Raw genomic sequence first — 70045 nt, 5'->3', positions numbered from 1 at the left:
CCCCGTCTCTACTAAAAATACAAAAAAATTAGCTGGGCGTGGTGGCGGGCGCCTGTAGTCCCAGCTACTCGGGAGGCTGAGGCAGGAGAATGGCCTGAACCCGGGAGGTGGAGCTTGCAGTGAGCCGAGATCGCGCCACTGCACTCCAGCCTGGGCGACAGAGTGAGACTCCATCTCAAAATAAAATAAAACAAAACAAAATAAAATAAATAAATAAATAAATACAAAAATTAGCCAGGCATGGTGGTACATACCTATAATCCCAGCTACTTGGGAGGCTGAGGCAGGAGAATCCCTTGAACCTGGGAGGCAGAAGTTGCAGTGAGCCGAGATCATCCCATTGCACTCCAGCCTGGGCCACAGAGCGAGACTCCATCTCAAAAACCAAAAAAAAAAAAAAAAAAAAAAAAAAAAAGAGAGAGAGAGAGAGAAATCTATTGCCATATTGGGGATTACACGAAAACCTTCACTGGATCTAACACTGTGACATTGTCCCCTTATCCCAAGCCTCCTCCTTCTGTCATGGTGGAGGCCTTGTCCTGGGCTTTCCCTTCCCTCTCATGTGGCTCGCTAGCCTGCAGTCCTTTCATCTTCCCCACGTTTACCCCAGCTAAAGCTCAGCACCCTAGAACACCAGCAGAGGTTTCTTTCCCAGACGGCGGGTGGATGTGCCCTTCCCCTCTCCTAGGAAGTTCCATTGCCCCCGATGTTCTCAGCATAAACCCCCAACAGAGCCCAAAAGGACTGGTACAGTCTGACCTCAGCTTTCCACAAACCCTTCAGCCCAATTAAGCCTTAATTCAAGAATTTGGTTTTTACTTTTTTATTTTTTATTTTTGGAGACAGAATCTCACTCTGTTGCCGAGACTGGAGTGCAGTGGTGCGATCTTGGCTCACTGCAACCTCTGCCTCCCGGGTTTAAGCGATTCTCCCACCTCAGCGTTCCAAGTAGCTGGAATTACAGGTGCCTGCTACCATGCCTGGCTAATTTTTGTATTTTTAGTAGAGACGGTTTTCACTATGTTAGCCAAGGCTGATCCTGAACCCCTGATCTCAAGTGATCTGCCCACCTCAGCCTCCCAAAGTGCTGGGATTACAGGCATGAGCCACCTCGCCCAGCCAGCTTTCACTTATTTCTGTAGATTCTTGGTCCAACCACCAAGTTTCCCACAATTTATTACATTATTTTTAAAAATATATTTTTCATCATAAAAAAAGTCTGGTATTATTTTTCTATAATATTCTAAGCATTATTATGTAATATTCTAGGCGGTATTATTATTCTAGGCATACTAGTAAACACAGAAAGAAAGACACGGAGGTCAGTGGCCTTCAAAGATGGCTGCCAACAGTTCCTCCCTTCCCTCTACACACGCATCACTCCTCCCACCACCGGGGCGTCTACTTCCCCTCCCCTTCATTCTGGGCAGGCCTCGTGACTTGTTTTGACCAATAGAATGTAGCAGAGTGATGTGTCAATTTCAAGCCTAGGCCTTAAGAGGCCAGGTGGCTCCCACTTTCGCTCACTTGGATGCCAGCCGTCATCTTGCAAGGAAGCTGAAGTTGGGTTATGAAATAGTGAAAGCCCAGGTGAATGCAGAGAGACCACGTCGGGGAGAACCAGCCCATTAGCAGCCGACAGTAGCCACACAAGTGACCGAGGGAGAGACTAGCAGCAGAACCATGCAGTCAGCCCTCTGAATCCTAGTAAGTCATTGTTGGAAGCCACTAAACTCAAGAGGGTTGTGAACAGCAATATTTGGCTGAAGCAGACACCCCTCCCTTAAGCCCCCAGCCCAGAGAGGAACCCTGCTAACCTTTTGGTGCAGGTCCTACCAGGTTTGTTTTTTCCTGTGCTTATACATATAATAATAATTTTTAAAATCCACAAAATAGACATCTTGGCTTATTTTTACATTTCAGGAAAGCTGTTTAGGATGATTTTATTAATAGTTCAGCTGCAGCAGGAAGAGGAAATATAGCAAAATTTGCCTCTTAACCACCAAGAGTCATGCTGAGCTCTTCACAGCTATGAAAATCAAAGACCCAAATTTACAGACTTTGCACATTTGTGCTGAGTTACTTTAGTACTTTGTCTACAAGTCTCCACAGGCCCAGTGGGGAGGAACAGTTATTTCTTAAGCACCTTCCAAAAATTTTTGAGCTAGAAAAAAAGTATCGGTTTCAAAATACAGAAGAAACTGGCAAAATCACAGTTAACTAATGCATCATTAAATATTTCATAGTAAATCAAGTCAAGTAATTGTTAAATATTTCTATCATGTCTTTTTTTTTTTTTTTTTTTTTTTTTTTTGAGACAGGGTCTCACTCAAACACCCAGGCTGTAGTGGTGTGATCACAGCTCACTGCAGCCTCAAGCTCCGGGGCCCACGTGATCCTCCCACCTCAATATCCCAAGTAGCTGTGACCAAAGGCATGCACTACCACACCTGGCTAATTTTTTTATTTTTATAGAGATGGGTCTCCGTATGTTGCCCAGGCTGGTTTCAAACTCTTGGCCTCAGGCAATCCTCCCACCTTAGCCTGGGGATTACAGGCATGAGCCACCATGCCCAGCCTCCATGTTTTTACATTTGAGAACAGTTTGTAGATTAGCTTCGTCTTTGTTTTTTTTTAGAGGTGGGGTCTTGCTGTGTAGCCCAGGCTGGACTCCAGGGCTCAAGGCAGTCTTCATCTCAGCCTCTTGAGTAGCTTTGGCTGCAATCATGTGCCACTGTGCTTAGCTACCTTTGTCCTGGTTCCTAGGAATTCTCCAGAAGGCAGAATGAGTACAAAGAAAACACAGGCAAGTTTCTGTTAAAGAGTTACCTGTGGCCACACTTCCTCTGGAAGTTTAACGTAGAGCTACCATATACTATGCTATCGCCATCTCCAAATTCGTATGTTGAAGTTTTAACCCCCAGTGCCTCTGAATGTGACTGTATTTGGAGATGGGGGTCTTTAAAGAGATAATTAAGGTAAAATGAGGCTGGGTGTGGTGGTGACTCACACCTGTAATCCCAGCACTTTGGGAGGCGGAGACGGGCAGATCATCTGAGGTCAGGAGTTCGAGACCAGCCTGCCCAAGATGGTGAAACCCCATCTCTACTAAAAATACAAAATTTGCCTGGCTTGGCGGTGCATGCCAGTGATCCCAGCTACTTGGGAGGCTGAGGCAGGAGAATTGCTTGAACTTGGGAGGCAGAGGTTGCAGTGAGCCGAGATCATGCCATAGTACTCCAGCCTGGGCAATAAGAGCGAAACTTTGGCTAAAAAAAAAAAAAAAAAAAAAAAAAAAGGTAAAATGAGGTCCCATGGGTGGGCACTTAATCCAGTCTGACTGGTGTCCTTATAAGAAAAGGAGGCCGGGTGCAGTGACTTAAGCTTGTAATCCCAGCACTTTGGGAGGCCGAGACGGGCGGATCACGAGGTCAGGAGATCAAGACCATCCTGGCTAACACGGTGAAACCCTGTCTCTACTAAAAAATACAAAAAAACTAGTCAGGTGAGGTGGGGGGTGCCTGTAGTCCCAGCTACTCGGGAGGCTGAGGCAGGAGAATGGCGTAAATCCGGGAGGCGGAGCTTGCAGTGAGCCGAGATCTGGCCACTGCAGTCCAGCCTGGGCGACAGAGTGAGACTCCGTCTCAAAAAAAAAAAAAGAGACCAGGACACAGCCCCAAGCAGAGGGAAGACCATGTGAGGATACAGGGAGAAGACGACTGTCTGCACAGCCAAGAAGAGAGGCCTCAGGAGACACCAACCTAGCCAACATCTTGATTTTGGACTTCTGGCCTCCAGAATTGTGAAAAAGTTAATTTCTGTCATTGAAGCCTCCCATTCTGTGATAGTTTGTTACAGTAGTCCTCAGCGCATAGAATACGATGCCATTCGTATGGCAGACGGTCTCATTGTACACATGCGCGTTCATGTGTGACTATCCCTGTGGGGTGCAGAGATGGCTGGGGGAGTTCCCCACTGTCCTGCTCAAAAGGTGGAGCCTGCCCCGCCCTCCCCAACCCTTTCCGTGACCTTGGCTTAATCACTGTGGTCTTGATAAACTTTTCCTGCCAGTTCCCTCTGAGACTTCATTTCCTCCCAGGACTGGGTCCTGCGTTCCCGTCTCACTTTAAACTAAGTAAGAATATTTATAGAAAATGCAAGGCCCAGCTGGGCGCGGTGGCTCACACCTGTAATCTCAGCACTTTGGGAGGCCCAGGTGGGCGGATCATGAGGTCAGGAATTTGAGACCAGCCTGGCTAACATGGTGAAACCCCGTCTCTACTAAAGACACACACACAAATTAGCTGGGCGTGGTGGCGTACTCCTGTAATCCCAGCTACTTGGGAGGCTGAGGCAGGAGAATTGCTTGAATCTGGGCGGCAGAGGTTGCAGTGAGCTGAGATTGTGCCTTTACACTCCAGCCTGGGCGACAGGGCGAGACCCCATCTCAAAAAAAAAAAAAAAAAAAAAAAAAAAATGCAAGGCGCCAGGATAGAGGACTTCAAACTTTGTTTTGATGCCACCAGAAGTGTTTTTGAAAACTTGTCTCCTCATCATATCAAATATTTTCATCATATAAATTGAAAAAAGTTAATTATTATTATTTTCGAGATGAAGTCTTGCTCTGTCACCCAGGCTGGAGTGCAGTGGTGCATTCTTGGCTCACTGCAACCTCCGGCTCCCAGTTCAAACAATTCTCCTGCCTCAGCCTCCTGAGTAGCTGGGATTACAGGGCCCACCACCACACCTGGGTTTCACTATGTTGTCCAGGCTGGTCTCGAACTACTGACCTAAAGTGATCCGTCTGCCTTGCCTCCCAAAGAGCTGGGATTACAGGCCAAGCCGCTGCACCCAGCCATGGCTACTAAGTTCTTAGGACATAAATACTTAGGTTGTTTAGACCTCACCCGATGAGGAATTGAACAGTTAGGTATTTATTTGGGGTGCTATGGAAAAATGATGGCTGGTGCGTTGAGCAAGTTTGGGCGATCTGCACCAGGGCACAGGGGTTGAGAGCCTGGGCTCTGGGCTCAGAAGACCTTGATTTGCCATCTCACTTCACCATTCTTGGGCTCCGTGCAACCTCTGCGCCTGTAAAATGGGAATCGTTCAGAGTTATGGGATTAGTGACAAAAGCCCTTGTAAAATATTCAGACAATCCCTGGCCTGTCTTAGGAGGCAATAAATGTTAGCTTTATGAATTTATTTATGTAACCAAAATGGACTCATTCTATGTACGTTTTTCTCCAATGATTTTTTTCTTCTTCACTTACTATTACCTGGACATTTTTTCCAGCCTCCCCAAAGGGACCTAGATTGTTTTTTCTAATAGGTGCACAGTTAGACTGTTCCTTCCCTTTTCCTCAGTCTGCACCCTTCAGTTTTGTTTTGTTGTGTTTTTGTTTTTTTGAGACAGAGTCTTGCTCTGTCACCCAGACTGGGGTGCAATGGCGTGATCTCAGCTCACCGTAACCGCCGCCTCCCAGGTTCAGGAGATTCTCCTGCCTCAGCTTCCCCAGTAGTTGGGACTACAGGTGTGCGCCACCATGCCCAGCTAATTTTTGTAGTTTTAGTAGGGATGGGGTTTTGCGGTGTTGGCCAGGCTGGTCTCAAACTCCTGATCTTAGGCAATCCACCTGCCTTGGCCTCCCAGAGTGCTGGGATTACAGGCGTGAGCCAGTGGCACCTGACCCTCAGAGTCTTTTTAAAATAAGAATTTCCAAGACCTTGAGGTTCCCTGGGCGCCCCTGAACCTGGGATACAGACCTACAAAAGCCTGCCGTTTCCTCATCAGAAAATGGATCTTGTTCGCCCCTCCCAGATCCTCACCCTGTAGTTCCTTTCCCTTCTGGGGAAGGAGTTCCGTTTCCTCCTGGCATTTGAAGTCTCTGTGCCCTGCCCTGGCTAAGGCAGGGTAAATCTCACTTCTGCTACCCCCATGCCTCGTGACCCAGGACAGCTCCCTCACTTTCCCTGAGCTTCAGTTTCCTAAATGTATCACAGGGATAAATTAATAGAACCCGCATCCCTGGGCTGCTGTGACACTTTGAGAGGTTAGCCCCTAGAGCTATGAAGAATCTGCCCTAAAGCGGGCTATGAAGAATCTGCCCTAAAGCAGTCAGGCTCCCCGGGCAGTGGCAGTGGGGAGGGCTGCCTGGCTAGAGGCCCCCTTTGCACGAGCTGCCCCCCTCCATCCTCATCAAGGAGTCTAACACCCAGTCACCACTCTCTGTTTTGAGAAACTTCGCCAAAAACAGGACAAAGAGCTGTGAAGCCACAGAGGCTTGAGCTGGAAGTTTACCTGCAGCTTGGATGCTGTGCGACTTGAGAAAATTAAACACCCTCCCTGATCCTTGCTTTCCTCCTCCTCTACCTTGGCTAGGTCTCATCTAGCGGTTGATTTAGAGATCAGGTGTGTGGAGCACTTAGCAGGGGCCTGACATGCAGTAGGGCTGACGTTAGCAGTTATTCATGTTGCTGTTATTCCTTTCTCCTTAGGTGGGGGTGGAGGGGGGATGGTTTAGGACATGTGGCAGATGCATTGAATTCTAGATTTTTTCTGCCCTCTAGTGGGCATGAGGAGCCACCGCTCCGGGAAAAGGAAAATGCATTCACCCTTTGTTAAACAGAGTTACGTGAATTCATTCTTTTTTTTTTTTTTTTTTTTTTTTTTGTGAGACCGAGTCTCGCTCTGTCACCACCCAGGCTGGAGTGCCATGGCTTGATCTTGCCTCACTGCAACCTCCACCTCCTGGGTTCAAGCGATTCTTCTGCCTCAGCTTCCCGAGTAGTTGGGACGACAGGTGTGCACCACCACACTCGGCTCATTTCTGTATTTTTAGTAGAGACAGAGTTTCACCGTGTTGGCCAGGCTGGTCTCAAACTCCTGACCTCAGGTAATCCACCAGCCTATGCCTCACAGAGTGCTGGGATTATAGGCGTGAGCGACAGCGCACGGCCCATTCTTTTGTTTAATAAACCTTCTCGAGATCCTTCTCCATGCTGGAGACCCAGCAGTGACCATGACAATACTGGACCTGCCCTCTTGGGACTCAAAGTCCAGTGAGGGGGAGAGAACTGACAACCCCAGGGGGGCACCCGGCCCAGTCCAGGTGCTTGAGGCTGGATGAAACCAGGGAGAAGGGTTGGCCAGAGCTTTCTTTCCAGATCTGGAGCACGTGGTGAAGGGCTGGGCGTTGTCTTGAGGGGACTGGGGAGCCATGGCAGGTTCCGGGCAGGGGGAGGAGCAGGGGCAAATTTGTGCTGCCATGGGTGAAATGCATGGGATGGGGGAAGACTGGGGATGGGAGACCTGAGGCTGAGAGGGGGATAAGGAGGCGCCTGGATAAGGGGTGGGGCCATGGGTGTAGGGGGAATACCAAAGTGAAGCCCCTGGCTCGGAGGAGAGGGAAGGCCTTACCCGCTCATGGTCTAAGGGAGGAAAGGATGGTCTCCAGCCAGATGCCCCACCTCATTCAGGCCTTCTTCACTGGGGGCCCCATCTGGAGTGCCCATGTGCACACCACAGCCCAGAGATTCCAGTAAGTCCTGCCGCCTGGGACAGGCCGCCAGGTTGGCCAAGGATGACCAAGAAAACACCATTTGGCCCCATCCTGGGGAGAAAGAATGGGCATTTGTGTGGCCAGGATTAGGGGTGGACTAGGGAAGGGTGTGTGTGTGTGTGTGTGTGTGTGAGTGTCAGCATCAGGGGTGACGGTGTGTGGACATGTGAGAGGGTTTCAATGGGTGTGGCGTGTGTGAGTGTGCAAAGGTGTGTGAATCTGGGTATGCTGGATGTGCAAGTGTGTCTGTGTGTGAACGTGTGGGTGTATCTGGATGTGTGTGTTAGAGTGTGACTAGGAGTGTGAGCATGACCAATAGGAGAAATATGGCTCTGTTCTGTCCGGCTCACCGGCAGCCAGAAGTCTTATCTCTGGTGTTTCCTGAACATCGCTGTTACCCTGTTTTTTTTTTCAAGATGCCCAGATTTCATATTGTTCAAACACACATGCTCTATGAACAATTTGTGCAGTTGACATAATCATCACAGGGTCCTGAGGCGACATTTATCCTCTTCAGTTTATGAAGAAGATGATGGTATTAAGAGATTAAAGTAAAGACAGGCATAGGAAATCACAAGGGTATTGATTGGAGAAGTGATAAGTGTCCATGAAATCTTCACAATTTATGTTCAGAGATTGCAGTAAAGACAGGCATAAGAAATTATAAAAGTATTAATTTGGGGAACTAATAAATGTCCATGAAATCTTCACAATTTATGTTCTTCCGCCGTGGTTTCAGCTGGTCCCTCTGTTCGGGATCCCTGACTTCCCGCAACAATGATCGAGTGTGTGTTTTGTGAGTGTGTTGGCTCTTGTGTAAGTCTGTGTGTGTAGGTGTGTGCATATTAGTGTGACTATGACACTAACTGACAGGAGCCCACGGCCACACCTTGAACCTGACAACCCCTGCTCTCAGTCTCTGTAAGGACCCATCCTCAGCATGCTCCCAAATTTTGGATGTCACCTTCAGTATAATCGTCACATACTGGAGACTTCCAAATACAGGTTTGCCATCTTCTCATATAGCCAAAACCAAATAAATGCAAAATAAGTAAAAACAAACACAGAAATGAAACCAATGTAAAGAAAGGAAAACATAAAACCAAAGAAAGAGTGGGAGAGGATTGCAAACTAAAACGAGGATTTTAAATGGAAAACATGGCCAGGCATGGTGGCTCACGTCTGTAATCCCAGCACTTTGGGAGGCCAAGGCAGGCAGATCACTTGAGGTCAAGAGTTTGAGACCAGCCTGCCCAACATGGTGAAACCCCGTCTCTACTAAAAATACAAAAATCAGCTGAGCCTGTTGGCGCCCGCCTGTAGTTCCAGTGGGGCAGGAGGCTGAGGTGGGAGGATGACTTGAGCCTGGGAGGCTGAGCTTGCAGTGAGCTGAGATCAGGCCACTGCACTCCAGCCTGGGCGACAGAGCCAGACTCCGTCTCTAGATACATATATAAATAAATAGAAAACATTTACATTTTTATAAATCACACTTCCTCACTTAACTGTCCCCACTCTTGTTCAGGTTCTGGCCCCCTGGTGGAAGTCGGGCGGGCGCCTTCTGGGGGCTGACATTGAGGACCAACATGAAGTCAAATTTTCATCCCATTTCTCAAAGGAGGAAACTGAGGCTCAGAGGTGAGGAAGAGCTCGAACCCTGTCTGTCGAGCCCTCTGATCGCCACCCTCTTGTCCCTCCGGCGGGTTAGACCCGATGTCGCGCTGGTCCCTACAACATCATCCCCAGGGGCTCAAGCACCTCCGGTAGTTCAAGCAGGGAGAGGAACGCCTGAGACACCCAGCTAGGAGGGAGGAAGGAGAGTTCCGCAGATGACAGGCGACCTCCTCCCCGCCACCCCCAGCCGGGCAAGACCCGCAAGAGCCGCGGCGGGGGTGTTCTCCACCAGGGGGCGCTGCAGGGCCGCTGTCTATAGCGCCAGCTCTGTGCTTTCCGGGTGAGAATCAAATCATCCCAGAACCGTCTGGCCCTGTGCCTCGGCCTAGTTGTCCTCAGCCTGGCATGTATGTTAGAATCACCTGGGAGTGCTGAAAGACCCCAGTCTTCAGGCCACACCCCAAAACAACGGAATCAGAGTCCCTGGGAGTGGAGCTAGGGCATCAGTGTTTTGCAAAGCTTCCCCTAAGTGATTCCAGAAGTGCAGCCAGATTGGGAACCACTGACTATGGGTTTTCATGACAAAGTAAGAAAAGATGCAGAAGAATATGTACAGTGTGACTGGACGCGGTGGTTCACATCTGTAATCCCAGCACGTTGGGAGGCCAAAGGCCAGCAGATCACTCATCAGGAGTTGGAGAACAGCCTGGCCAATATGGTGAAACCCGGGTTCCACTAAAGGATTAGGTACTAAAGATAGAGGAGATATCTTTTCTATCTACTAAAGATACAAAATATATTAAAATTGTCTACTAAAGATACAAAAGATACAAAGATACTTGGCTTGGCACAGTGGCTCACACCTGTAATCCCAGCACTTTGGGAGGCCGAGGCAGGCAGATCACGAGGTCAGGAGATCGAGACCATCCTGGCTAACACAGTGAAACCCCGTCTCTACTAAAAATACAGGGGAAAAAAAAAAAAGCCGGGCGTGGTGGCGAGCGCCTGTAGTCCAGCTACTCGGGAGACTGAGGCAGGAGAATGGCGTGAACCCAGGAGGCGGAGCTTGAAGTGAGCCAAGATGGCACCACTGCACTCCAGCCTGGGCCACAGAGCGAGACTGTCTCAAAAAAAAAAAAAAAAAAGTTCGCCTGTATTCATTACAACAATAACTATTATTTTTGTAGCTCTTACTATATTACAGGCACTGTTTGAAGTGCTGAGATGGCTTTAACACAAATTTAGGCACTCTTACTGTGCACATTTTACAGGTGGGGGAAACTGAGGCCCAGAGATGGTACATGCCTTGCTTAGGGTCATATAGCGCTGGAATCTGAACACAGGCAGTCTGACTTGACTCAAACCCCATTCATGTGACTCTAGAGTCTGTGCCTGGGCGACTGCCAATTGTTGCCCCCTCTCCCCCACCCTACAAGCCCCAGGCAGGGGGAAAGCGGGGTGTGGCGGAGCAAGGGCCAAGAGAACAACGGGAGTGAGTGGAAGGGATCGCTAGGGGTCTGAGGTGCTGGCCTGGGAGAGTTCACCGTCCTGAGGCTTGCAGTGGTCTCTACACCTCCCCTCTCCCACGAGGGGGTCACAGTCAGGTGTGAGGTGGGCTGGCGGTGACTAGCGCTGATTAATAAAAGTTTATTGGACTTGCTGAGTTCCATGCAGGCCTCGCTGGGAGGCCTGCTCTAGGAGGCAACAAGCCTTCCATCTTCTTGACGATGCTAAGAGAATGAGATCCCTATTTTCAGGTACATAAATGAAGGCACCAACTGGTAATTAACCGGCCGAAGGTTGTAAGTGACAGCGGGGGCTGGGGGTGGGGTGAGACCAGGCAACAGCACTGCAAATACCCGTCCCCCACCCAACCCCGTCCCCAGCTCTTGTATGCCCCTGCCCCACCCCACAGCTCTCCACTCAGAACCAAGAATGTCCTCCCTCGTCCTCTCCCTGGGATAGGTAAAGGCTAATTTGGAGTCAAAACTCCAGTTTTCTGGGATGATTCCCTCGAAAATCCTGCCGTCTGGGCTGGGTGCGGTGGTTCATGCTTGTAATCCCAGTGCTTTGGGAGGCCGAGGTGGGTGGATCACTTGAGGTCAGAAGTTTGAGACCAGCCTGACCAACACGGCGAAACTCTACTAAAAATACAAAAATTAGTCGGGCATGGTGGCACGCACCTGTAATCCCAGCTCCTTGGGAGGCTGAGTCAAGAGAATTGCTTGAAACCGAGAGGCGGAGATTGCAGTGAGTGGAGATCACATCACTGTGCCCTCCAGGCTGGGTGACAGAGTGAAACTCTGCCAAAAAAACACCAAAAACAACAACAAAAACAACAACAAAAAGAAAAGAAAATCCTGCTGTCTGGGAGGCTGAGGCGGGCGGATCACAAGGTCAGGAGATTGAGACCATCCTGGCTAATACGGTGAAACCCCGTCTCTACTAAAAATATAAAAAATTAGCCGGGCGCGGTGGCGGACGCCTGTAGTCCCAGCTACTCGGGAGGCTGAGGCAGGAGAATGGCGTGAACCCGGGAGGCGGTGCTTGCAGTGAGCCGAGATTGCACCACTGCACTCCAGCCTGGGCAACAGAGCGAGACTCCATCTCAAAAAAAAAAAAAAAAAATTCTTGCTCTCTGAAACCATAACCATGAATTTGGGAACTGAATTTAATCCTCCTTGAGTTAAAAATAGTAAACATTGTTGCTGCCATCTCTGGGTTACAAAAGTGCCCATCTCGTAGCTGAGTCCTTGGCTGATACTCTCGTGGTGTCTGGGGGCAGAGATGGTTCTGTCCATTCCAGAGAAACACAGATTTAGACTCTTCAGGTCTTTTCTCTGCCAGCTGTTGCCACAGGGCACACTGTGGGGCATGGTATCCAAGATGATTGCCATCAGTTCTCCTCCCCTTTGAGCCCACTACCTTTCCCATCAAAATGGGATCTGTTTCTCCTCAGCTTGAACCTGGGCTAGCCTTAGGACTTGGTTGAACCAATAGAATTCAGCACAAATGATGCGATACAAGTTCCAGGAGTTTGAGGCTGTATTGAGCTATGACTGTGCCAGTGCACTCTAGCCTGGGCGACAGAGCAAAACACTGTCTAGATTCTACCATTGACATTTTATCATGCCTGCTATATCACAGGTGTGTCTGTATCCCATATCCATGAAGCCATGTTTTTTTATGCATTTCAAAATAAATTGCAGATTATCTGTCCACTGCCCTTTTAATGCTTCATATCATTAAGGTTTAATTGTTTGTTCTTTTGACAGAAGAATGTAAAATACACACAAAATGCACAGATCTCAGGTATAAATTCAGAGTTTTGACAAATACATACTTCTGAAAAATCAAATGCCTATCAAAATACAGAACTCAGGCTGGATGTGGTGGCTCACACCTGTAATCCCAGCACTTTGGGAGGCCGAGGTGGGAGGACTGCTTGAGTCCACGAGTTTGAGACTAGCTTGGGCAACATGGTAAAAGCTGTTTCTACAAAAAAATACCAAAATTAGCTGGGTGTGGTGGTGTGTCTGTCATCCCAGCTACTCGGGAGGCTGAGGTGGGAGAATTGCTTGATCCCGGGAGGCTGAGGTTGCAATGTGAGCCAAGATCACGCCACTGCACTCCAGCCTGGGTGACAGAGTGCGATCCTGTCCCAGAAAAGGAAAAAATAGAGAACACCCCATCATCCGAGAAAGTTCCTGCATGTTCTTTCCAGCCAGTCCCTGAACCCCAGAGGCAAGCACTGCTCTGATTTTTTTCCGCCATAGGTTATAGTTTTGCCTGTTCTAGAACTTCATACGAATGGAATCATAAAAAGATGTACACTTTTTAGTCGGGCATGGTGGCTCACGCCTGTAATCCCAGCACTTTGGGAGGCTGAGGCAGGCGGATCACCTGAGGTCGGGAGTTCGATACCAGCCTGACCAATGTGAAGAAACCCCGTCTCTACTAAAAATACAAAATTAGCCGGGCATAGAGGCGCCTGCCTGTAATCCCAGCTACTTGCGAGGCTGAGGCAGGAGAATTGCTTGAACCTGGGAGGCAGAGGTTGCGGTGAGCTGAGATTGCGCCATTGCGCTCCAGCCCAGGCAACAAAAGCAAAAAAAAAAAGAAAGAAAAAAAAAAGATGTACACTTTTATGTCTTGCTGCTTTACTCGTGAGGCTGATCTTGAACTTAAACCAACGTCTTTTTCCAAGGAAAAGGTTTTTCTGGCATCAGCCATCTCTTGATTAATTCCTTATCAGGCTAGTGTCCCGAGGGTCCAGTTATGCAAAATATTTAACAAAATATTTTAACAATTTTTTATGTGGTCCCCTGGGATACACTGGTCTTTGGAGGTCTTTGGATACCTCTTCATTCCTTGTCTTAAAGCAGATCCTGGTCAACTTGGGTCACTACCTGTTTCCTCCCAAGAGTGGGTTTTTGTGTTGTTGTTGTTGTTTTCTTTTCTTTTTCTTTTTTTTTTTTTTTTTGAGACAGAGTCTTGCTCTGTCACCCAGGCTGGAGTGCAGTGGCCGGATGTCAGCTCACTGCAAGCTCCGCCTCCCGGGTTTATGCCATTCTCCTGCCTCAGCCTCCCGAGTAGCTGGGACTACAGGCGCCCACCACCTCGCCCGGCTAGTGTTTTTGTATTTTTAGTAGAGATGGGGTTTCACCATGTTCACCAGGATGGTCTCGATCTCCTGACCTCCGGATCCACCCGCCTTGGCCTCCCAAAGTGCTGGGATTACAGGCGTGAGCCTCCGCGCCTGGCCAGAAGTGGGATCAATCTTAAGACACCTTACTGCTGAGTGCAAAAATAAAAATAAATAAATAAACCATGAGAAACAAAAAGAGATAGATCATGGAAAACAAGTTATGCAAATTTAGCCTAGGTGCCCCCAAACAGCAATGCACATTTTGCAAGACACATGAAAATAAAAGGACAGCCATCACAAAATGAAAAGTGGAAAGGAATGGGAGAGGGGATGAAGATAAAACAGCATTTTTAAGACGTGGAGGCAGGCGGAGTCGACAGCTCCTTGAATGTAAACGTGTTGAAAGGCACAACTGCCATCACCCTCCAGACACACGGGAGATAAATTGATTTTGTGTTGAGGATGTGCTGATCTGGTTTCCCTGGCAACACTGCTGGTGAGGCTGAAAAAAGAGGAGCAGAAAGACAACGGAGGGGAGATGAGTCTGCAGTGCACTTAACTCCCATGATTCAATTGTAAGTTGCTGGAGAAACACACACACACAGACACACAGACATACACACACACATGCCCGGCTGAAAAACGTTTTTTCTATTTGGGGCCCTAGGGAACATTGTGTTATATTCTGTAGTATGTATATTCTCCAACTATTTGGTCTCAGGACCTCTCAAATTATTAAGAATTATCAAGGACCCTAAAGAGTGTTTGTTTATGTGGGTTGTATCTGTCGATATTTACTAGGAATCTCCCCTCATAAATTAAAAGAATATGGTATTTATTAACCCTTTCAAAAATAGTGAGCCATGATGATTGAGCCACTGCACTCCAGCCTGGGTGACAGAGTAAGACTTTGTCTCAAAAAAAAAAAAAAAAAAAAAAAAGAGAGAAAAGAATAGACCTTGAGCCCCAGGCCCAAGTAGGGGCATGTGGAGCCCGAAAATGTCCTGCCTAGTAGCAAACATGTTACACACTCATGTGGATAACATATATATATATATATATATATATATATATATTTAACTAGGATTTTTATTTTTTATTTATTTATTTATTTATTTATTTTTTTGAGACAGAGTCTTACTCTGTCTCCCAGGCTGGAGTGCAGTGGCATGATCATGGTTCACTGCAACCTCGAACCTCCCAGGTTCAAGCAATCCTCCTACCTCAGCCTCCCCAGTAGCTAGTATTACAGGCATGGGGCACCACAACTGACTAATTTTTTGTATTTTTTGTAGAGATGGAGTCTCCTTATGTTGTCCAGGCTGGTCTCGAACTCCTGGGCTCAGGCAATCCTCCTGCCTTAGCCTGCCAAAGTACTGGGATTACAGGTATGAACCACCTTGCCTGCCCCTAAAAATAGATATATTTTCCAAAACAAAACAAAGTTAGTGAGAAGAGTGGCACTGTAGTATTTTGGTGTTTTTTCAACTCACTTTCATGTCTGGCTCAACAATCCTTGACCTGCTTCCTGGTTCAGCCAGCTGCAATATGGTACGGCATGTAGCCTCTGGAAAATTCCACTGAACACTGGTAAGAGTAAGAGTGAAAAGACAAATAATGATTTAGTATTTTGAAAGTGGTTTTTATCTCATGGATACGCTGGAATGTCCTCACAACCCTTGGAGGTCCCCAGACCACACTTTGAGAACCCTTCTCCAATAGTGCCAGTTCCAGTTAGGCAGATTCACTTGTATTTTTCTCAAACACAAAATGAGGGGGAGAAGAATTTCGAACAACTTTTTTTTTTTTTTTTTTTTTTTTTTTTGAGACAGAGTCTCTCACTCTGTCACCCAGGCTGGAGTGCAGTGGCGCGATCTCGGCCTATTGCAACCTCCGCCTCCTGGGTTCAAGCGATCCTCCCACCTCAGTCTCCCGAGTTGCTGGGACTCCAAATGCATGCCATCAGGCCCAGCTAATTTTTGTATTTTTAGTAGAGACAGGGTTTCACCATGTTGTCCAGGCTGGTCTTGAACTCCTGGCCTCATGTGATCCACCCGCCTTGGTCTCCCAAAGTGCTGTGATTACAGGTGTGAGCCACTGCGCCCGGCCTTGAACATTTTACGCCCTTTCTTCCAGCTGTTTCCGTTGGAACCTTAGAGGCAGTGGCTTGGTGAGTCATAGGCTCATCTCTGCCTAAGAAGATATCATGATTCCAGGGGAAAAGCCTAGGGTGGGACTGGGCAGGACATGTTGGGGCTCCTGATGTCCCTGCCTGGCTGGTCCCTGTAAGATCTTCTGTGCACAGGGCTTGGGGTTCATGGTCTATCCTTTTTTTTTTTTGATGCAGGGTGTTAATCTGTCATCCAGGCTGGAGTGCAAGGGCTCAGTCATGGCTCACTGCAGCCTCGACCTGGCAGGCTCAAGCAATCCTCCCACCTCGGCCTCCTGAGTAGCTGGGATTACAGAAACCTGCCAACATAATCAGCTAATTTTTTTTGATGGAGTCTCGCTCGCTCTGTTGCCCAGGCTGGAGTGCAGTGGCGCAATCTCGGCTCACTGCAAGCTCCGCCTCCCAGGTTCACACCATTCTCCTGCCTCAGCCTCCCAAGTAGCTGGGACTACAGGTGCCCGCCACCACACCTGACTAATTTTTTGTATTTTTAGTAGAGGTGGGGTTTCACCATGTTAGCCAGGATGGTCTCGATCTCCTGACCTCGTGATCCACCCGCCTCAGCCTCCCCAAGTGCTGGGATTACAGGCATGAGTCACCGCACCCGGCCATGACCAGCTAATTTGGGTATTTTTGGTAGAGATGGGGTTTCACCATGTTGGCCAGGCTGGTCTTGAACTCCTGGCCTCAAGTGATCTGCCTGCCTCAGCCTCCCAAAGTGCTGGGATTACAGGTGTGAGCCACCACTCAACAGCCCAACATATGAATTTTATTTTAGTTTAGTTTAGTTTAGTTTAGTTTAGTTTAGTTTGGTTTGGTTTGAGACAGAGTCTTGCTCTGTCACCCAGGCTGGAGTTCAGTGGTACAATCTCAGCTCACTGCAACCTCTACCTTTCAGGTTCAAGCAATTCTCCTACCTCAGCCTCCTGAATAGCTGGGATTGCAGCCACGCACCATCACACCTGGCTAATTTTTGTATTGTTAGTACAGACGGGGTTTCACCACTTTGGCCAGGCTGGTCTCGAACTACTGACCTCAAGCAATCCACCTGCCTCAGCCTCGCGGAGTGATGGGATTACACGTGTGAGCCACCACATCCAGGCTCCAACATATGAATTTTAAAGAGACATAATTCAGCTCCTGTACCTTTGGGTCCTTCTATAAACCAGACGCTCTCCTCGGGAGTCCCCTTTGCATTCCAGCGTGCCACCCCATCCTGTCCCACGGTGAGAATGCAATCTTCATCCCAGTAACACTCAGGGCCAGGCACTGTTCCAACACACACACATACATACACACACACACACACCCCTCTTAAATCCTCACAACCTCACGATAAACTGGGGCCACAGAGCCATGAAGAGACAAAGGGACCTGCCTGGTTATTGGGCAAGTGTAAAAACTAACCCAGGTGGCACTTTGATCTTGGACTTCCAGATTCTGGAACTGGGAGAAAATAGATTTCTGTTATCTAAGCCACCCAGCCTGTGACACTGTTGAAAAATCAGTCTACAATGATCTGGGTCCAGAACCTAACTCCATTTTAGCCCTCATAGCGCCTCTGTGGCAAGTCAGAAAGACTCGTGCTCTGCACTGACCATTGCTAAAACATCCTTTCAGCCCCTCAAATGACTCAACATAGAATTACCATATGCCGGCTGGGCGCGGTGGCTCACGCCTGTAATCCCAGCACTTTGGGAGGCCGAGACGGGGGATCACAAGGTCAGGAGATCAAGACCATCCTGGCTAACACGGTGAAACCCTATCTCTACTAAAATATACAAAAAACTAGCCGGGCGAGGTGGCGGGCGCCTGTAGTCCCAGCTACTCGGGAGGCTGAGGCAGGAGAATGGCGTAAACCCGGGAGGCGGAGCTTGCAGTGAGCTGAGATCCGGCCACTGCACTCCAGCCTGGGCGACAGAGCGAGACTCCGTCTAAAAAAAAAAAAAAAAAAAAAAAAAAAAAAAAAAAAAATTACCATATGCCCCGGGGTTCCTCTCCTAAACATGTCTACCCAAAAGAAATGAAAACATATGTCTACATAGAAATTTGCACACAGCATATTCATCATGTTTTTATGTTCATAGCATATTCATGATAGCCAAAAAGTGCAAACAACCCAAATGTCCATCAACTGATGAATGGATAAAGAAAATGTATCCATTCTATGAAACATTGCTCAGCCATAAAAAAGAATACAGGCGGGAGGCTGAGGCAGGATAATGGCGTGAACCTGGGAGGCAGAGCTTGCAGTGAACCGAGATCCGGCCACTGCACTCCAGCCTGGGCGACAGAGCGAGACTCCATCTCAAAAAAAAAAAAAAAAAAAAAAAGAGGCTGGGCGCAGTGGCTCACGCCTGAAATCCCAACACTTTAGGAGACCAAGATGGGCAGATCACCTGAGGTCAGAAGTTTGAGACCAGCCTGGCCAACATGGTGAAACCCTGTCTCTACTAAAAATACAAAATTAGCTGGGTGTGTCGGTGGGTGCCTGTATTCCTAGCTACTCGGGAGGCTGAGGCAGGAGAACTCGGAGAACTCCTTGAACTCAGGAGGTGGAGGTTGTAGTGAGCTGAGATTGTGCCACTGCACTCCAGCCTGGGTGACAGAGTGAGACTCTGTCTCTAAATAAATGGAACAGAGCATTGGATGACACATGCCACACAACACTGAACACAGGATGCTGAGTGAAACAAGCCGGACACAAAGGACCACATATTGTATGACTCCATTGACATGAAATGTCCAGAATGGGGAAGTCCATAGAGACAGAAAGCAGATTAGTGGTTGCCAGGGGCTAGGGGGAAATTAGAGGGTTGGAGGGTGACGGCTAAGCAGTGTGGGATTTCTTTTTGAGGTGATGAAAATGTTTTAAAATCAGTCGTGGTGTTGGTCACACAACTCTGTGAATGAACTAACAGCCATTGAGTTGTACACTTTAAATGGGTGGGTATATGAATCTTCATTTTTACAAGAATTTCACCCGTGGTTATCCACAACGACTTAGAAAAGTGTCAGCTTCGTCGTGCATGATGGCTTATGCCTGCAGTCCCTGCACTTTGGGAGGCCAAGGAAGGAGGATCACTTGAGCCCAGGAGTTTGAGGCCAGCCTGGGCAACATAGCAAGACCCCATCTCTACAAAAAATAAAATTAGCCAGGCGTGGTGGTGTGCTGTAGTTCCAGCTACTCTGGAGGCTGAGGTGGGAGGAGTGCTTGAAGCCAGGAGTTCAAGACTGCAGTGAGCCATGGTCATGCCACTGAACTCTAGCCGGGGTGACAGAGCAAGGCTCTGACTCTAAAATACACACAGAGACACACACACACACACACACACGAAAAGTGCAAGCTTCCTGTTTCTCTTTTTGTTGTGTTTTCCAATCTTGCAGTTATAGATACGGTTGTGCTGAGTGTATTCACACACACGCACACACACACACGCGCACACACTCTCCCTAATTAATTCTTGCAAACAAATTCCTGATGGCCCTGTGTGACTGCCGAGCCCTTGAAATACGGCTACTCCAAAGGGACTCATTATGAAAAGAGAGTGTCTGATAGCTCATTAATAATTGTTTTATATTGACGACTGTGCAAATAACAACACTTTGTATATTTTGGGATAAATAATATATACTCTTCTTTTTCTTTTCCTTTTTCCCTTTTCCTTTTCCTTTTTTTTCTTTTTCTTTTCTTTTTTTTTTTTTTTTTTTGAGACAGGGTCACCCTCTTGCCCAAGCTACAGTGCAGTGTTGCATGATCATCACTCACTTCAGCCTTGATCTCCTGGGCTGAAGTGATCCACTTACCTCAGCTTCCTGAGTATCGGGCACTACAGATGTGTGTCACTAAGCCTGGCTAAGTTTTGTATTTTTGTAGAGATGAGGTTTTGCCATGTTGGCCAGGCTGGTCTCAAACTCCTGGGCTCAAGAGATCCACCTGCCTCGGCTTCCCAAAGTGCTGGGATTACAGGAGTGAGCCACTGCGCCCAGCCAAAATCCATTCTTAAAATTCACTTTTCTTGCTTCTTTTTTATTTATTGAAGATAGCCCCCTAGGAAACTGTTTTTCTCCCTTTCTTTCTTTCTTTCTTTCTTTCTTTCTTTCTTTCTTTCTTTCTTTCTTATCAATAGATGTAGAAAAAGCAACTCGAATTTTTTTTTTTTTTTTTTTTTTTTTTTTTTTTTTTTTAGACAGCGTCTCCCTCTGTCTCCCAGGGCTGGAGTGCAGTGGCACAATCTCAGCTCGCTGCAACCTCTGCCTCCCAGGTTCATGCGATTCTCCTGCCTCAGCCTCCCAAGTAGCCGGGATTACAGGCGTGCGCTACCATGCCCAGCCTAGATTGGAGATTCACATGTCAAAAATGACACTTTGGGCTGGGCATGATGGCCCACGCCTGTAATCCCAGCACTTTGGGAAGCTGAGGTGGGTGGATCACCTGAGGTCAGTGCTGGCTGGCCGCAATGAGAAATTTTAACATTACACATGCAGTTCGAATTTGGGGCTGGCTTTCCATTCCTGCTGAACAATGCTGCTCCGGAGACAACAGTCACATCACATCCATCTGTGGATCAGGAAGATCAGAGGAGGAACAAGTGGTGGAAAATGGGAGTGAGTAAGCAGTTTGCCCAGTTGCCATGGTAACCTTGCAATTAAACTGTCTTTAAACGTAAAAAAATCCAAACACAACAGTAGGGGGGTGGGTCTGGTGGCAAAAAAAAAAAAAAAAGGTGTTTTGGTTTTCTATTTATTTATTTATTAACAGATGCTTTGGGCTGAGCACGGTGGCTCATGCCTGTAATCCCAGCACTTTGGGAGGCCGATGCTGGCGGATCACCTGAGGTCAGGAGTTCGAGACCAGCCTGGCCAACATGGTGAAAACCCGTCTACTAAAAATACAAAACTAGGCTGGGCGCAGTGGCTCACACTGTAATCCCAGCACTGTGGGAGGCTGAGGTGGGTGGATTACGAGGTCAGGAGTTTGAGACCAGCTTGCCCAACATAGTGAAACCCTGTCTCTACTAAAAATACAAAAAATTAGCTGGGCGTGGTGGTGGTCACCTGTAATACCAGCTGAGGCTGGAGAATGGCTTGAAGTCAGGAGGCGGAGGTTGCAGTGAGCCAAGATCACGCCACTGCACTCCAGCCTGGGTGACAGTGTGAGACTCTGTCTCAAAACAAACAAACAAAAAACAAAACTAGCCGGGCATGATGGTACATGCCTGTAGTCCCAGCTACTCGGGAGGCTGAGGCAGGAGAATGACTTGAACCCGGGTGGTGGAGGTTGCAGTGAGCCGAGATTGCTCCATTGCACTCCAGCCTGGGTGACAGAGCAAGACTCCATCTCAAAAACAAACCAACAGAACAGATGCTTTTATAATGGTAAGTTCTCAATAAATACTTCTCTTAGCCATCTTTCATGGAGCACTAGCTGTGGGCCAGCCTCTCTTCCAAATGCTTTCCTGGATTATTCCCTTTAATCCTCATGAGAACCCTTTGAGGCCAGGCATGGTGGCTCACCATGTAATCCTGTAATCCCAGCACTTTCAGAGGCTGAGGTGGGCGGATTACTTGAGGTTAGGAGTTTGAGACCAGCCTGGACAACATGTGAAAACTTATCTCTACAAAAAAATACAAACATTTGCCAGATGTGATGGTGTATGCTTGTAATCCCAGCTACTTGGGTGGCCTGTCATCCTTGCTACTTAGGAGGCTGAGGCAGGAGAAGCGCTTGAACCTGGGAGGTGGAAGTTGAAGTGAACCATGATTGTGCCATTGCACTCCAGCCTGGATGATAGAGCAAGACTCCATCTCAAAAACAAAACAAAACAAAACAAAACACCACAAAAACAAAACAAACAAACCCTTTGAGGTAGGGATGATGGTTGAGATATAAACCTACCAGCTGGGCTACAGAGCCAGATTCATATAGAGTAGGGGACAGCCTTATGGCCAACAAGGGACAGAGAAGCAAATGCATGTTTACAGTAGCTATGACTGACGTTCACAGGCCCCAGTCTGCTGTCCCTGTCAAGGGAAATGCTTTCTTGCAAAATTCATGGCAGGTCTAACAATTATACATATGTTCAAAGCGTGTGCAAAACCACAGGATTTATTGTGCATGCATAGTTCAGAATACAGGAACGTGTGTGGGAGTGAGGGCAGGTGCCATTGAGTGGGGCCTGTACCCTGCAAGTGAGGCCCATATACCCTGAATGGTGTCTTGCTCACAGATGGCGCCTGGGCCCCCCTATTTGATACTGAGACCCGTATACTGTGAATGAGGCCAGTATCCCGAGTAAGTCGTGGTCCCACGCTACAAGGCCAGTGCCCCTTGATTTAGGCCTATATAATCCTGAATTCCACCTCGCCACTGGAAGAGGGAATTGTAACCCCCAGTGAAGCCTGTACCCCCTGGAAGGAGGCTTCATATCCCCTGAATGAGGTCGGGTCTCCTCGAATGATTTCTGGCCCTCTGTGGTTTCGGCGTTTTTTGCTGGTTAATGAAAGTGGTGCTTCCAGGCCCCAAGTCCTTCTCATCGGGACCTTTAAGAGAAGCGTCTCAGGCCACAGCGACGCAGACCCCAGCTCAAGGCTGCACCGTTGCCATGGAGACGGTTGGGCGGGGGACAGGGGAGGGCGTGCGGCTCCGTCTGCGCAGGCGCAGGCCGGAGCAGCCGCGTCGCAGCGGAACTGCTGAGATTCAGGCTCAGGGTGCGCGCTCAGACGCCGCGCGAGCGCCAAGCAAGCGGCGGCTTCCACCTCCCACGCCCCTCCAGGTGCACTCGGCGCCGCCCCCCTGCACCTGGTCGCGGTGCCGAGTCACTCAGGCCTCTGTCAGAGAGGGAGGGAGCTGCCCTGGAAAGCAGACACGTAAGCCCCCTGCGGATCCTCAGACAGCTCTGGAGAGGGGTCCCGGGGGAGGGTCACTGCGTCCAGCCGGCCAGCAGGTAGCTAGAACCCCCGAGGCCCGAGCCCCACTCCAGCCTTGCCACATTCACCGGAACCGGGACTCTAAGCCCTGCGGGTGGCTTGCCAGGGTTGCATTGACACCGTGCGCTGCAGCCCACCCCTATCTCGGGCTCCCTGCTGCTCCAAGATCAGCGCCGAGGGGGCGGCACCATGGCCATGAGCATTTTGCAGGACTGGTGCCGGAGCCTGGACGTGGACGCGCATAGGGCCCTGCTGGTCACTGGCATCCCGGAGGGCCTGGAGCAGGCAGACGTTGAAGCCGTCCTGCAGCCGACCCTCCTGCCCCTGGGCACGTTCAGGTTGCGACACATGAAGGGCTTGATGAACGAGAAGGCCCAGGCCGCCCTGGTGGAGTTTGTGGAGGACGTCAATCACGCTGCCATTCCCAGGGAGATCCCAGGCAAGGACGGGGTCTGGAGGGTTCTGTGGAAGGACCGTGCGCAGGACACGAGGGTCCTGAGGCAGATGAGACGCCTGCTGCTGGATGACGGACCCACGCAGGCCGCGGAGGCTGGGGCCCCCGGGGAGGCGCCCACCCCTCCAGCTTCGGAGACCCAGGCCCAGGATTCTGGGGAGGTGACAGGGCAGGCTGGCTCGCCTCTTGGGGCAGCCAGGAACGCAAGGAGGGGCCGTCGGGGTCGTAGAAACAGAACCAGACGCAACAGGTTGACCCAGAAGGGCAAGAAGAGAAGCCGAGGAGGGCGGCCGTCTGCTTCCGCGAGGAGTGAGGATGAGGACTCTTCCGATGAGAGCCTGGGCATCGTGATCGAGGAGATCGACCAGGGGGACCTGAGCGGAGACGAGGACCAGAGTGCGCTGTACGCCACGCTCCAGGCGGCTGCCAGGGAGCTGGTTAGGCAGTGGGCGCCCTGCAGCTCGGAGGGGGAAGATGGTCCCCGCGAGTTCTTGGCTCTGGTCACTGTCACCGACAAAGCGAAGAAAGAAGAGGCAGAGAAGGAGCCAGCTGCGGCCGAATCCATCCGCTTGAACACCAAAGAAGACAAAAATGGCGTCCCCGACTTAGTGGCCCTGCTGGCTGTGAGAGACACCCCGGACGAGGAGCCGGTGGACAGCGACGCTTCGGAGAGCGACTCGCAGGAAAGTGAGGACCAAGAAACAGAGGGATTGGATAATCCTGAGTTCGTGGCCATTGTGGCCTATACCGACCCGTCGGACCCCTGGGCCCGGGAGGAGATGTTGAAAATCGCTTCTGTTATCGAGTCTCTAGGCTGGAGCGACGAGAAAGACAAGCGAGACGCCCTCCGACAGGTCTTGTCCGTTATGTCCAAAGACACTAACGGGACCCGCGTGAAGGTGGAGGAGGCGGGCCGCGAGGTGGACGCCGTGGTCCTGCGCAAGGCCGGGGACGACGGGGACCTCCGGGAGTGCATTTCCACCTTGGCGCAGCCAGATCTCCCTCCCCAGGCGAAGAAGGCTGGGTGTGGCCTCTTCGGGGGCTGGAGCGAGCACGGTGAGGACGAGGGGGGCCTTCTGGAGCTGGTGGCGCTCCTGGCTGCCCAGGACATGGCGGAGGTGATGAAGGAGGAAAAAGAAAACGCCTGGGAAGGTGGGAAGTACAAATACCCCAAAGGCAAACTGGGGGAGGTATTGGCGCTCCTGGCCGCCCGGGAGAACATGGGGTCCAACGAGGGGTCAGAGGAGGCTTCGGACGAACAGTCCGAGGAGGAGTCGGAGGACACCGAGAGCGAGGCGTCGGAGCCCGAGGACAGGGCGTCCAGGAAGCCCCGGGCCAAGAGGGCGCGCACCGCCCCCAGGGGCCTGACTCCGGCCGGCGCGCCCCCCACCGCGTCCGGGGCCCGCAAAACCCGCGGGGGCGGCCGAGGCCGAGGCCGGGGCGTCACTCCCGAGAAGAAAGCCGGGAGCCGGGGCTCGGCCCAGGACGACGCCGCGGGAAGCCGGAAGAAGAAGGGGAGCGCGGGCGCCGGGGCCAATGCCAGGGCAGGCGAGGCCAAGGGCCAGGCGCCCACTGGATCGAAGGCCGCACGCGGGAAGAAGGCCCGTCGGGGCCGGAGGCTGCCCCCCAAATGCCGCTAGTGGCCCCCCGGGAAGCCGCCCAGGCTGCGAGCAGGCCCCGCAGGGCGCCTGCCCGAGTGTGGCCCCCGCCCTCCCCTTCCCTTTTCCTGCCCTCCGCAGACGCGATCTCCTCGCTTCACCGCACGCCCGGGCCGCGTTTTGCCGGCGTCACGTTTCCCTCTCGGGCCCTAGTGGGCTCGGAGCGCCAGCGATCCCGACGGAGGAAGCCCGGATGGGAGGAGGAAGGAGAAGTGGGTGCCTGAGGCAGCAGCCCAGGGCCGAGATGGGGACGCGCTGAGTGGACCAGGGTTGGGGGGCCCGGGTCGCCCCCGCAGGGTGTGTGTGTGGACGCCAGGCACCTGCAGAGGCGAGCAGGGCTCTTCGTGGCGCTCTCGGGGCCTGCGCCTGGCAGGGACTGTCGGCTGCTGTCACCCCAGTCAGACTCTGCCCTGGGTCTGTGGTGGAGGCTCAGTCACCAGCTGCACAGCGCGTGTCAGGGCGCAACTCTCAGCGAGGGGAGGCCCCAGCTCCCAGCCAGGGAAAGAGATGATTCCAGAAAGGACAGGCTGAGAGAGAGAAGGCGGTTGGGAAGGGAAGGAAGAGGAAAGGGGAGAGGAACGGTGGGGGAAGGGAAGGAGGAGGAGGAGTGGGAGGAGGAAGAGCAGAGGGAAGACGCATGCCAGCCCTGCCCACCGGGAAGCCCCTGATACACAGGAACCAGCTCCAGGCCAAGGCCACCTGCCCTGACCACAAGTTGAATTTGTCACTCAAACTGCAGTGTTTCCCAACATTCTAATTATTTGTGGAGGTGTTCCATTTGGGGTAATTCACATAAAATCCAGAGTTTTGGCTCTTCTGGGCTACGTGGGCCCTTGCCCCCTCCCATAGGTTGTGGCTCCCCTGGTCCTCTCTATCCTCTGGAGCTGGCCCATCGCTCAGCACTGGCCTTGCAGCACTTACTAAAGGCCTTGAAAATGCCTGGGTTCACCCCCTGAGTGAATTAAAGCCAGAGGGGCCTCTGAAGGGCACTGTGAGAGACAGAGGCTCGCCTGGGCAGTGCAGAAGCCAGCCACGTGTCCCTCCTTACAGGGGATGAAATGACCTGGGGAGGAAACCCCAGCCCTTCCCCGGAGCTTCCAGAGTAGGCGGCCAGTGCTGTGAGGCTTCACCACCTGCTGTCCCAAGCAAGCTTGAGTTGTGTGCGAGTCCACGCCGTGCTGTCCTGTACCGTATGCTTCAGCTCCCCCAACCCCTGCTGAGCTTGATTTTTCCCTAAATATCAGTCTCCACGGGACCCCACATTCGTTCATGCCTTCTTGTCCCTAGGGTAATGTGTGTGTTTCCTCGTCCCAATTTCTATCCCTTGGCAGTGAGGAGCCCATCGTGCCAGGGGGCCCTGCCCTGCTTCTCCCTGGGAAGGAATGGGGGGCCTGGGTGTGACCTCAGAGCCCGGACCAGACTGTCCCAGTCCCATGTCAGGGACACCCAGATGCAGATGCTGTCTGAGACGTGCTGCAGGGCATGGGTGCTCCTCCCTGCTTGGAGGCTGTTCCTGGATGGCGACCCACCCACTGAGGACCAGGCCAGGTGCGCCTAGAGCTGGGCACAGCAGCCTGTGGTGTTGCCTGTGGGTGGAGAGGGCCCCAGGTGTGCTTCTCCCGTAGCGGTCCTAAACTTCTGTCCCTGTGCACTGTGTCACCTGGATCATCCAGTAAAGTGAAATTCAGCACTGTGCTCTCTCTGTGCTCTGGGCGATGGGACAGGGGGAATGTGGGAGCGTGGGCCACAGATGTCCACGGTCTGGACTGTGGTTTGCTCAGAACACCTGGGAACTGTCCTGTCACTAGTTTACATACACTGTCCTTTGCTGCTTCAGGCTCCCTGCCTGACTCTCCCTACCCAGCAGCAGCATTTCACCCCTGCAGATCTGAGCCAGCTTCCACTCCCACCCTTGACACCTCCCCACTTCCAGCCTCAGGCCTCAGCCTCAGCTCAGAAGCCCCTGGACATCCATGGAGACCCTGCCCAGCCAATCGCCACCATAGCTTCCACCCAGATACACTCTGCGAGGCCACAGCTGCATGTACCCACCCCCCAGCCTCCACCCCTAGCCTGCGCCCTGGACCTCAGCCTCAGCCTTCCATCCTACCTGAGTTTTCTGCCTCCCTCCATCCCGTGTCCCCCCCACCACACATGGCTGCCAGAGGAGTCCTCTCAGAAGTCACACCTGGGGATCTGTTCAACTGGGGTCTGTTCAACAACATGCTTTGGGCCGGGCGCGGTGGCTCAAACCTGTAATCCCAGCACTTTGGGAGGCTGAGACGGGCGGATCACGAGGTCAGGAGATTGAGACCATCCTGGCTAACACGATGAAACCCCGTCTCTACTAAAAAATACAAAAATCTAGCCGGGGGAGGTGGCGGGCGCCTGTAGTCCCAGCTACTCGGGAGGCTGAGGCGGAAGAATGGCGTAAACCCGGGAGGCGGAGCTTGCAGTGAGCTGAGATCCGGCCACTGCACTCCAGCCTGGGCAACAGAGCGAGACTCCATTTCAAAAAACAAAAAAACAAAAAAAAACCCATGCTTTGTTCAACTAGGTAATCACATGGGGCAAATTGGATTTAAATGTAATTCAGATTAAATAAAATTACACATGCATGTCCTCAGTCTTCCCAGCCACGTCACAAGTGCTCAAGAGCCACACGTGGCCAGTGGCTACCACATTGTACAGCACTGGTGCGGGACATTGCCACCATTGCACACAGCTCTCCTGCACAGCTCAGGTCTACACACTCTACCCCCATCTCACCCTCTGCCTCGTTTCCCACTGCCCTCTCTGTGTCTCCTGTGGCTTCAGCCACCCAGGTCTCCAGGGCACACCAGGCATATTCCTGCCTCAGGGCCTTTGCACTGCTCTTCCTGCAGCCTGGAGTGCCTTTCCTCGGGCTATAGGCGTGGCTCCCACCTTCGAGACATTCAGACCTTTCTTCAAATGTCACATTCCCAGGGAGGGCTTCCCTGACCACCTATAAAAATGTAACTCTTTCTGGCAGGCCAGGCACGCTGGCTCACGCCTGTAATCCCAGCACTTTGGGAGGCCGAGGCGGGTGGATCATGAGGTCAGGAATTCAAGACCAGCCTGGCCAAGATGGTGAAACCTTGTCTCTACTAAAAATACAAAAATTAGTATGATGTGGTGGTACACACCTGTAATCCCAGCTACTTGGGAGGCTGAGGCAGAAGAGTCGCTTGAACCCGGGAGGCAGAAGTTGCAGTGAGCCGAGATTGGGCTGCTATGCTCCAGCCTGGGTGACAGAGCAAGACTCCGTCTCAAAAAAAAAAATAAATAAATAAATAAGTAACCCTTTCTGCACTTCCTCCCTTTATTTTTCAGAGCTGTGACTGCCCCCGGCACACTCATTTGTTTCTCAGTAGCGCACCGACTGTACTTGTCAGGGAGGTTAATAGAGGAAGTTGGTGACTGGGGTATTGCAACCAGGAAGTGCAAAAACAGGGAGGTCGGTTTGTCCCAATATTAGCAATGCAGGGAGCTGCTCCCTCCCGAGGGCTGGAGGAGCCACGTGGGAAATGCTGCTGGTCAGAGTCCGGGGGTAGGACTGCCAAGTTCCACGCACGGGGCCGGCTTGCTTGAGGCGCGACCCGGGAGCCCCTGGTTCACCGCAGTGACCGCCAGCTGCTGCTGCCACTGCAGCCCTAACATTACCCCAAATGGCGTCCCTTTCCTCCTGCTTTCCAACTGCCCCCAGCGCCCGTGGTCTCGCAGCCCCTGCAGAGGACCTTGAGCTGTGACTGTGGGGACCTATGCGGCATGGGGGCAGGTAGGCGTGGCGGGGAGAGGCGCCGCAGAGCGGCTCAGGGCCAGCTCCGTAGGGAGAAAGTGTGTCTTGGCCTGTCCCGTTCGTGTCCACAGCCCCAGCACCGTGCCCGGCACGAGGCGGCTGCTGTTCCTTGTTGAATGACTGACGGTCGGAATGAACCACGTGGACTGGGGGAGTCAGACCCCAGACACGCCTGGTGGGGAATGTGCTGGAAAGAAATACTGTTTTCATTCCCTCATTCCTGGAGGGAGTGTTCCCGAGGGGATGGGGAGGAGCGTTTGCGGTCGAAGAAGCAGCCGCGTAAAGGCCTTGAGGTCCGGCAGGGAAGGGTCCCGGCGCACAGAGACCAGCACAGGCGGCAGCAGCCGGTCTGTCCCGCTCGTGGAGCCTCTGGCGGCGGGTGGAGCGGAGCGCGGCTGCCCCCTCCTGGGAGAGAAGGCGACAGTCCGGGAGGAGCCCGCAGCGCCATCCGCGCAGTCCATGAGATTTATCCAGGGCAGGTGCGTCCCAGGCCCTGTTCTAGGTGTAGGAAACAGGACCCTCCCGCAGGGAGCATGCGGTGGGGAGGTTGGGGTTATGCTCCCTAGATGAGGACGAAATCCATGCATTAGGGGATGAGACCTGAAACAAAAGTCGGGCAAGCAGGGGCCCGAGGAGGACCGGGACAGGAGAAGGTTTACAGTCGTCATAAACGGGGCGGCCTGGGAAGCCCTCACTGAGAAGATGACAAGTGTGGCGCGATCACGGCTCACTGCAGCCTCGAACTGCTGGGCTCAAGCGATCCTCCCACTTTAGCCTCCGTCTGGAGTAGCTGGGACCACAGGCACGCGCCACCAAGCCTCGCTACTTTTTGTGTTTTTTGTAGAGACGGAGTCTCTCAATGTTGCAAAGACCCGAAGGAGGTGCAGCAGCGGTTGCCTGGGGGAAGTGCATGACCCGGGTGTAGGAAGAGCCAGGGCAAAAACTCCAGGCCAAGGATATGACTATAGGGGGTTATTAGCGTGTAATTACTGCCCCTCCCGTGGAGCGGAGGCAGTGACGCCAAAGAAGGCCGCCTGCCCCCATGGTGGTGCTGTCTGGCTGGATTTTCCACCTGAGGCAGCAAATGAGCAAGAAGAGGTCGCTGGAGTAGGGCGTGCAGACTGGCAGGGCCTTAGGGCCTCGTTAAGCGCTGGGGAGCCATGGAAGGGATTTGAGCAGGAGAGGGAGAGGTTTGTGCTTTAGGTCTGCCGTGTGCAGGGTGCAAGGCTGGAGCAGGAGGAGGCTGGGGCAGGAACCTGGCGGACAGGCCTAAGGCTGGACTGGCTCAGGGTAGTGGGGATGGCAGGAAGTGGGTGAAGAGTTTTCAGGAGCGTGATTTCAGCTGACCGGGTGACTGGCAGGCTGAGGTTTTGTGTGTGTGTGTGTGTGTGTCTGTGTGTCTGTGTGTGTCTGTGTGTGTGTCTGTGTGTGTGTGTGTGTCTGTGTGTGTGTGTGTGTCTGTGTGTGTGTGTGTGTCTGTGTAGATCTGGGGGTGGACACATTCGAATGTATATGTCTATGCGTCTTTATTTGGCTCTGTAGAGAGGAGGGCAGGATGAAGGAGGGGAGAGGATGAAGGCAGGTTTTCACCCCCATTTCCCAGATAGAGAAACCGAGGCTCAGAGAGGCAAGGAAGGGACCTCCAACCCACGTTTGTCTTACTCTACGGCTCCCTCGAAAAATAGGCCCTCCTGGTCCCAGGGGAGGGACGGAATGGTCCCCCCCCCCGAGGGTGAGGCCAAGGTATCCTGGGGTCCAGACCCCAGACCCTCTCTCACTCCTTCCCTTTTTCCCCTCCCCCCGCCCCCTCCCACCGCGAAGCATCCTGGGGTCAAGATCATTTCCTCTAGAGGCAGAAAGTGTCTTGGCCCCTCCGCCTGCTTAAGCGGGAGATGAGCGATCCTCAGACTCCTGGGAATGTGGCCACGTCCTAGAACTGCCAGGAGGGAAGAGGGGCCGCAGACGATGACCCTTCCGGTTGCCCCCACAACCTAGACTCCAGAGCGGGCGAAGAATCCGCGCGAGTTGCGGTGCCCGCTGATTCCACCAGGGGGCACCCCAGTTCCGCCGTTTGAAATCGTGCGGGCCATGGCGCTTCCCCAGTGCTCTGGGCACTGGCACAGCGCCTTAAAGGGACAGGCCTCCCTGGTCTTTGAACGCCAGGCTGGGGAAAGCGGACTTTCCTGCAGGACAGCGGATCTCAAAGTCAGGTCCTGGTCCAGCTGCGTCAACGTCTCCTGAGAACTAGATACACATTCTCGGGCCCACCCTAGACCTACAGAACCCCTTTGGGGGTGGGGCCCAGCAAGCTGCATTTTCAAAGGACCCCTAGGTGCCAGCGATGCGGGACCAGTTTGAGAACCACGGCTGTGGGGTTTGATGGTCTCTAGGACCCCTAGGGTCGCGGTTGTCAGCCCCGGCTGCCCATTGCTTGGAATCACCCGGGAAGCTTTAGGGACTGTTGCTGCCCCAGCCGTGCCCTGCACCATTCAGAGATTCCGAGACCGGCTCCCGTGTGCAGGCTGGACATGGGCTCTGGGTCTTTCCAGGGGCAGCCGGGTTGGGGACCGCTGCCCTGGGGTCCCTGTCAGGGCTGAGGTGTGCCGTGAAGAGCTGGCCGCGGCTGATAGGTAGCAGAAATAAGACGAGATGACCTCACAAACACATCACACCCTCTTCAGTCCCCTGGGCAGTGCTGGGAGGAAAGTTCTGCTATGATCCCCATTTCCCATGAGGATGTGGAGGCACTGAGAGGTCAAGTAATCAGCCCAAAGTCACACAGCTTGCAAGGGGAAGTGCTGGGGGAGTCAGGCAGCGGGGCTCCAAACCCGTCCTCCCATCTCTAACACATTTCCTCTTCTCTTGTCACACCCTGTGAGCCTGGGAGGAAGAGCCAGAAAGCACCCCCATCGCTATCTCAGGGTAGCATCTCTCCCCTTCATGTCTGTGTTCTGGAATCACCTGTGGCCTCTCATTTTTCTCTTTAGTGACAGTGAGGGGTGGCTGGACTGGTCCAGATGAAGGCTGACCTGGAGTCAAGTCTCTGGTTTTCCGGGGCATTTGAAACCATACCCCAGAGGCATCAACTGGCTACGTCGGGGGAACTGGCCCTGCAGACTCCATTTGAAACCCCCTTGATTTGAAAATATTGGCGCCTCTGTTACCATCTCACCTCAAGTTACCCAAGAGCTCCTTGCACCCCTGGGGCCTTGCTGGATGTCACACTGAAGATGCTGGGAATGGAGTGCAGAAAATGTTATGTCCACTCAAGGGGGAAACAGAGGCTCTAGTGGGAGACAGATTTGGCCAAAGTGTCGGGGATGCTCAGAGGGGGTGAGAGGATCAAAACCTTGTGTGTGATTGACACACGTGTCTCTGAGAGTATGTGTGTGTGTACACTTAGGGGTGTGTGTGTGAATCCATTTCTCAGAGTCCCATTGTGCACACAGTTGTGTGCTTGCCCCTCGGCCCTTAGGGTGTGTATGGGTGTCTGTGTCTGTGTGAGTGAATGTGTGTGTGCATGAGTAGGTGTATATGTCTGCACACAGCGTGGGTGTCTGTATTGATCTGTGTTTGTACATAGGCTTGTATGCATGTGTGCATCTAGACTGATGAGTCTTGGAGCATGGTGTTTAAAATTGTGGGTTTAGGAGTTTGTGGACACTTTTTTTGAGACAGAATTTTGCTCTTGTCGCCCAGGTTGGAGTGCAATGGTGCAATCTCAGCTCACTGCAACCTCTGCCTCCCAGGTTCAAGCAATTCTCCTACCTCAGCCTCCTGAGTGGCTGGGATTACAAGCGCCCACCGCCACGCCTGGCTAAGTTTTGTATTTTTAGTAGAGACAGAGTTTTGCCATGTTGGCTAGACTGGTCTCGAACTCCTGACCTCAGGTGATCCACCTGCCTCGGCCTCCCAAAGTGCTGGTATTGCAGGCATGAGCCTTGGTGCCTGGCCTGTGAAAACTTTTCTGCGTGCTGCTGTGTGTCTGTGTATCTGTGACTCTGTGAATGTGCGTGTCTGCGGCATGCCAGCATGTGTATGTTTGTAATTGATGGGGAGGGGTCTCTGGCCATAATGTGTGTGCATGTCTGTGTCTGTATGTGCATCTGTGTGCCCTTGTACGGGCCATGGCTTGTGCGTGTGTGTGTGTCACTGAGGGAGAGAGAACAGTCCTCTCACGGGGTGGGCAGATATGAATTAAATCCACACCCCTCACTTTGAATCTGATTTGGTTCCGTCATTCAGGGCCCAGCCCTACCCCCACTGTCTTCCTTCCTACCCAAGTCACCCTGGTTCCAGGACCAAGAGACAGAGAGATACATTCAGCTGGTTTCGGGCAGGATTTATTGGAAAAGGCCATAGCATGCCTCCTAACTGAGCCCTTGAGACAGGGCTCCCCTGTCCCAGCTGTCTGAACCTCTCCTAATGTCTCTCACCATCTCCGCTTCTCCCATATCCTCCCACCTTGCAGATATCTCCCCAGCAAGATGAGGCCTCCTTGGTCTATGGGAAGCAGTCCTCCCACACTCAGCCTGGCACCCAGAGCCTCCCCCCTAGATGGCTCCAGAGATGTTCCCTGCTGTATTAGTCCATTCTCGCACTGCTGTAAAGAACTACCTGAGATTGGGTCATTTATAAAGAAGAGAGGTTTAATTGGCTCATGGTTCTGCAAGGCTGCATGGGAAGCATGCTGGGGAGGCCTCAGGAAACTTACAATCGCGGAGGAAGGCAAGGGGAAGCAGGCACGTCCTATATGGGCTTAACAGGGGGAGGGGAGGGAGGTGCTACACACTTTTTAACAACCAGATTCATGAGAACTCACTCGTTATCAGGAGAACAGCAAGGGGGAAATCCTCCCCCATGATCTCATCACCTCCCACCAGGCTCCTCTTCTAACACTGGAGATTACAATTTGACATGAGATCTGGGTGGGAACACAAATGCAAGCCGTATCACCTGTGCAGTCAAGGCTTCACTCAGAAGATCTGGGACCAGGCGCGGCGGCTCACGCCTGTAATCCCAGCACTTTGGGAGGCCGAAGCGGGCAGATCATGAGGTCAGGAGATAGAGACCACCCTGGCTAACACAGTGAAACCCCATCTCTGCTTAAAAAAAAAAAAAAATACAAAAAATTAGCCGGGCATGGTGGCACAAGTCTGTAGTCCCAGCTACTTGGGAGGCTGAGGGTGGAGAATTGCTTGAATCTGGGAGGCAGAGGTTGCAGTGAGCCAAGATTGCACCACTGCACTCTCCAACCGGAGCAACAGAGCGAGACTCCATCTCAAAAAAAAAAAAAAAAAAAAAAAAAAAAGGGCTTGGACTGATCAAACCCTGCACAGTCCAAAAAAAAAAAGTGGGGGTGGAGGGATACTAACCCTTTGCCCAGATCCAGGATATTCTAACCTCTAGAATATCCTGCCTGATAAGAATATCTTTACCTGGGACCTTGGGCCACACCAGGTAGTTTGGGCTAATGTTACTTATTTATTTATTTATTTAGAGACGGAGTCTCGCTTTGTTGCCCAGGCTGGAGTGCAATGGCGTGATCTCAGTTCACTGCAAACTTCACCTGCCGGGTTCAAGCGATTCTCCTGCCTCAGCCTCCCAAGTAGCTGGGATTACAGGCACCCACCACCATGCCCGGCTAGGTTTTGTATTTTTAGTAGAGACAGGGTTTTGCCATGTTAGTCAGGCTGGTCCCGAACTCTTGACCTCAGATGATCCTGCCTTGTCCTCCCCAATTGCTGGGATTACGGATGTGAACCACCACACCTGTCCGAATGATTTTATTTATGCTGAATGCCTGTTTTTGTTTGCCTGGGTGCCTTGGGCCATGTGATGTCAGTGTGACCTCCAGAGGGGCTGGAGACTGCATACCTAAGGTCAGCCCCCAGGTATTCCATGCCTATGTGATCTACCCCCAATAAAAGCCAAGGCTTGGGTGAGCCTCCCTGACTGGCAATAGCCCAAGTGTGTTGTTACACGTCATTGCTGGGAGACGTAAGCACTGTCCACACAACTCCACTGAAAAAAGACAACTGGAAGCTCATGCCGGATCTCTCCTGGATCCTGCCCTATGCGTCTCTTCCCTTCTCTACTCTTCCCTGTAATAGACTGTAACCGTGAGCACAGCTGCTTTTCTGAGTTCTGTGAATCTTGGGTGGTCTTGGGGGAGCTCCCAACACCATCTGCCCAAACTCATGCCTGGTAGTGGGCACAGCTGGAATTCAAGCCTGTGTCTCTTTAATGCCTTGTTGGTTCTAAGAGGAAAACACAGGTAGGATTTCAGATCTGGGCAGAGGAAGGCGGTGAAGAAGGGGAAGAAACCCTTATTTAGTCTTTGTTCCCTCGGTTCCATGACCACAAAGAGGTGCTGCCTGAAACCCTTCCATCTTACAGTTTTCACAGAGAACATTTTCCCTTGTGGGCTCGTAGCCTTCTCTCCGTACAAAGGATCCCTGTTCCCTGAGATAATTCACAATCACGTCTGCTTTTTTTTTTTTTTTTGAGACAGAATCTCGCTCTGTCACCCAGGCTGGAGGGCACTGGAGCGATCTCAGCTCACTGCAAGCTCCATCTCCCAGGTTCACGCCATTTTCCTGCCTCCCAAGTAGCTGGGACTACAGGCACCCGCCACCTCGCCCGGCTAATTTTTTGTATTTTTTTTTCAGTAGAGACGGGGTTTCACCGTGTGAGCCAGGATGGTCTTGATCTCCTGACCTCGTGATCCGCCCGCCTCGGCCTCCCAAAGTGCTGGGATTACAGGCGTGAGCTCCCGCGCCTGGCCCAGTCTGCTTTTTAGAAAAGTCTCCTGGTTCATTAAAAAATGAAGATGTGTCAAAGCATTTCAGTGACACCACTGAACGGTGGTATAATTTAATCAGTGCCATTTAGCAAATGATGGCTTTAATACACACAAAATGTAAAGCGACATAACCACCGTGGTGCACGAGATGATTGGGTTGTTAAAGAGCGAGGATTTCGGCTGGGTGTGGTGACCCTTTCCCCCTTTATTTGATAAAAAATAAAATACTCCCAACAACCTATGTAAGTGTCTGCATAGGTGTCTGTATTAGGACTTATTATTATCTTTTGAGACAGAGCCTCACTCTGTTACCCAGGCTGCAGTGCAGTAGCACAATCTCAGCTCACTGCAACCTCCGCCTCCCAGGTTCAAGCAATTCTCCGACCTCAGCCTCCTGAGTAGCTGGGACTACAGACTTGTGCCACCATGCCCGGCTAATTTTTTGTATTTTTAGTAGAGACGGAGTTTCACCATGTTGGCCAGACTGACCTCAAACTCCTGACCTCAGGTGATTCGCCCGTCTCAGCCTCCCAAAGTGCTGGGATTACAGGTGTGACCCACCGCACCTGGTTGTACCTTTTCTCAGTCATTGGATCTACAGCCCAACCCAATGCAGCATGATCTCATCTTCACTGAGGTTCTGAGTGGACATAAACTTTGAGAGACACAATTCAACGCAATTCAACACAGCACAGCCCTGTTCTAGAAGCTGGGGGCACACCAGGGAGCAGAACAGATCGAAAGTCCCCACCCACAGAGCTGATGGTCTATTGAGAAGACACGGACAATAAACGGGGTAAAGAAATAAGCTATCTATTGTGTCAACCTGAGAAAAAGACATCAGAGAAAAATATCTTCTGATAGCAGGAATGTATTCAGGAGCAAGCACAAAGGATTGTAATCCAGGATGCAGGACTATGGCAAGCCACAGATGCGTCTGAGGAAGGGGGACAAAGGGAGGGTTTTTTTTGGGCAAAAAGAGAAGCTCACATAAGCTGCTTGAAAGCAGAGTTTATTGATTTCAGAGGCTCAAAACCAGAGTTGGTGTGATTGGTGGAGATGCTGTTACCGGGTAGGTGTTGTTTCTTTTCTTTTTTTTTTTTGAGATGGAGTCTCGCTCTGACATCCAGGCTGGAGTGCAGTGGTGCGATCTTGGCTCACTGCAACCTCCACCTCCCAGGTCCAAGCGATTTTCCTACCTCAGCCTCCTGAAGAACTAGGATTACCGGCATCCACCACCACGTCCGGCTGATTTTTTTGTGTGTATTTTTGTTTTTGTTTTTGTTTTGTTTTGTTGAGACGGAGTCTCGCCCTGTCCCCCAGGCAGGAATGCAATGGTGTAATCTTGGCTCACTGCAACCTCCACCTCCTGGGTTCTATCGATTCTCCTGCCTCAGCCTCCCACGTAGTTGGGATTACAGGCACATGCCACCATGCCTGGCTAATTTTTGTATTTTTAGTAGAGATGGTGTTTCACCATGTTGGTCAGGCTGGTCTTGAACTCCTTACCTCAAGTGATCCACCCACCTCGGCCTCCCAAAGTGCTGGGATTATAGGCGTGAGCCACCGCGCCTGGTCCTTTTGTGTGTATTTTTAGTAGAGATCGGGTTTCGCCATGTTGGCCAGGCTGGTCTTGAACTCCTGACCTCAAGTGATCTGCCTGCCTCGGCCTCCTTTGCAAAGTGCTGGGATTACAGGTGTGAGCCACTGCACCCCGCTACTTCCAGGTATTTTTGATGCATGTAAAGTATATATGAACATATGCATTTTTTCCTTTCTACACAAATAGTAGCATCCTATACGTAATGATCCTTACGTTGCTTTTTTCACTTAACATTGTAGTTTGGACATCTTTATCAGCACATTGAGACCTTCCTCATGCCTTTTTTTTTTTTTTTAAATTACAGTTGTGTAGCATTACACTGTATGAATCAACCATATTTGAAATCAGTCCCATTATTGGACATTCAGGTTCTTCTCTATCTTTTCTCTTGTTTTTTGTTTTGTTTTGTTTTGTTTTGAGATGGAGTCTTGCTCTGTCGCCAGGCTAGAGTGCAGTGGTGTGACCTTGGCTCACTGCAACCTCTGCCTCCCAGGTTCTAGCCATTATCCTGCCTCAGCGTCCTGAGTAGCTGGAATTAATAGGCGCGTGCCTCCATGCCCAGCTAAGTTTTGTATTTTTAGTAGAGATGGTGTTTCATCATGTTGGCCAGGCTGGTCTCGAACTCCTGACCTCAAGTGATCCTCCTGCCTCAGCCTCCCAAAGTGCTGGGATTACAGGCATGAGCCACCGTGTCCGGCCTGAGTTGCTGTGTTTAAAAGAAAGCAAGGAGGCCAATGGGGCTGGCAGCTCATCATGGTTTTAATCATATCTCTGATGATGAATGATGTTGAGCATCTTTTTATGTGCTTTGAATGAACAGACATATTTTTAGTATCTAGCCTTAGTTTAAGTTTGTAACGATATGAAATGCTTGCATCCCCCAATTAAAACATTTTCCTTAATTTTAATAGTGAATCTTTACAGAGAGCCAACGAGGTGTCCCATTTTATAGGAGGCTGTTCCAAACACTTTATATGAATGAACTCATTTCATCCTTACAGCATCCTCACATGGATGATAATTATATCATTTATTGGGTACTTGTGATGCGCTGTTCTAAGACCTTTACTCTAATTAACTCCTTTAATCCTCACCGCCTTATGAGTTTGGTGCTAGTCTAACAATGACCATTTTATAGACGAGGAAACTGAGGCACAGAGAAGTTAATTACTTGTCCAAAGCCACACCACCAGGAAGTGTTGACACCCAGGGAGTCTGACTGCTGGTATGACATTCTTTTGTGTGTGTGTGCGAGTCAGTGTCTTACTCTGTCATGCAGGCTGGAGTGCAGTGTGCAATCATGGCTCACTGTAGCCTCGAACTCCAATATTCTAACTTTAATAAGCAAAACGTTCTACAGTGAAATGGTAATGATGTATGTGCAGCAAAATGATGGGTGATTTCCCCCTGTATTTATCAAGTTCTTCTACAGTAATCATACATCACTTTTGTGGTCAGATAAAGAATGCCTATGGCTGGGCTCAGTGGCTCACACCTGTAATCCCACCACTCTGGGAGGCTGAGGCAGGCGGATCACCTGACGTCAGGAGTTCAAGACCAGCCTGGCTGACATGGTGAAACCAAGTCTCTACTGAAAATACAAAAATTAGCCAGGTGTAGTGGCACGTGCCTGTAACCCCAGCTACTCAGGAGGCTGAGGCAGGAGAATTATTTGAACCTGGGAGGCGGAGGTTGCAGTGAGCCGAGATCATGCCATTGCACTCCAGCCTAGGTGACAAAGTGAGAGTGAGGCTCTGTCTCAAAAAAAAAAAAAAAAAAAAAAGAATATCTATATAAATGGTGCTAGGGGAAAAAAAAAAAAGCAAGTAGACGAAGTAGGGTGGGATGGACGTGGAGCATTTTAATGGAAATATCAGCTCTAGCCAAGGGGAGGGAAAAAGAGAAACAATGTCCAAATGATTCATTTTTCTCTTCAAACTCTAAGCTAAAAACCTTTCCCCAGGGTGAGTGGGTGGGCCTGAAAGATGGCCTCATTCCTGCAGAAATCTTGTTTCAGTTGGAAAGAAATCTCTCTATTCTTGGATCATACGTTTCTGTTCCTAATTAGGGTGACCCCTCGGTCCTAATGTCCTACCTAACCTATTTCCTTGCATTTAGGGTTTAAATTTATGTGATTCTTTTCTTGTTTTGTTTTGTTTTGTTTTTGTTTCTTTGAGACAGAGTCTCACTGTGTCTCTCAGGCTGGAGTGCAGTGGTGCAATCTCGGCTAGCTGCAACCTCCGCCTTCTGGGTTCAAGCGTTTCTCCTGCCTCAGCCTCCCAAGTAGCTGGGATTACAAGGGCCTGCCACCATGCCCGGCTAATTTTGTATTTTCAGTAGAGACGGGGTTTCATCATGTTGGTCAGGCCTGTCGGTAAATGTATGTGATTCTTATTTCCTTTGTGTGACATCCTTCAAGCCCACAAGACAATATGATTCCCCCATAACAAGAGAATATGATCTCCTCCCATATAACGCAATGTAAACTCTTCATTACGTTTATTAAATTTGGTTTGCCAGCTGTTTTTCTCCTGTGTTATCTCTTTAAGTAGATATTTATCACTTTTGTCAAACACAAATGTACATTTAGAATTCGAGAAATATGATACAAACCTTCTTTTTTAAAAAAATAAAGAGACTCATTCGTTTTCTTTCTTTTCTTTGGCCAAGGATTTCAGACAAAAATCAGGAATCGTCACCAGCCAAGACTGTGTTCTGACCATGTGACGTCTTCCAGGCACCAGGAAGAAATACGACCAACCTCCGTAACAAATGAGAGAAGCTTCACCTGACTGTGTTCTGTGCATTTGGTTTATTAGTCTTTTTAAAAACGTGTACTTGTACTGCTGGGTTCAGCTTTTCAGCCATAGAATATTCTAGAAAAAACAGTGATAACATTTATTTCACCGCTCTAACCCTGAATGTGCAGCTGTGTTTTTTCAAAAAACATTTTTTACAATTTTAGAATACGTAACATGCATCCAGAAATGTGCCCTAAACACAAACATATGATTTGGCAAATAATTACATAGCAAATCCCACGTTACTGTCATCTCATCTAGAAATCATTGTCCTCCCAGAAGCCCCTCACGTGCTCTGGCCATCCCAAATCCCTCCCTGCCCCAGGGATAAATAATATTCCGTTTTGTTTATTAACCAACTATGAATTTCTTAACACAGTAGATTTGATTATGTTTGAATATGAATGCAATCCTATTGGTGGATTGCTCTAGCTGTGTGTGTGTGTGTGTGTGTGTGTGTGTGTTTTAGAAAAAATACATTAAAGAAAGAAAAAGGACATGGGGCCTCTCGGTTTCCTGGCCACAATTCCTCACTTGGAATGCTGTTCCCTCACTGCAGAGAGTGGAGACAGCTGCCAGTGTTTTTTCTGTCAGAAAGAAATTCAGGGCCTGCAGCTGTGGCTGTAACCCGACCCCCCCACCCGACCCCCTCCCCCCCTCCCCCCGGCTCAGATGAGAACACATCTCCCCTCCTGTGGCATAATCCTAAGGTTTTACTGGTTATTTCCAGAGAGAGAGAGAACAAACTCAGAATGGCCCAGGATAGAGTTGCCAGGATTGTGGTATAAAAGCACTGGCCTTTATTTGTTTGTTTGTTTTTGGAGACAGAATCTCACTCTGTTGCCCAGGCTGGAGTGCAGTGGCGCGATCTCGGCTCATTGCAACCTCTACCTCCTGGGTTCAAGCGGTTCTCCTTCCTCAGCCTCCTGAGTAGCTGGGACTACAGGCGCCCGCCACCACGCCCAGCTAATTTTTGTATTTTTAGTAGAGACTGGGTTTCACCATGTTGGCAGGATGGTCTTGATCTCTTGACCTCGTGATCCGCCTACCTCAGCCCCCCAAAGTGCTGGGATCACAGGCATAAGCCACTGCACCCGGCCGTTCTTAATTTTTTATCTTACAAATAGACACAGGGTTGGTGGGAGGGCGGGTGTCTCCCTATGTTGCCCAGCCTTGAACTCCTGGGCTCAAGCAATCCTCCCATCTCGGGCTTATTTTATTTTATTTCATTTCATTTCATTTCATTTCATTTCATTTTTTATTTTATTTTATTTTTATTTTTTGAGACAGAGTCTTGCTCTGTCGCCCAGGCTGGACTACCGTGGTGTGATCTCGGCTCACTGCAAACTCCACCTCCTGGGTTCCAGCGATTCTCCTGCCTGAGTCTCCCGAGTAGCTGGGACTACAGGCGTGGCTAATTTTTGTATTTTTAGTAGAGTAGGGGTTTCACCGTGTTAGCCGCCCACCTCGGCCTCCCAAAGTGCTGGGATTCCAGGGGTGAGCCCCCGCGCCTGGCTGTATTTTCAAACAAATTAACAAGTCACACCTGAATCCAAGCAACATAGCTGCCTTATAGGGCATCAGCCACCAGCCCTTTTCAGCTTTTCATTTGAAATACCAGAAAATAGAAAACAACCAGCATAGCCATCCATAGGGGACTAGGTAATTAACCTATGGCAGTGGCTGTCATGCATGTCTGATCATGATCCATGACAAGAAATACATTTTGCTGTGACCTAGGAGACACACACACACGTATATATAATAGAAAATAAAGCCAGGTGCGGTAGTTCACACCTGGAATCCCAGCACTTTGGGAGGCCGAGGCGGGTGGATCACCTGAGGTCAGGAGTTCGAGACCAGCCTGGTCAACATAGTGAAACCCCCGTCTCTGCTAAAAATACAAAAATTAGCTGGGCGTGGTGGCATGCACCTGTAATCCCAGCCGAGATCGCACCACTGCACTCCAGCCTGAGTGACAGAGCAAGATTCTGCCTCAATTAAAAAGAAAAGAAAAGAAAAAAATAATTTAAAAAAGGAAACTCTGGAGCAAGAAGGGGCTCTCACAGAACCAATGGGACAGAGCCAGCCAGGGTAGGTCACAGAACCACCATGGTGGGTTGTTACAACTGACTCAGGAGGAAACATCTAGAGCCCCCTGGACTTTCTTTGGATTCAGTGTTTATGGAAACTCTGTGGGCTCTCATTGAAAATACGCAGCAGGGCAAAACAAAAACCCAAAGGTGAAACACAGCGGAAGAGGATGGAAGGAGAACCCTAAACTGGAAGTGAAGAGATGGAGCGGAGGGTTGGGGCTGCAGGGATGCTCTGTCATGGAAACCACAGTGCCACCTGTTGCCTTGGAAACCACAGCACCTCATGTTGTCATGGAAACCACTGTAATGATTCCTCTTAAGAGTGCTTCAACTATTTTTAAATCAGCTAGCAATCATGGTGGCTCTTTAACGGGAAAGCAGGCAGGCAGCTGACTCCACTTCTCTCACACACACTCATATACACACATAATTGTACCTTTATAATATTTAGGCTAATGCAAAATTAATTGCAGTTTTTGCCATTGAAAGTAATGACAAAAACATGGCCAGGTGCAATGGCTCATGCCTGTCATCCCAGCACTTTGGGAGGCCGAGGCAGGAGGATCACTTGAGCTCAGAAGTTTGAGACCAGCCTGGCCAACATGGAGAAACCCCATCTCTACTAAAAATACAAAAATTAGTCAAGTGTGGTGGTGCACGCCTGCAGTCCCAGCTACTTGAGAGGCTGAGGCAGGAGAATTGCTTGAACCTGGGAGGCAGTGTGCCACTGCACTCCAGCCTGGGAGACAGAGCAAGACTCTGTCTCAAAAAAAAAAAAAAAAAAAAAAGAAGCCAGGTGTAATGGCTCATACCTGTAATCCCAGCACTTTGGGAGGCCAAGGTGGGCGGATCACCTGAGGTCGGGAGTTCGAGACCAGCCTGACCAACATGGAGAAACCCCGTCTCTACTAAAAATACAAAATTAGCTGGGCGTGGTGGCACATGCTTGTAGTCCCAGCTACTTGGAAGACTGAGTTCAGAGGATCGCTTGAGCCCAAGAGATGAAGGCTGCGGTGAGCTATGATTGAGCCACTGCACTCCAGCCTCATAAAATAAAAAAACCGCATCTCATAAAATAAAATAAAATAAAATAAAAATTGTGGAATATTCCAAACTCAAAGTCAAGAATAGAGAATTGACTGGCCACAGTGGCTCATGCCTGTAATTCCAGAACTTTGGGAGGCTGAGACAGGAGGATCACTTGAGCCAGGAGTTGGAGACCATCTTACTGAACATAGTGAGACCCTGTCCCTATGAAAAAAATTTTAAAATTAGCTGGGCATGGTGGTACATGCCTGTGGTCCCAACTACTCAGGAGGCTGAGGCAGGAGGCTCGCTTGTGCCCAGGAGGTTGAGGCTGCAGTGAGCCGTGATCCTGCCACTGCACTGTAGCCTGGGAGGCGGAGCAAGATCCTGTCTCAAGAAGAAAAAAAGCTGGGTGTGGTGGCTCACGCCTGTAATCCCAGCACTTTGGGAGGCTGAGGCGGGTGAATCACGAGGTCAGGAGATCAAGACCATCCTGGCTAACACAGTGAAACCCCGTCTCTACTAAAAATACAAAAAATTAGCCGAGCGTGGTGGCGGGCGCCTGTAGTCCCAGTTACTTGGGAGGCTGAGGCAGGAGAATGACGTGGACCCCGGAGGTAGAACCTACAGTGAGCCGAGATCGTGCCCCTGCACGCCAGCCTGAGCGACAGAGCGAGACTCTGTCTCAAAAAAAAAAAAAAAAAAAGTACAAAAATTAACCAGGCATGGTGACAGGTCCCTGTAATCCCAGCTACTCGAGAAGTTGAGGCAGGAGAATTGCTTAAACCTGGGAGGCAGAGGCTACCCACGCCACTGCACTCTAGCCTGGGTGACAGAGTGAGACTCACAGTCTCAAAAAAAAAAAAAAAAAAGATATTTATATAACTAACCCTCATGCATCCCCTGCCATTCTTTATCAAATCTTAATACTATAATACTATGCTAAATTTATTTACACTTTTTTTTTTTTTTTAGCATTATTGGCTGGGCTCAGTGGCTCATGTCTGCAATCCCAGCACTTTGTTTTTTGTTTGTTTGTTTGTTTGTTTGTTTGTTTTTTTGAGACGGAGTCTCGCTGTGTCTCCCAGGCTGGAGTGCAGTGGCGTGATCTCGGCTCACTGCAAGCTCCGCCTCCCGGGTTCACGCCATTCTCCCGCCTCAGCCTCCCAAGTAGCTGAGACTACAGGCGCCCGCCACCACGCCCGGCTAGTTTTTTGTATTTTTAGTAGAGATGGGGTTTCACCGTGTTAGCCAGGATAGTCTCGATCTCCTGACCTCGTGATCCACCTGCCTCGGCCTCCCAAAGTGCTGGGATTACAGGCTTGAGCCACCGCGCCTGGCCAATCCCAGCACTTTGGGAGGCTGAGGCAGGTGGATCACTTGAGGTCAGGAGTTTGAGACCAACCTGGGCAACATGGGGAAACCCCGTCTCTACTAAAAATACAAAAATTAGCTTGGTGTGGTGGTGCGTGCCTATAATCCCAGCTACTCAGGAGGCTAAGGGAGGAGAATCTCTTGAACCCGGAAGGTGGAGGCTGAGTGCACCACTGCACTCCAGCCTGGGGGACAGAGTGAGACTCTGTCTCAGAAAAAAAAAAAAAAGAGATTTATGTAATTAACCCTTATGTATCCCTTGCCATTCTTTATCAAATCTTAATACTATGCTAAATTTATTTACACATCTTTAAACCAAATTATTGTTTAAACAGGCTGTGTCCCACCTCCCATATGATTTGCCCTCTTCGTCTCCCCAGAGGTAGTCACTTTGAGTATCACTGCATTTAAAAATCCAATATTTATCAAACCTCAGTGTCTATCATTCCCTTGCATGCCAAAATAAATAACTGAAAAAGAGATAAGAAAAAACGGAGAGTGTCTAATTTCCCTGTACCTGAGGGTCACATTCCTCCTCCAACACCCCACTGTGTGACTCAGTTTCCACTGCAGCAATTTTGTCTGCAGCCTGCATCACAAACAAGCACCCGCATTTGTAAAACTACTTGGCAAACATAGCAAAAGCCTCTGAGATTCAGCAAACATCCATTCCATCTCATTTTAGTTATGACGTTTTACAATCCACTGCTAGTACAAATTTACTTTTTATCCCATCCAGATTGATGATTTTCTTCTTCTTTTATTGGTTCGTTTATTTATTTATTTATTTATTTTTTGGTCTGACAACTTAGCAGAATTTTCAAACACACTGAGATATCTTCTTTTCTCCTCGAAGAGAAAGTTCCAGAACTTTGATTCTGTGTGCACGCACTGGGGTTGAGTGGCATTCCTCAAGGGGCAGCCAGGACTGTTAGGCGTATTGGTTCTGCACGAAGCTGACACCTGGCTTTTGAGGCAAAGCTGAAGGCGTTTCTCTCCCTACCTTGCCCCCATCTCTCCATTCTGTAACGCATTATGTGTTCACTTTTGTAGTAAATTACATGTAACATAAAATTCACTATTTTAACCTATATTTATTTATTTTTTTAAAATAATGTACTTATTTTTTGTTTGTTTGTGAGACGGAGTTTCACTCTTGTCGCCCAGGCTGGAGTGCAATGGCACAGTCTCGGCTCACCGCAACCTCCACCTCCTGGGTTCCAGTGATTCTCCTGCCTCAGCCTTACAAGTAGCTGGGATTACAAGCATGCGCCACCATGCCCGGCTAATTTTTGTATTTGTAGTAGAGACGGGGTTTCTCCATGTTGGCCAGGCTGGTCTTGAACCCCTGATCTCAGGTGAGCTGCCTGCCTCGGCCTCCCACAGTGCTGGGATTACAGGTGTGAGCCACCATGCCTGGCCTGTCTTCGTTTTCCTACCTTCACTCCTACTAGCATTCCTGGACCCAGATGTCCTGGATGCAGAGGTTCCTCTTCCCATTCCCATGGGGATCCCAACTACTTCTCTAGAATAATTCTTTTTTTTTTTTTTTTTTTTGAGACTGAGTCTCACTCTGTCGCCCAGACTGGAGTGCAGTGGCGCCATCTCAGCTCACCGCAAGCTCCGCCTCCCAGGTTCACGCCATTCTCCTACCTCAGCCTCCCGAGTGGTTGCGGCTACAGGCGCCCGCCACCACACCCGGCTAATTTTTTTTGTATTTTTAGTAGAGATGGGGGTTTCACCGTGTTAGCCAGGATGGTCTCGATCTCCTGACCTCGTGACCGCCCGCCTCGGCCTCCCAAAGTGCTGAGATTACAGGCGTGAGCACCGCGCCCAGCCCTCTATGGTAACTCTTATTCAAGTCACCGATGGTCTACATCTTTCCAAAGTGAATAGTACATCTTTGACTTCATTTTGCTCTTTCTCTTGGTAGCATTTAACATGGCTGACCCCTCTATCCCTCTGGACAAACTTTCTCCAGCCACACTGTCCTGGGTCACCTCCCAACTCCTTGTTCACTCCTTCCTAGTCTCCTTCGCTGCCTCCTTCTCTTCTTCAGCACAGAGTTCCCAGGGCACTGTCCGTGACCTCCTTCTCTAAGCCTTTCCCTAGGTAGCTACATGGAGTCCCACCGCTTTGAATACTCACTGCTCATACGCCGAAGCTCTCAAATAAATATCTGCACCTGGCTAATTTTTTGCGTTTTTGGTAGAGACGGGCTTTTGCCATGTTGCCCAGGCTGGTCTCAAACTCCCAAGCTCAAGTGATCCGCCCTCCTCAGCCTCCCAAAGTGTTGGGATTACATGTGTGAGCCACAGCGCCCGGCTTTAATATACTATTAACCAAGTTCTTGCTCATGGGCAGCAAGGTTGAGGTAGGAGGCCCAGGGGACACCACTGAGGACCACACTGAAGACTGACCAAAACCTTGAAAAGGCACCGAAAGCCCTTCTCCATAATACATGCCCGCCAGCACCATGACAGTTTACCATTGCCATGGCAACACCCATAAGTTAGTGCCAATTTGCTAGCTAATTCTGAAAACCCACCCCTTAATTAGCATGTCATTAAAAGTGGGTATACATGTGACTGCAGCCTTGCCCCTGAGCTGCTATTCTCAGCACACTGCCTAGAGGGTAGCCCTCCTCGTTAGATTTTGGAGGGAAGGTGAGGGTTAAAGAAAGACACAGACAGAAGGCGGCTCAACAGCAACCCAGGTATACTGCAGACACCTGTGGGAGTTGGGAACGAGCCTAGTGCCAGAGCCCACCCCTGCTTATAGGCTGGGGGTACTTATAGTTATGGGTTGGAGGGGTCTGGGCAGTATGGCTTGCTGCCCAGCAGGATATTGATAAGGTGGTTCCATGTTGAGGAGGTTCTGGCCCTTGTTCTGGTGGAATGTGGTGTTCTTTGCACTTTCTCCCGGCAGAATATGATCGGGATGTTTATTTAGTTGGGCCTTTGTCCACCTTGTGGTCAGGTGGTTAGGCAGGATGTTTCTCACAGCCGGCACCCTCGTGGAATATTTCACTTTGACAAAGATCTGCAAAATAGTGGGGGGCTTACAAAATGGTTGCAGTTTGGACTAACACTTATCTGTAGGGGCAGTCACTAAGCTGTAACATTGTCCCCTGCCTGGAGAACGCCAAGAACCTGCCCTGCATCACGCTGAGGAAACAAGAAAAAGAGAGGCATTATCCTCATGCTAGAAGGGGTCGGGGACGAGAGTGAAATTTCTAGAAGTTTCTGGAAATTCCTAGAAGAACTCAGGAGCTTGTATCAGAGAAGGCTACAAGCCCAACAGGAGCTGTGGCTTTTTTTTTAGAGGAACCCAAGAAGATTAAAGCCTCGTTTTCCTCCTTCCTTGATTTCTAGTGTCTTCCAAGAGTTGCGTTGGGTGAATCCAACAGTGGATCAGAGGATAATAGAGTCAGTGGGTGCACCCATAGATGTTAGCGCTTCTCAGCGACCTAATCCCCGTTCTCGAGGGCCAGTTGGGTGGAAAGAGTGGGCCTCCGTGGAGGCGCCACCGGGATGTATCCAGACCCCCTTGCTCTGCAACCTGAAAAGGCCACTCTTGCACCCGGCTCCCCAGGCCCAGTTGCAGCGGCGGCACACAGGCCTGGCTGAGGGCTAGCAACCCACGCCCGGTTGCCATGGAGACGTCGGCACCTGCGCAGCCCAAGACCCCCGAGCGGCGGTGCGGGAGCCAGTGCGCAGGCGCGCGCTGCGACGCCAGCCTTGGCTCAGCGCAGCTAACAGGATCGAGGCTGGACGCCGCGTGACCCGCCCGGGCCGGAGTGGGGGCGGACGGCGCCTTCTTGGTCCTTTCTGCCTCTAACAGCGGTGCTGGGGTAGCCGGAGCCAGCGACTGGGAAACAGCTGCATTCCGGCTGCCCCTCCTTGGCCTGGCTGGGCGGTCAGAGGCTGGGCTGCCAAGTAAGTCCCGGCCGGGCAGGCGGAGCGTCAGGCCCGGGGGAGGAACCGAGAGCCTTTTGCTGCAGATTCTGGGACACGTGTGAGCACCGGGGTCTGGGTTGGGGAGGAGGGTGTTGGGAAAGCGCGAGGCCTCCTGCAGGCCAGCCGCGGAGGGGGCAGCTAGGATCTGTGAGCTTGGCCATCTTTCTGGAAACCTGACCTTGCTCCCTTTTCACCTTGCAGGATTACTGTTTTTGGGGACCGCTGCAGCCCACGCCCACCTAATAGACTCTTTACTACACGTAATAGGGTCAAAGCCGCTAAATGTCCAAGACCATGGCGATGAACCTTCTGGAGGATTGGTGCAGGGGAATGGAAGTGGACATCCACAGGTCCTTGTTGGTCACAGGCATCCCAGAGGACTGTGGCCAAGCAGAAATTGAGGAGACCTTGAATGGGGTCCTCTCCCCACTGGGCCCGTACCGCGTGCTCAACAAGATTTTTGTGAGGGAAGAGAATGTTAAAGCTGCCCTCATTGAGGTTGGTGAAGGTGTGAATCTGAGCACCATCCCCCGTGAATTCCCAGGAAGGGGTGGTGTCTGGAGAGTGGTCTGTAGAGACCCTACCCAGGATGCTGAGTTTTTAAAAAATCTGAATGAATTCCTGGATGCCGAGGGACGCACCTGGGAGGATGTGGTCCGCCTGCTCCAGCTCAACCACCCCACACTGTCCCAGAACCAGCATCAGCCGCCAGAGAACTGGGCAGAAGCTTTGGGGGTGCTTCTGGGAGCGGTGGTACAGATCATCTTCTGCATGGATGCTGAGATCCGCAGCCGGGAGGAAGCCAGGGCCCACGAGGCCGCTGAGTTCGAAGAGATGACAGCCTGGGCTTTAGCAGCAGGGAAGAAGGTCAAGAAAGAACCGGGGCTTGCAGCAGAGGTGGGTTCTGCCTTAAAGACGGAGAACCCCAACAACTGGAATGCCACAGAAGATCAGCATGACCCTCCCAAACCTTTGGTTCGCAAGGCTGGAGCTAAGACTCGCTCCAGGAGAAAGAAGCAGAAGAAGAACCCCAAGCAGGAAGCAGTGCCCTGGAAAAAACCCAAAAGCATCAATTCCAACAGCACAGCCAACTTGGAGGATCCTGAGGCGGGTGATGCTGAAAGCATGGCAATCTCAGAGCCGATCAAGGGCAGCAGAAAGCCGTGTGTGAAGCAGGAGGAGTTGGCTTTGAAGAAGCCCATGGCGAAATGTGCCTGGAAGGGTCCCAGAGAGCCATCTCAGGATGCTCGGGCAGAAGCTGAGAGCCCAGGAGGCGCCTCTGAGTCAGACCAAGATGGTGGCCATGAAAGCCCACCAAAGAAGAAGGCCATGGCCTGGGTCTCCGCCAAGAACCCCATGAGGAAGAAGAAGAAGGTGAGCTTGGGCCCTGTCTCTTACGTCTTGGTCGACTCAGAAGACAGCAGGAAGAAGCCGGTGATGCCAAAGAAAGGGCCGGGCTCAAGAAGGGAGGCATCAGTTCAGAAAGCCCCTCGAGGCCAGCAGTCTGCCGAGGCAACAGCCTCAACTTCTAGGGATCTGAAGGCCAAGCCAGAAGGCTCTCCTCGGCGTGCCACCAATGGTGAGAATGACAGCAGAAGTGACTGGGCTGTCATCCAGCAAGTGGATGAGGCAGGACTAGCTAGGAGTGACAGGTGGGGGCAGAGGAACCTGAGGAGGTGGTGGGTCAAGCGGGTGATGAGGAGGACCCTGGTGCATGGCGGGAGGTGGATGACACACCAGTTGAGGAGGGTAAGAGCCCAGACTGCCCTCCCAGGAGCCCCTGAAGGCTGATGCTGGGAACATCTGGTGGGCAGGAGATGACAGAGCAAACCCACCAACCGGTTGTTTATCAATGAGTGTCACTGTGGTCATTTGCCACTACCTCTGACCCATCTTCCTTGATGAGAATTTAATGGTTTGGGCCCAGGCTTGGTGGCTCACACCTGTAATCCCAGCACTTTGGGAAGCCAAGGTGGGCAGATCGCCTGAGGTCAGGAGTTCAAGACCAGCCTGGCCAACATGGTGAAACCCCGTCTCTACTAAAAATACAAAAAATTAGTTGGGCGTGGTGGCGTACGCCTGTAATCCCAGCTACTGGGGAGGCTGAGGCAGGAGCATCTCTAGAACCCGGGAGGCGGAGGTTGCAGTGAGCGTAGATTGTGCCACTGCCCTCTAGTCTGGGTGACAGAGTGAGACTCTGTCTCCAAAAAAGAAAAAAAAAGAATTTAATGATTTGGGAGGCTAACGTGGGCAGATCATCTGTTGTCAGGAGTTCGAGACTAGCCTGGCCAACATGGTGAAACCCCATCTCTACTAAGAATACAAACATTAGCTGGGCATGGTGGTGGGCACCTGTAATTCCAGCTGCTGGGGAGGCCGAGGCATGAGAATTGCTCGAACCTAGGAAGTGGAGGTTGCAGGGAGCCAAGATCACACCACTGCACCCCAGCCTGGGTGATAAGAGTGAGACCCTGTCCCCAAAAAAAAAAAAAAAATCCTTTGGAGTTATGGTGTTTGCAGGGTATGTGGCTTTAAGGGTGGAATTTTCTAGAGGCCTGGATGGGGAATAGAAATGTTCAGGGACCCAGAAGTTTCTTGGAAGTAATGTATTTCCTAATGACACCTCTCTGCTTCCCTTCTTGAGCTGTTCTCTCATTTATTTGCAGAATCCAGAAAGGTTTGATCTGGGGGACCACCCGTACTGAGGAGTTGAAAGAACAAGGAAGAAGTTCCAAGTCAACCAAGTTTTCTCTTGTCACTGAATAAAATAAGACTTTGGACTCTCTTAGGGACCCTGTTGATAGAGATCTGGCTCTGAGGTAAACGATAGGTGAGGTCTTGGGTGGGAGGGAGTTGGGGAAGGGTGGTAGACCTCTATGCCCTTTTCTCTACCAGGCCTGCCATTTCACCACCTCCTCTACTCACCTTCCCTTCGGAGTCAGGAGAGTTGGTAAGAAGATTGGGAAAATTCTAGAACATTCATTCCCCTTTATGCATGAGCAGGGTCACTGTTACACTCATCCATGTTCAGCCTTTCTCCTCCACGCCTTGCTCCCTACTCGGAATGGTCAGCAACCTCTGCAGGCCCTGGCGTTTGGAAGAGCTGGGTGGCCCCGCTGTATTCTTCCTCCCGCCTTTCTCTCGTGTAACCAGCGGGGTAAGTTAAGCCAGGACCTTCACTGCAAACCTGGCTTCATTGCCCCTTCAGTCTCCAGCTTCCATCCTCCAGTTACCTAGCCAGGAGGTCCCAAGAGTTAGTTTTAGAGAAAAAGAATGTCTGCCTAGATCTTGAAGTCTTTGAGTTTTAGAGTCTGTTAGTAAAAATGGCACTTTGATTCCCATTTGGGATGAGCCCTCTCAGGAATCCTGTGGGGAAGCGGGGTGATTGTAGGGAAGGATGCAGGTATTCCTAGGTCCCCAGCTGTAATTCCATCCATCTACCAAACTGTCACCATCTTTGCACCAAACTGTCACCATCTTTGTAGCAGAAGGTCACTACTCACGTTATATATAAGTAAGAGGGGAAAGAATATTTTAAAACTTGGCTGTTGGCTGGGCGTGGTGGCTCACGCCTGTAATCCCAGCACTTCGGGAGGCCGAGGTGGGTGGATCACAAGGTCAGGAGTTTGAGACCAGCCTGACCAACATGGTGAAACCCCACGTCTACTAAAAATACAAAAAGTAGCCGGGCGTGGTGGCGCGCGCCTGTAATCTCAGCTACTCAGGAGGCTGAGGCAGAAGAATTGTTTGAATCCGGGAGGCGGAGGTTGCAGTGAGCTGAGATTGCACCACAGCACTCCAGCCTGGCGACAGAGTGAGACTCTGTCTCAAACAAACAAACAAACAAAACCAGGTCAAGAGATCAGAGATCGAGGCTGTTAATGTCTGCCCTCTGAATTTAGACACACTATATTAGACCAGGCCACCACGTGTCATTATTTGTGTGTGTGTGTGTGTGTGTGTGTGTGTGATTGCGTGCCCATGTGTAGGGGAGAGGGCAGGGTTCCTGAGGTAATGGTTTCCAGACTGTATCCTAGATGTCCACAAAGATGTAATCTGAATTTATTTTTTTCACGTGTTTAAAAAACTCAAAAGTGACTACTCAGATATGTTGGAAAGCAAACCAGTCACATTGAAGACTATCAGAATATTACCTTGTGTTTATAGGTTAACTTGTTTTTGTACACATCTTGAGTTAGTTATTTCTGGCATCTCTTTGCTTAAAATTGAGTTTCTTGTAAATGCGACTGATAAGCGAGGTTAGAAGTGGAAGAAATTCAGTCCTGTGCATGTCCTATAATCTGACGCCCTGAAAGCAAGTTTCCTTTCGTCATTCACATGCTCTTGTCCTGCCGTGATGCTTCAGTTGTATGGTAGCAAGTAAACGTGTTAACATGGTGAACAGTAGTAATATTCTATCATAGAGTATTAGCCCTTGCAAGTTTTCAGGGCATCTTTTCCGACTTCAGTTTTTGTGCTAAAGAATGTGAACAGTTGTTAGATGTTCTCAGTGATTCAGCTTTAAAACACATTTCTCGTGGTGATTCATTTCAAAATCCTGAATGAGTCTGACTGAAAAATACAAGAGAAAGGAGAGCAGCTACGCAGCTGTGTGCATCGAGGTGCTCCTGGGGTGTGTGCCAAACGAAACCCAGGGGTGAACTGCACTCTTGAAGAGACCAAAGCCTGCAACTGTCCAACTTCTAATTTCAAAACGGGTCCATTACGGCTTCATTGTGTTAACAGGCTGACACCATGACTAGTAAATGTAAACGTGTATGTATAAAATAAAGTTTAGCAAATTGTGTCCTGTTAAGTTTTCTCTTTTGTAGGTGGGGATTGCATGGACTATTAAATTTGAGGAAAGGGTTCCCCCTTCAAACAGTGCCCCCAGCCAGACATGACTGGTTATCAGATACGGGTTCAAGCTTTGAGAACTGTTAATGATCCACGAGAGGAGAAACTGTTTGTCCTCTTTGCGAATGGCTTTCCACCGATGTGGAAGGACGTCCCACAAATCTTGGGGTTTCTAGAAGAGGTATTGGGTGATGCAAATTACCTCAAAGTGCCAGTTTATATTTTTATAAACAGCTGGAAGATGAAAACCTTTCGCTCCCCTCCTATTCCCTCACACAGAAGCCAGGAGGTCAGTGGCACGATCTCAGCTCACTGCAGCCTCTACCTCCTGGGCTCAAGTGATCTGCCCGCCTCGGCCTCCCAAACTGTTGGAATTACAGGCGTGAGCCACCGCGCCAGGCCAGAAGCTGAGGTCTTTTCGCTAAAAATTTAGTTTTCTTCTGGCTCTCCCTGCCCCTCTCCAAGAACTCCTGAACCAGGGTGGCCACTACGTCAGTTGCTTGGAATCTGTTCAAGGTACCATTTCGTGTTCCCACCTGCTGACTCAGGATCTCTTGGGGGTTGTACCTGGGAATCTCCATCTTAAACAGTTTCTCCTGAGAATTCGGTTTTTTTTTAATTAAGATGGAGTCTAGCTCTCGCCAGGCTGGAGTATAATGGCATGATCTCGGCTCACTGCAACCTCTGCCTCCCAGGTTCAAGCGATTCTCCTGCCTCAGCCTCCCGAGTAGCTGGGACTACAGGTGTGTGCCACCACACCCAGCTAATATTTTTGTATTTTTTTTAGTAGAGATGGGGTTTCACCATGTTGGCCAGGATGGTCTCGGTCTCTTAACCTTGTGATCCGCCTGCCTCAGCCTCCCAAAGTGCTGGGATTACAGGCATGAGCCACCGCGCCCAGCCAAGAATTCTATGAATAGTACAGGTTGGAGAGCTTCAGGTGGAATAATTCAGGCTTAGGGAAAGGGAAGTGTCCTTCGGGGTCCAGGTTGAGGTTTTGTGAAAGTGAATGGAGATTATGAGGAAAGATGTGAAAGAGATCAAAAGGGAAGCTGGGATTTGAGGACAGGTTGCTCGTTAGGAACTGCCATGTACTCAGAAGCATCTGGATGAAGGTTTTTTTATTGGGTGCCCCACACCCCACAATGGGAAAAGCCCTGTTTGGCCAAGATATGTAAGTACCTCCCACAATAATAGTCACTCTGGTTACACCCAGGCTGTCAGTAAAGTATGACAGGCCTACGTGCCCTAAAAATGGGGGGAATCCAAGGTTGGGGCACATGAAAGCTGTCTTCAAGGAAACCTCATCGCCCCGGATGGAGGTGTTCTGTTCAGGGGTGTGTCTGGGGAGAGGCTGGCCCGGAGTGTTTGCAGGGAGATGGAGAGCTGTGGATGCAACCAGCAGGGCTGGAGAGCAAAGTGTCCTGGTCGCCCATGCTGTCATTCAAGCCAGGTTCATTGAGAATCTGCTGTACGACAGCCAGGAGCAAGACCAAGTCCTGGTCTGGAACCTAACGTTCAAGTGAGGACAGACCTTATGTAGATACAGGCGGAGGGGCCGGAGAGCTCTGCCATGAAAAATAAAGCAGGAAGAGAGGCAGGCAAGGTGAGTGTGCAGGAGCAGCTGGCTGCCGCCTACAGCGGTTGGGGGAGCCTCTCTGAGATCTCCATGTCTGAATAGACCTGAAGCGGGTGAGGGGTGAAACAAGCAGTTGGCCAAGGACAGCCTCCTGGGCAGAGGGAGCAGTCATCATGGAGGGAGGCTCTGATCTGTTTGAGAAAATGAGTAAGGCCAGGCACGGTGGCTCATGCCTGTAATCCCAGCACTTTGGGAGGCCGAGGCGTGCAGATCACCTGAGGTCAGGAGTTCACGACCAGCCTGGCCAACATGGTAAAACCCCATCTCTACTAAAAATACAAAATAATTATCCAGGTGTGATGGTGCGTGCCTGTGGTCCCAGCTACTTGGGAGGCTGAGGCCGGAGAATCGCTTGAACCCGAGAGGTTGAGACTGCAGTGAGCTGAGATTGTGCCACTGCACTCCAGCCTGGGCAACAGAGCAAGACTCCATCTCCAAAAAAAATAAATAAAAGAAGAAAGCAAGGAGGAGGTGAGGAGCAGAGGCCGGGGGCTTTGCAGGCTGGTGTGCAAGGCCCCACAGGTGCAGCCAGGACGTATTCTGGCTTTAATTTGAGAGATGGCAGCTGTGGGAGGGTGTTGAGCACAGCGTCACGATCCTACGTAGGTTGGTTCCAGTCTCCCTCTGAAAGCCTGGTCGGGAACAGACTGCAGAGGGTGAGGTGGCAGCTGGGAACCTAGTGGGGAGGTGACTGTGGCTGGACCCAGGAAGCCCTGGAGGCCCAAGAAAAAGCCGCCCATTTGGGGTGAGCAGAGATGCCAAGGAGAAAGACCTGGTTTGTGTTGACTTACTTATTCATTTATTCCTTTTTTTTACATTTTCATTTTTTAGGTAAAATAAAACATTTACATACAGTGAAATGGACAGATCTTAAGTGAACAGTCTGATGAGTTTGGACATAGACAGGTACCTGTGTAACCCACGCCTGCAACAAGATACAGAACAATATCATCATCGTAGAAAGCCTCCCTGTGCCCCGTCCCAGTCGGTCCCCGCCGCAGCTGTCAGAGGTGAGCCCTGTAATGATTTTTCCAGCCAAAGCTCAGTGTGTCTGTCCCAGGACTGCATATAAGTAGAGTCATATAGCATATGGTTTTTTTGGTGTCTGACTTCTTTTCCTCAGCATAGTGGTTTTTGTTTGTTTGTTTGCTTTGTTTTTGTTTTTGTTTTTTAGGGAGTTTTGTTGTTTTTGCCCAGGCTGTAGTGCAATGGCCCGATCTCAGCTCACTGCAACCTCTGCCTCCCGGGTTCAGGTGATTCTCCTGCCTCAGCCTCCCGAGTAGCTGGGACTACAGGCACCTGCCACCATGCCTGGCTAATTTTTTTTTTTTTTTTTTTTTGTATTTTTGGTAGAGACGGGGTTTCACTGTGTTAGCCAGGATGGTCTCGATCTCCTGACCTCGTGATCTGCCTTGCCTAGGCCTCCCAAAGTGCTGGGATTATAGGCCTGAGCCACTGTACCCGGCCAATGTACTTTTTAATATTTTCTCACATTAAAAAATAAAACATCGCAGACTTTTTTTTTTTTTTTTTTTTTTTTTATGAGACAGGATCTCTTCGCTCTGTCACCCAGGCTGAAGTGCAGTGGCGCAATCTTGGTTCACGGCAGCCTTGACTTTCCAGGCTCAAGCCATCCTCTCATATCAGCCACTCTGCATGTAGCTGGGACTACAGTTGCAAACCGCCATGCCCAGCTCATTTTTGTATTTTTTGGTAGGAACAGGGTTTTGCCATGTTGCCCAGGCTGACTGCAGACTTTTAAAAGCACCCAAATGCATTATTCAAGCAACATTAGCCACTGTGGTCAGATTAACGATAATGCAATAATTTTTTCAGTTCATCTCTGTTTTTAGATTTGCACTTTTTGTGATGGTATGAACAATTAAGAGGATTAGGGGACTGTGCTGAAGTTCATCACAGGCAGGGCATGTCTGCACCTTTAAAATTGCTCCCAGGTGTCCTGGTTCTAAAGAGCACATCTGTCCCACTTAATTAAACTCAGACGTGACTCTTGCAAACCCCTTGGGTCCTGGCTCTTGTTCAGGCCTGATGGCCACATAATAGCAAGAGAATGCGTGGCAGGTCTCAGCTTGGCAACATGACATGAGGCATCATCTGAGTGCTCAGGGTAAGATTTAGTGTTTCTCTCCCAGCACTTTGGGAGGCCAAGGCGGGCGGATCATGAGGTCAGGAGATCGAGACCATCCTGGCCAACATAGTGAAACCCCGTCCTACTAAAAAAAAAATACAAAAAATTAGCTGGTCGTTGTGGCGGGCTCCTGTAATCCCAGCTACTTCAGAGGCTGAGGCTGGAGAATCACTGGAACCTGGGAGATGGAGGTTGTGGTGAGCCGCGATCACGCCACTGCACTTGAGCCTGGGTGACAAAGTGAGACTCTGTCTCAAAAAAACAAAAAAGTTAGATATATACCCTTATCATATGACCCAGCCATTCCACTCCTAAGTATTTGCCTAATATAAATGAAAATATATATCCACCAAAGATGTGTACACAAATGTTCATAATAGCATACTTATTCATAATAGCCTAAATATGGAAGCAGTCCAAATGTTGTACCACATTTTATATATCCATTCATTGGTTGACGCACATTTGGGTTGCCTCCACTTTTTGACTATTTTGAATAATACCACCATGAACATGGGTGTACCAGTTTTTGTGTGGGCATAGATTTCTCTTGTATATAACTAGGAGTGGTACTGTGGTAGGAGGTGGGGCTCGTCTCTAGAGGCAGGGCTTAGACACGGGACCAAATTGTCTAAGCTAAAACAGGTCTGGGGTGGAAGCAGCTTTCTAGAAGACACGGCCACCACTGTACCATGCCAGTTTACCGTTGCCATGGTAACACCTGGACGTTATGCCCCTTTCCATGGCAATGTTCTTGACAACCCTGAAGTTGCCACCTTTTTCCTGGAAATTTCTGCAGAAATCACCCCTTAATTTGCATATAATTAAAAGTATGTATAAATATGACAGCAGCACTGCCTCTGAGCTGCTCCTCTGGGCACACTGTCTATGGGGTAGCCCAGCTTTGCAAGGGGCAGTCCCTCTGCTGTGGGTGTGCACCGCGGCCTCAAGAAAAGTTGCTACCACCACCAGCTTGCCCTTGAATTATTTCAAGGGTGAAGCCAAGAACCCTCCTGGACTAAGCCTCAATTTGGGGGCTTGCCCATCCTGCATCAGTGCAACCCTTCAGTGGACCCTTACCCAACAATAAACAGGAATGCAGTACTGATACAATATTGATGTGGCTGGGCACCGTGGCTCACGCCTGTAATCCCAACACTCTGGGAGGTCGAGGTGGGTGGATCATCTGAGGTCAGGAGTTTGAGACCAGCCTGACCAACATGGTGAAACCCCCTCTCTACAAAAAATACAAAAATGATCCGGGCATGATGGCGGGTGCCTGTAATCCCAGCTACTGGGGAGGCTGAGGGAGGAGAATCGTTTGAACCCAGGAGGCGGAGGTTGCAGTGAGCCAGGATCACACCATTGCACTCTAGCCTGGGTGATAGAGTGAGACTCCATCTCAAAAAAAAAAGTAGGCAGTAAAAGAAAGAGTTCCAGACTAACAGAGTCCAGTCCAAATATACAACTCTAGATTCCTTACATAATCTCCAGGCAGAAGCTAATTCTCTGGTTTTAGCAGTGCTCACCACCACATCATTCTAGATGTACTAACCATACAACAAGGAGGCTTCTGTGTGCAGTTAACACCTCTTGTTTTCTATGTAAGTTTACCGAGCCAAATAGGACAGAACCTACACTATATAAAGGCACAATTCAGAGACCACACGAAACAGCCACCACTGAATCTGTGTACTAATATAAATGATATACAGACATTATTGATCATTGGGATTGGGAATATATGCCACAAATTAAGCTCCAAAACCAAAACAAACAAACAAAAAAACCCACCAATATTGATGGATCTCAAAGGCTTTATGCTAAGGGGAAGAAGCCAGGAGCAAAAGATGCCCACATACTGTATGATTTCATTTCTAAGAAGTTCTAGAATAGGAAAAACTAATTCATGATGGCAAAAATTAGAACAGCGGTTGTCTCAGTAAGGAGAAGGACTTTGAGAAGGAACTTTTTGGAGTGGTGGAAGGTTCTGTGTCTGGGTTAGTGGTTGCACAGGTGTCAAAATGAATTTCTGTCAAAAATCATCAAATTGTACATACACTTTAAATACGTGCATTTCGCCACATGCAAATTATACTTGAATGGAAACTATTTTTAAAAAGTAACTGGGGGCCAGGCACGGTGGCTAAAGCCCATAATCCCAGCACTTTGGGAGGCCAAGACGGGCGGATCACGAGGTCAGGAGATCGAGACCATCCTGGCTAACATGGTGAAAACCCGTCTCTACTAAAAAATACAAAAAACTAGCCGGGCGAGGTGGTGGGCGCCTGTAGTCCCAGCTACTCGGGAGGCTGAGGCAGGAGAATGGCGTAAACTCGGGAGGCGGAGCTTACAGTGAGCTAAGATCCAGCCACTGCACTCCAGCCTGGGCGACACAGCGAGACTCCGTCTCAAAAAAAAAAAAAAAGTAACTGGGCCGGGTATAGTGGTTCATGCCTGTAATCCCAGCACTTATGGAGGCCGAGGTGGGAGGATCGCTTGAGCCCAGGAGTTCAGGATCAGCCTGGTCAACATAGCGAGACCCCCATCTCTCTTAAAAAAAAAAATAATAAAATGGCCGGGCATGGTGGCTCACGTCTGTAATCCCAGCACTTTGGGAGGCCAAGGCGGGCAGATCACCTGAGGTCAGGAGTTCAAGACCAGCCTGGCCAACACGGTGAAACCCCATCTCTACTAAAAATAGAAAAATTAGCTAGGCATGGTGGCACGCACCTGTAATGCTAGCTAGTCGGGAGGCTGAGGCAGGAAAATGGTTTAAACCCGGGAGGCAGAGGTTGCAGTGAGCTGAGATGGCACCATTGCACTCTATCCTGGGCGACAAGAATAAAACTCTGTCTCGAATTAATTAATTAAAAAAATAATAAAATAAAAAGCAATGGGGTGGCTATTTTATTTTCATCTTTACAATCCTGTGCACTGAGCCAAAGCTATAGCAATGCTGCACACCAAAGCCAGTCACCGATGGGCCCAGTTTAACACTTCTTGTGTGTGATTATGGATCTTGTAATAAATGTGCTCCTGCCCTCCCTGTGTGTCTCATTTACACTTCTGATCAGCACGCTGTGGCGTAAGATGGTTTGCAGCCTAGCCTGGCTCTGTGTTTAAAATTCAAGCCCCACACATTCGTTCTCATAAAATTGAGCCTTTGATTCACGGCTCTAGCATGAATCTAAACATTACACTGAGCTCAAGGTCTGGGACTGACTTTTAGGGGCCGCGTGGTCCAGAGGGAGGGCGCAACAAGCCACCCCAGAAGAGTCATTGGAGAAGGTTTTCCTGTTGCATCCCGTGACCCTGACATTTATGAGGGAAAGTGTTCAGCTCTTAGGGAATATTGGTGACGCCAGGTGACCCAAGTTTTTCATCCTTGACTTACAAGCATCTGGGTTGGTTTCACCAAACCACATCCTGACATTATAAAGCAAATTACTGCATTCAAAATCATGGTGGCACACACCTGTAATCCCAGCTACTAGGGAGTCTAAGGTGGGAGGCTCGCTTGAGCCCAGGAGTTCAAGGTTACAGTCAGCTATGATCCTGCCACTGCACTCTAGCCTAGGCGGCAGAATGAGACCCTGTCTCAAACAAACAAACAAAATAAAAAATAAAAATCGACTACCCTCTGTTAATGGCCAGAATATTCCAGAAAATGAAAATTCATGTCGGCAGATTAGCCCCACTGATAGATCAAGGAATGGATTGTGAGGATGCGATGTCACTGTAGTTTACTTGTGTTGAGGAACTAGGCCAACAAAACGGTGGGACAGAATCATGAATCCAGAAATAGAGCTTCATACATCTGAGAACTTAGACTATGACCAGCCATGGTGCTATTTATTCTAAATCAGCAGGAGAGAAAAGAGATTTTCTAAACTTAGCTAATGCTCTGAAAACTGGCTAGCCATTTGGACAGAACAAAAAGAATAAAGTTGGTTTCCCTAGATCCTTCTTTGAGTCCTCAGATACCTCCCAGATGAATCAAAGATGTAAATGTGAAAAATGAAGTCAATAATCATTTAAAGAAAAATAGGAACGAGTTTACTTATAATTTTGGAAGCAGAAGAATTTTTGTATTTTGGAGACAGGGTCTTGCTGTATTGCCCAGGCTGGAGTGCAGTGGCATGATCATGGCTCACTGCAGCCTCGACCTCCTGGACTCAAGTGATCTTCCTACCTCAGCCTCCCTAGTAGCTGGGAGTACAGGCACACACAGCCATCCTGAGTTAACTTCTTTTTCTTGAGATGGAGTTTCACTCTTGTTGCCCAGGCTGCAGGGCAATGACCCAATCTCAGTTCATCACAACCTCTGTCTCCTGGGTTCAAGCTATTCTCCTACCTCAGCCTCCCAAGTAGCTGGGATTACAGGCATATACCACCATGCCCGGCTAAGTTTTGTATTTTTAATAGAGACAGGGTTTCTCCATGTTGGTCAGGCTGGTCTCAAACTCCCAACCTCAGTGATCCGCCCGCCTCGGCCTCCCAAAGTGCTGGGATGACAGGCGTGAGCCACCGCGCCCGGCCTCCAACCAAATCTCTTTTTATCGTCTCTAGAGAGTTTCATCTTCCTATGGTTGTAGCACAATCTGTTTAACCAGCTCCATACTGATGGAGGCTCCAAACCCTTAGATGGTTTTCATTTTTCACTCTTACAAACACTCACTGTCAATGTTTCTCAAACATGCACCACGGCATACATCTGAGAGCATATCGTTAGAGAAAACTGCTAGTAGCAGGACGCCAGGGATCAAAATCAAAAGTCGTTTAAAATATTTCACAGCTGGCCGGGCGCGGTGGCCCACACCTGTAATCCCAGCACTTTGGGAGGCTGAGGTGGGTGGATCATGAGGTCAGGAGATCGAGACCATCCTGACCAACATGGTGAAACCCTGTCTGTACTAAAAATATAAAAAATTAGCCAGACGTGATGGTGGGTGCCTGTAGTCCCAGCTACTTGGGAGACTGAGGCAGGAGAATGGCATGAACCTGGGAGGCGGAGCTTGCAGTGAGCCAAGATCATGCCAGTGCATTCCAACTGGGTGATAGAGCAAGACTCTGTCTCAAAAAAAAAAAAAAAAAAAAATTCACCGCTACTGCCAAATTGCCCATAAACCAGTTCACATTCCCAGTAATAGTGCGTGAGATTGTTTCACCACACCCTCATCAGAACAGTTTTTGTTGTTGTTGTTGTTTCTGAGACGGAGTCTTGCTCTGTCACCCAGACTGGAGTGCAGTGGCGCGATCTTGGCTCACTGCAAGCTCCGCCTCCTGGGTTCACGCCATTGTCCTGCCTCAGCCTCCAGAGTAGCTGGGATTACAGGCAGGTGCCACCAAGCCCGGCTAATTTTTGTATTTTTTAGTAGAGATGGGGTTTCACTATGTCGGCCAGGCTGGTGTCAAACTCTTGACCTCGTGATCCGCCCACCTCCGGCTCCCAAAGCGCTGGGATTACAGGCCTGAGCCACTGCACCCGGCCTGGAACAGGGTTTTATACAAAGCTTAGAACTTTTGCCTGCAATGTGGAAAATGGTATCACATGATTGTTTTCTAGACTATCAACTCCATTGCACTCATCTATATGCCCATCCTTATTTCATGCTTGGTGGGGTGTTTGGTTAGGTTTTTTTTTGTTTTAGAGACAGGGTCTCGCTCTGTCACCCACACCTGTAATCCCAGCTCTTTGGGATGCTGAGGCAGGTGGATCACTTGAGCCCAGGAGCTCAAAACCAGCCTGAGCAACATAGTAAGATCCTGTCTCTACAAAAAATAAAAATTAGCTGGGTGTGGTGGTGCACACCTGTAGTCCCAGCTACTCAGGAGGCAGAGGTGGGAGGATTGCTTGAGCCCAGGGAGGTTGAGGCTGTAGTGAGCCATGTTCATGCCACTGCCTGGGTGACAGGGTAAGACTCTGTAAAAATAAAAAAAAAAAAAAAAAAAAAGAAAGAAAGAAAGAGGGAGGCGGGGAGGAAGGGAAGGGAGGATAGAGAAAAAGAGAGAGGGAAGAATAAAAGAAGAGAGAAAGAAAGAAAGAGAGGGAAGGGGAGGGCAGGAGAGGGAAGGGGAAGGGGAAGGTGACGGGAGATTTAGGCCGAGCACATGCCTGTATTTCCAGCTACTTAGGGGGCTGAAATGGGAGAATTGCTTGAGCCCAGGAGTTTGAAGCTGCAGTAAGATATGATCACACCACTGCACTCCAGACAGAGCAACAGACGGAGACCCTGTCGAGAGAGAGAGAGAGAGAGAGAGAGAGAGAGAGAGAGAGAGAGAGAGAGAGAGAGAGAGAGAGAGAGAGAAATATTTTATAATATTTTATTATTTTATGAAGTGAAAAGTACTAAGGTGCACTGGGGCACATATGATCACCCTTTTATCAATGAAAAACATTATATTATTATATATGGTAGTATATGTATCAATCTTTTTCCTTTTTATGGAAGGAAAAACAACAAATGGAAAACAGGTTGCTTCTGAGGTGGGGAACTGAGGGAAATGGAGGGAAGGACTGTATTATGTCCCCATCTGTAACCCTCACACTTGGTAACACATTCTATTTTAGAATGCTGATGTGGACAGGAGACATAGTAGGTCATTCTTTAGTTTCTTTATACTTCTTTACATTAAAGCAACAACATTATACTTAAACACAAAATTTAAAAAGTTACATTACCCCAAACTACATTCACCTATATTGCTAAATTAACCAGATTTTTTTGCAGTTCTTGGAAGCGTTTCTTGCCATTTCTGGACAAATATTTGTGCGTTATACAAAGCGTCCTTGTTTTGGAAGGTGGATTGCTGCCTGTGCTGGTTTGTTTGAAATTTTTTCTGGCACAGGCACGTCTGTGACTGAAAAACTCTACCATTGATTTTTGCAAAGTGCATGCCTTGTCACGCTCAGGTCCAATGACAAGTAAACTTCAGGCATGGCTGCTTTGGAAAAGCTCCAATCCCTGCATAATAGTTCTAGAAAAACAAGTGAATGTGGCAGGCACAGTGGCTCACCCCTATAATCCCAGCACTTTCGGAGACTGAGGTGGGTGGATCACCTTAGGTCAGGAGTTGGAGACCAGCCTGGCCAACATGGTGAAACCCCCGTCTCTACAAAAAATACAAAAATTAGCTGGGCATGATGGCATGTGCCTGTAATGCCAGCTACTTGGGAGGCTGAGGCAGGAGAATCACGTGAACCCGGGAGGCGGAGGTTGCAGTGACCAGAGACACGCCACTGCACTCCAGCCTGGGCGATAGAACGAGACTCAGTCTCAAAACAAAACAAAAAACCGCACACAACAAAAAATAAGCAAATGTGTAAAAAGTAAGGCTGTGGTCTTGTGCTATGGCGGATGAGTGCTGGGTGAATGTGAACAATTATTGATTATTTTATTTTATTTATTATTTTTTGAGATGGAGTCTTGCTCTGTCGCCCAGGCTGGCGTGCAGAGGCATGATCTCGGCTCACTGCAGCCTCCACCCCTGGGTTCAAGTGATTCTCGTGCCTCAGCCTCCCAAGTAGCTGGGATTACAGGCATGTGCCACCGCGCCCAGCCAATTTTTTTGTATTTTTAGTGGAGGCAGGGTTTCTGTGTTGCCCAGGTTGGTCTCGAACTCCTGACCTCAGGTGATCTACTCTCCTCGGCCTCCCAAAGTGCTGGGATTACAGGTGTGAACCATCGTGCCTAGCCCAGCCATTTAACTGTAAAAGTAAAACATCCCACCTCCTCTTTGTCCAGCTTCTGGAGTTTGACATATAAACGCAAGATGAGGGGCTAAAAAAGTGTTACCATATGAAAGTAACCCAGAAACTTTGAAATGCACAGTGGGGCAGGAATATGCCCTATCAGGCATTAAAATGCATTAAGAATCTATAATATTTCTGACAGTTTGGCGTCCCTAAATATGAGATTTTCAGTGTTGATGAAGGCAGCATTACAGGCCAGCAGATGAGACAAGGATCAAGTGGCCAAACATTTCTTTGGAGTGTGTTGGACTATTCCAATGTTCCTTTCATTGAGATAAATTCCAGATGGATGAAAGATGTAAGTGCAAAGCATGAAGACATCAAGGGCCTCCCCTGTATATGGTGACTGAATCTATGTTCTTAGAAGCAGGGAGAGTATTTTTCTTTTTTTTTTTTTTAGACAGAGTCTCGCTCTCTCTCCCAGTCTGGAGTGCAGTGGCGCGATCTTGGCTCACTGCAAGCTCCGCCTCCCGGGTTCATGCCATTCTCCTGCCTCAGCCTCCTGAGTAGCTGGGACTACAGGTGCCTGCCAATACACCTGGCTAATTTTTTATATTTTTTAGTGGAGACGGGGTTTCACCGTGTTAGCCAGGATGGTCTCTATTTCCTGACCTCATGATCCACCCGCCTCAGCCTGCCAAAGTGCTGGGATTATAGGCGTGAGCCACCACACCCGGCCAGAGAGTATTTCTCTACGCAGAAAAATATATCTCAGAAGCTATGAAGGAAAAGTGTCATGCATTTGAAATTTGTTTGTTTGTTTAATTGAGACAGTCTGGCTCTGTTGCCCAGGCTGGAGTGCAGGGGCGTGATCTCAGCTCACTGCAACCTTCACCTCCTGGATTCAAGCGATTCTCCTGCCTCAGCCTCCTGAGTAGCTGGGAGTACAGACACTGGCCATCATGTCCAGCTAATTTTTGTATTTTTAGTAGAGACGGGCTTTGTCATGTTGCTCAGGCTGGTCTTGAACTTCTGACCTCAGGTGATCCACCTACTTCGGCCTCCCCAAGTGCTGGGATTACAGGTGCAAGCCACTGTGCCCAGCCATGCATTTAAAGTTTAAAGTTTGTATGTGACCAAAAATAAACGTTAAAAAAGAAAACACAAAAAACCATGAATGTGTGTATTTGAACTAATTCCATTCATATGGTTTTATCCATTTTCAAAAATTTTAAATTATTGTTTTTTTGTTTGTTTTGTTTTTGAGACAAGGTCTCACATTGTAACCCAGGTTGGAGTGCTGTGGCATGATCTCAGCTCACTGCAACCTCCGCCTCCCAGGCTCAAGCAATCCTCCCACCTCAGCCTCCCAAGTAGCTGGGACCACAAGTGCGCCACCACGCCCAGCCAATTTTTTTTTTTTTTCAGTAGAGACGGTGGTCTCACCATTTTACCCATCCTGGTCTCAAACTCCTGAGCTCAGGCAATCCACCCAACTCAGCCTCCCAAAATGTTAGGATTACAGGCGTGAGCTACTTCGCCCAGCCTTACTTACTGTATTTCTTTTTTGGATTTGGTAGGTTGTTCAATGAGTTAGTCTCCCTTTCTTTCCAGCGGTGTCATAGCTCAAGAGACCTAGTAATGGCATTTAGACAGCTGCCTGTTCTAATCCTGGTCACACAGATCTAGAAGGATTCAAAGTGGCCTGGTGGAGGATTTTTTAAATATTTCTGAGTGGAATTGCACAACTCTTATTTCTTATCACAAATAAGAAAACCACACGGGAAATACCCTGAACGCAGCACTGTGAAGCCACCTAGAACAGCAAACCCTTGTGTTCAAACTCATTAGACAATCACTTGTTGTTATAAAGCTCTCAGGTCACCGCTGCTGGATGAACCCTTGGCAGATGCTCCTGTCATTTCTTGAAGCCTGAGGAATGGGAACCGTGGCAGCTGCCGGCTTGGACAATCTGACATGCCAAGACGTGCCCAGGCCTGGATCGGCAGATAGGGCTATGAATGGCTTATTCAGCGAGAGACTGGCAAGAGTAAATCAGGTTAAATGCAAGCTTTATACCAGACCCAGAGAAAAAAAAAAAGAATGACTGTGGCTGTAACCTATAACATAGTCTTGGCTTCTAACAAATTTTATTTTTAGGTGGCAGTGGTTTTGTTTTTATTGAATAAAGAGCCATATAAAGATGAAAACAAGGCAGGGCGCGGTGGCTCACGCCTATAATGCCAGCACTTTGGGAGGCCGAGGCGGATGGATCACGAGGTCAGGAGATCAAGACCATCCTGGCCAACACTGTGAAACCCCATCTCTACTAAAAAAATACAAAAAGTTAGCCGGGTATGGTGGCGGGCGACTGTAGTCCCAGTTACTCAGGAGGCTAAGGCAGGAGAATGGCATGAACCCGGGAAGCAGAGCTTGCAGTGAGCCGAGATCATGTCACCACTGCACTCCTGGGCGACAGAGCGAGACTCTGTCTAAAAAAAAAAAAAAGATGAAAACAAGAAATGATGTACTGTCCCGCTGCCAAAATAGCCCACATAGACATTTTAAAATAAGATATGCACAGTGTTAGACATTCCAGCTGTACCAAATTAGAAACGGAAAGTGCCCCGTCGGCTTCTCCCCAACCTCCCACAAAAGCCAAAGAAGGTTCTCATTTTCCTTCAAAAGAGAAACAATGTTATTGTATATTCCAGCATAGATCTCTCCATACGGACATATACATGCATGTATATATGCATATCTGTGTCTATGGGTGTGTGCATGAATTTGCATGTATGTCTATAATTCTGTGTCTAAGTGTATAATGTGTTTGTGTATATATGTGTGTAAATATATGTATATGTTTGCTTTTATGTCTATGTAAATATATGTATGTACATATGTATATGTGTATATATCTGTGCATTTATGTATATATGCATGGATATATACATATGTACATAAGTATGTGTGTTGTATTTGTGTATGTGTGTATATATAAATGTATATATGTTTGTGTATATACGTATGTGTGTGTGTATACACATATATATAAGTTTAAACAAAAGCAATTACAACTATTAAGACTTTGGGCCAGGCACGGTTGCTCACGCCTGTAATCCCAGCACTCTGGGAGACCAAGGCAGGTGGATCACTTGAGGTCAGGGGTTTGAGACCAGCCTGGTCAACATGGTGAAACCTCGTCTCTACTAAAAATACAAAAAATTAGCCAGGTGTGGTGGCAGGTACCTGTAATCTCAGTTACTTGGGAGGCTGAAGCAGGAGAATCGCTTGAACTGGGAGGCGGAGGTTGCAGTGAGCCAAGATCGTGCCACTGTACATTGGCCTGGGCAACAGAGTGAGACTCCGTTTCAAAAAAAAAAAAAAATGGCCGGGCGCGGTGGCTCACCCCTGTAATCCCAGCACTTTGGGAAGCTGAGGTAGGGCGGATCACGAGGTCAGGAGATCAAGACCATGGTGAAACCCCGTCTCTACTAAAAATACAAAAAATTAGCCAGGTGCGGTGGTGGGCGCCTGTAGTCCCAGCTACTCAGGAGGCTGAGGCAGGAGAAGGGCGTGAACCCGGGAGGCGGAGCTTGCAGTGAGCCGAGATTGCGCCACTGCACTCCAGCCTGGCCGACAGAGCGAGACTCTGTCTCTAAATAAATAAATTAAATTAAAAGAAAAGACTTTGATGTGCTTCACATTTGCTTTTCTTGGGGAGAAGAAAGTCTTTTAAGACGAGTACCAAAACTAGAACAGAAAAGGAAATATAGCTACATATGACTTCATAAGAATACCTTTTGTATGGCAAAAAATAACCACAAAAAACTAAAGGACACATTTCAATTGGGGAAAATATTTTTTTTAACACTTATATCAAAGGGCCATGTTATCTCATTAATAAAATGAATATGCAAATGACTAAGAAAAAGTAATAATTCAATGGAAAAATGGGCTGAGGACTGGAAAGTCAGTTCCTTGAAAAAGATATACTAGCATTCAATAAACCTATGAAGAGATTCTCTGTTTTACTAATGTTCGGTAATACAAATTGAAATTTTTTTTTTCTTTTTTTTTTGAGACAAGATTTCACTCTGTTGCCCAGGTTGGACTGCAGTGGTGTGATCTCGGCTCATTGCAGTCCTGACTTCCAGGGTTCAAGTGGTCCTCCCACCTCAGCCTCCCAAATAGCTGGGACCACAGGTGTGCACCACCATGTCCAGCTATTTTTTTTAAATAAATTTTTTGTAGAGACAGGGTATCACTTTGTTCCCCAGGCTGATCTTGAACTCCTAGGCTCAAGTAATGTCTCCCGCCTTGGCCTCCCAAAGTGTTGGGATTACAGGTGTGAACCACTGCACCTGACCAAAAGCCAAGTCTTAGCTGTGACCCACAATACTCCATACAATTTGTGCCTCCTACATCTGTCACCTCTCCGACCTCACTTCCTCCCACTTCTCATCCCTCCAGCCACACTGACCGCTTTACTTTTTTCTTGAAAATTCCAGGTTCACTCCTGCCTCAGGACCTTTGCACTTGGTGAACCTTCTGCCTGGAAGGCGCTCCCTCGACATTCATAGGACTGGTTCCCCTGCCTCCTTCAGGCCTCTGCTGAAATATCCTTTCTCCGCAAGGCCTCCCTGACTCAGTCAACCAGTCCTATGATTCCCTGTTCTTTTTTTTTTTTTTTTGAGACGGAGTCTCATTCTGTTGCCCAGGCTGGAGTGCAGAGGCGCAATCTCAGCTCACTGCAACCTCCACCTCCCAGGTTCAAGCAATTCTCCTGCCTTAGCCTCCTAAGTAGCTGGGATTACAGGCATGTGCCACCACGCCCGGCTAATATTTGTATCTTTAGCAGAGACAGGATTTCACCATGTTGGCCAGGCTGGTCTGGAATTCCTGACCTCAAGTGACCCGTCTGCCTTGGCCTCCCAAAGTGCTGGCATTACAGGCATGGGCCACTGAGCCTGGCCCAGTTCCCCTTTCTTGATATGTTTGCTTTTTAGCACTTACCAACATCTGACTTCCTGCCTTTTTTTTTTTTTTTTTTTTCTTCTGAGACGGAGTCTTACTCTGTCACCCAGGCTGGAGTGCAGTGGCACAATCTCGGCTCACTGCAACCTCTGCCTCCCAGGTTCAAGCAATTCTCCTGCCTCAGCCTCCTGAGTAGCTAGGATTACA

General features: G+C 49.5%; 3 protein-coding genes across 14 annotated transcripts; all 3 read left to right on the top strand.

The window, feature by feature from the left end:
- The first annotated feature begins 22715 nt into the window (after positions 1 to 22715).
- PNMA8B (PNMA family member 8B) lies at positions 22716 to 25147 on the top strand. Its single transcript, XM_001111896.5, has one exon. The coding sequence runs from the start codon at positions 23114 to 23116 to the stop codon at positions 25016 to 25018; it is 1905 nt and encodes a 634-aa protein (XP_001111896.3). The 5' UTR covers positions 22716 to 23113; the 3' UTR covers positions 25019 to 25147.
- Positions 25148 to 28756: 3609 nt separating this feature from the next.
- LOC144337205 (uncharacterized) lies at positions 28757 to 40065 on the top strand. Of its 3 annotated transcripts, none has more exons than XM_077980791.1 (2): positions 28757 to 29335; positions 31844 to 33075. In XM_077980791.1, exons 1-2 carry the CDS (start codon positions 28989 to 28991, stop codon positions 31875 to 31877), a joined length of 381 nt encoding a protein of 126 aa, XP_077836917.1. In that variant the 5' UTR covers positions 28757 to 28988; the 3' UTR covers positions 31878 to 33075. The 3 variants fall into 3 exon arrangements, 1 of the variants encoding a protein (XP_077836917.1); XR_013410004.1 differs by lacking the exon at positions 31844 to 33075 and adding an exon at positions 35528 to 35886 and having other exon boundaries at positions 29107 to 29335; XR_013410003.1 differs by lacking the exon at positions 31844 to 33075 and adding an exon at positions 39935 to 40065 and having other exon boundaries at positions 29147 to 29335.
- An 8322-nt stretch (positions 40066 to 48387) lies between these two features.
- PNMA8A (PNMA family member 8A) lies at positions 48388 to 53327 on the top strand. 10 transcript variants are annotated; one of them, XR_013409994.1, is made up of 3 exons: positions 48388 to 48499; positions 48722 to 50578; positions 50853 to 51018. XR_013409994.1 is itself a non-coding variant. In XM_077980702.1 (3 exons), exons 2-3 carry the CDS (start codon positions 48803 to 48805, stop codon positions 51223 to 51225), a joined length of 1131 nt encoding a protein of 376 aa, XP_077836828.1. In that variant the 5' UTR covers positions 48388 to 48499; positions 48722 to 48802; the 3' UTR covers positions 51226 to 53327. The 10 variants fall into 10 exon arrangements, 8 of the variants coding, with proteins under 8 accessions (XP_077836828.1, XP_014979797.2, XP_028694534.2 ...); XR_013409993.1 differs by lacking the exon at positions 50853 to 51018 and adding an exon at positions 50804 to 50837 and having other exon boundaries at positions 48722 to 50528; XM_077980702.1 differs by lacking the exon at positions 50853 to 51018 and adding an exon at positions 51187 to 53327 and having other exon boundaries at positions 48722 to 49894.
- The last annotated feature ends 16718 nt before the right edge of the window (positions 53328 to 70045 follow it).

Source organism: Macaca mulatta, chromosome 19 (genome assembly GCF_049350105.2).
Source record: "Macaca mulatta isolate MMU2019108-1 chromosome 19, T2T-MMU8v2.0, whole genome shotgun sequence".
Classification (NCBI taxonomy): Eukaryota; Metazoa; Chordata; class Mammalia; order Primates; family Cercopithecidae; genus Macaca; species Macaca mulatta.
The sequence above is the reverse complement of the archived record's forward strand: the minus strand, read 5'-3'. Positions and strand labels throughout refer to the sequence as shown.

Excerpts from the sequence above, each read along its gene's own strand:
- PNMA8B (XM_001111896.5), top strand. The coding sequence starts at position 23,114 with ATGGCCATGAGCATTTTGCAGGACTGGTGCCGGAGCCTGGACGTGGAC.
- LOC144337205 (XM_077980791.1), top strand. The coding sequence starts at position 28,989 with ATGAACCACGTGGACTGGGGGAGTCAGACCCCAGACACGCCTGGTGGG. Across the intron at positions 29,336-31,843 it reads ATGAGATTTATCCAGGGCAG|TGACAGTGAGGGGTGGCTGG; the intron begins GTGCGTCCCAGG and ends TTTTCTCTTTAG.
- PNMA8A (XM_077980700.1), top strand. The coding sequence starts at position 48,803 with ATGTCCAAGACCATGGCGATGAACCTTCTGGAGGATTGGTGCAGGGGA.